This window comes from Nyctibius grandis, chromosome 1 (genome assembly GCF_013368605.1).
Source record: "Nyctibius grandis isolate bNycGra1 chromosome 1, bNycGra1.pri, whole genome shotgun sequence".
Lineage (NCBI taxonomy): Eukaryota > Metazoa > Chordata > Aves > Nyctibiiformes > Nyctibiidae > Nyctibius > Nyctibius grandis.
This window is the reverse complement of record NC_090658.1, coordinates 56,079,244-56,151,332: the sequence shown is the minus strand read 5'-3', so window position 1 is coordinate 56,151,332 and position 72,089 is coordinate 56,079,244. Positions and strand designations below refer to the sequence as shown.

General features: G+C 40.7%; 1 protein-coding gene across 2 annotated transcripts; it reads right to left on the bottom strand.

The window, feature by feature from the left end:
* Nucleotides 1-26,623: 26,623 nt before the first annotated feature.
* Nucleotides 26,624-67,499, bottom strand: EPM2A (EPM2A glucan phosphatase, laforin). 2 transcript variants are annotated; one of them, XM_068403896.1, is made up of 5 exons: nt 67,169-67,257; nt 59,554-59,749; nt 53,528-53,702; nt 29,936-30,177; nt 26,624-28,533 (listed from the first exon to the last, which is right to left on the bottom strand). In XM_068403896.1, exons 3-5 carry the CDS (start codon nt 53,587-53,589, stop codon nt 28,253-28,255), a joined length of 585 nt encoding a protein of 194 aa, XP_068259997.1. In that variant the 5' UTR covers nt 53,590-53,702; nt 59,554-59,749; nt 67,169-67,257; the 3' UTR covers nt 26,624-28,252. The 2 variants fall into 2 exon arrangements, with proteins under 2 accessions (XP_068259997.1, XP_068259987.1); XM_068403886.1 differs by lacking the exon at nt 59,554-59,749 and having other exon boundaries at nt 67,169-67,499.
* Nucleotides 67,500-72,089: the final 4,590 nt, after the last annotated feature.

The following is a 72,089-nucleotide window of genomic DNA, read 5'->3' as shown; positions in this document are numbered from 1 at the left end:
AGTTAGTTTCAGAAAGTGCAGTTACTTAGAGGAGACTTAGCTGAAAGTAAAAATCACTGAAAGGAAAATCGGCCTGGTTTAGGCCAAACCAGGACAACGAGGAAAATTATATTTCTGCACTTAGCCCAGTGCTTAAGCAGGATGCAGGAAACAATAGAAGTAACATACTGAACTAAGAGATTTCCATTGGAAAACAGACTTGGAGATTACAAAAGTAAATCAGTCATCACAAAGGATGGCAGCTTTACACACCTGTAGTACCTCACAGTGTCTTAATTATTGTGACATTGTTCTTTAATTTCATGTCATGTTTTGGGCAAAATATGCGTCGCTATTTCTATGGCTTCACAGAGATTTAGCAGTATACTGTATAAGGAAAACCGACCTTCAAAGGAATCATCACACCAGGGTTTTCAGGCAAGATCTTAAGTATCAGCTCAGGACTGTTCAGAGCTTGGGAACAAACTGTTGCCTTTTGCAGGGACTGGTGCCCAGGGTGGCAGAATCGTCCAGCTAATCAGCAGTGCCAAGTGCACATTTAAATCACTCAGAAAATAGAGATATGTCAAGGGCAATAGGAACCTTCTAGTGGCATGGTTGCTTTAGCATGGGGAACTGATGCTGCAGATGCGTGGTTGTGCTTGGACTAGCAATGAGTTTTTGATGTGGTGGTGAACCAGCAAATGGTGAGAGAAAAATTGGTTGCCAGTTTGTGGGAAGTAGAGCCATCATAGTTGCTGAATGCATTAATGCCAAAGAGATCTTTGTTTCAAAAACTTTACATGCACAAAAGCAGGAGGAAAACCCTACCAAATCACCTGCTGCTCAGTTCCTCTGAAATTAAAAGCCAGTAGCAAACTAAATATTTTTAAAACTTTTGCACCAATGTCTCACTATCAAATGTCTCTGAGGTATTGATATGAATACCACTTTTATCTTCAAATACTGAACTACTTTTCTGTTGGTTTCTGGGTGATGTAAATACCTGACAGAGAGAGCACCAGGTAACACAGATTAGCCAAGGTGTTGCTACAGCTCTGAGACTCTGAGGCTGAGATTTAGAAAAGAGAGAGAATGAGCACACATGAAAGTGAGTACGCATATGACAAAGAGAAGTTTATAGCTCTCATTTTTAAAGGATACAGGTTTTGTTTCTGGCCACAGCATTCTTCATTCTTGCATTCTTTCCTGACACACCCAGGGGTAGCCCTGACACATGCAAGTCATTCTGAATCGCAGGAGGTGCTGTGCACAAGAGAGAAATCTTTAAAACTATTTATAAAAAAAAAAGGTTTGAGATATATACACATATTTATATTTAACAAGGAAAGTCCTATGTATTTGGCAGGAAAATTAAGATACTTTTTCTCCAATAAGAGAACCATCTCAAGGCCTACACGAAGTTATTTTGTGTAAAGCTTACATACTGTTAAATGTAATGTGAGAGTAGAAGAACAGTGAAATTTCACAGGAGGGGCCCTAGTCAGGAGTTTTATTATTTGCTTACACTATAAATCTCTACATGAGTCTCTATAGTTGGGACATGCAAACGCAAAAAAAATTTGCCAGTTTTAAATGCCTTGCTGAATGAAAATGAGAAAAGCAACAGACAATCAATCTCAACCTGCAAATGTGTCCTGTAAATTTGTTAATAAAAGCCATTTCCTGTCAAAGAAGAAGAAAAACGTTTCTCCCTGGTTTAGGCAATCCAAGGAGAATTCAATGGTGAAACTGAGCTCTAGGGATTCACTTAGGGCCCTAAGTTAGCATAGCAGTAGGAAGAGAAAATCTTTGAATTGCAAATTATGTTTGACGCACCTAAAGGGTTATCTTGATACATGGGTAAGTGACACAGCTGCCACTGTGGTCAGCTGGGAGTGATGAGGGACCACGTCCTTCTCTGACATTGCTATGGCAAGGGTCAGGGTGATCACTTGTAGGGCAAGTATTGAGAGCCAGGGAGCTCACACAATTAGTTCTCCTTCTCAGAGGTGCTGGCATCATCCCTCAATGAACCCAGAAAGCAAACTGACTACAAGGATGCCCAAACTATTAAAATTCAAGTAATTTTAAAAATCTCAGGTTCACCATAGAATCATAGAATCATAGAATGGTTTGGGTTGGAAGGGACCTTAAAGATCATCTAGTTCCAACCCAGGGACACCTTTCCTCTAGACCAGGTTGCTAATCATCTCCTCTCTTACATTTTATTTCTATTCCATTTATTTTTTTCTCTCTTTCCTGGTCTTTCATTTGTGTTTTTCTTTTTCCAATTTCAAACTTAACAAAGACATGTCAGTTACCCATGATACCTGATTAATGGAAGTGCTCACTGGGAAAGACCTTGCTGCAGCCTGACAGAGAAGCTGTGGTGGATTAACAGACTATCTTTTGAAAAACTTCACTGAATCTGAAATAAAAGGAAGGGGAGACCTTTTTCAAAGCAATTTTAAATTTTTTCATTTGTCTATTTAACTTTCATCAGTATTTTTAAATTATTTTTGACAGCAGAGATGGGTGAGAGCAGGTTGGCACCCCTGAAGCAGAAAGCCCAACCAGCAGAGTGTGCTCTGCCACAGTTTCAGCAGGATTCCGTGAGCACCTTTGGATCTGATCTTGCATTGATCAAGATCATCTCTTGAGGCAAGAGGACAGGAATTTATTTTGTGTTCTACCTTCCTTTTTTTCCTTTCCTTATTTTTTGGTGTAAAGAACATAATCTAATTTTTTCCTGCTTCTCCTGAGAAACAGCTAAGTTTCCTTCTTTCTAAGTGTTTCCATCCGCTCCAGCCTTAGGTACTTACGTATGGCAATTTGTAATACTGTGCATTTACACTGCGTGGTTTCAGTTCAATGAAATGCTTAAGTGTTTAACTGCTTTCCCATACAGAAATACCTTAATATGCTAATAGCCAAGCACTTGTGTTAGATCTTCCTTCAGTGAATGCTGCAAGCCAAACCAACCAACACAGAAAAGTAATTTTTGCATAGTTAAGCAACAAAGTGCTTTTCGCCACGCTATTAAAATATGGCTAAAAAGCAATAGTAAAGAATAATAACCAAATTACACTTTCTATAGAATTTCAATACACTGCTACAACTCGACAAAAATATTTTGCGTCATGAAAGATATTTTTGTAAACCAGGAAAGTAATTATATATTAGTTTATTTTAGAAATAACATACATTCATTCAGCCAGAGACTGCACAATAAGCAGAATATATTTTTTTTCCCATGTTCTCCTCCTGTAAACAAATCTCCGTGCCAGGTACAGCTCAGACAAGTAGCCCTGATTTCAACTGGTCTACTCACGTAATTGAAAATTACTTTCTTACATAGCACCCACTGCATTGGATCTTGAGGTATCAGGATGCAAGAATTACACATAAAACAGAAAACTTCAACGCCTTTCTTGCACCCCTGAGAATTCCCACATATATAATTTGGAGAATTATACATATATAAAACCATATATATAATTTGGAAATTTAGAAATCACTTTCGTACCTGTGTGGAAATACCTTGGATACTGGAGATAAAATTATCAAGATACACATATATTCCTCTTGTGCCAGGACTGACTAACCTATCATTTTATTGAAGTCCTGAAACTAAGCCTTCCATACAGCACAACAGTCTGAATTCCAAGAGAGTGAACTTATTCATAATGAGATAATCCTTTAGCAGCAGAGAATATAACTTTTTTTTTTCTGAAAATAAGCTGAAAAATAACATTGTTCCTGAACTGAAACCCTCTATACAGTGTTTCAGCATAGAACAAATAGTTTATAGCTCTATGATATGGTAACACTTTCTCTTTGTTTGAGAGAGATAACATGCAGCTTACAACAAGCAAGAAGGGTCAAAATACACTTAAAATTAAGAAGAGTCTCCTTTTCCATCATAATTTATGGAATTGCCTGATTTCTAAGAGCCTACCAACTTGTTCTTCTCTGTAACTTATTCTTTAGGAAACTGCTTCCCTGCAGGAGCTTTATAATGATAAATTTTAGCACTGAAATTTCAAAAGACCTTTAAGTTTTCATTAAGATTTAGAAGACTGCCAGTACCATCATCTCAGCTTGGAATGGCCAAAATCAGAAACTGATTTTGAAGGGTACTATGTAACTTATTTTCTTCTATTCTAAAACTCCAGGTATTCTCATTTTTATGGAGAGGACTTCAATTAAAAGTCTATATTGTTTCCTAAATATAAAACCAAAACATCTAAGAGCACAGAGGAAATGCAGCCCTGAGCTCTTTTGCTCAGTGATGAGATGTATGGTTTGTGTTTTTCTAATATTCTCAGCATGAATTAGCTGGAGTCAGTTAAAGATGGTGGTCAGTGAAATATTGCTCTCTAATGGTGTTGGAGATATTTAGGATGTGTAAATTAGAATTTAGCAGACATTCAGAATGAAAAAAAAAGGCAACCAGCCAAATTACACAGTTCTGTATTTCAAACTCTCAGACCTACACAGAAAGAAAAGCACCCACAGAGAAATCACTCTACAAAGTCATGTTATCTTGGTTTTATTCAGTGACACTGAGCAGATCAATTGTTCTCTGTCTCCAGCACACTTCCTCTGTGTTTTCTCTTTCTAAATTGCCCCTTCTTTCGCTTACTATATGCCCCCCAAATAAGATCCCCCACCTTCTTTGGCAACTTTCTTCACAGAATAAGAATAGCTCATAATGAAATACTAAACCAAACAAGTGCATAAACCATTTTGGGCCACAAAGGACATGAAATGACTCTCATCTCACTAGGGTGAGTGATGAATAAGAAGTCAATAGCACTCCACCAGAGCAAAATAGATACCATGGAAGAAGACACGCACTTACAGTGTTCCCCCTTATCCTGCTCTTGCTGTTCATCAGCTAGTGATACACCCTCCCCCCATTTCTCTGCACCCACCTCTGTCCTCAAGAGGGACATAAACCTAAAGGCTCTCTTGAGAGGTCCTACTAGCTCTGCTTCAAAAGAGTTGAAGAAAAGTTGGACATTTTGGGTAGTTCTTACTTGATTTATTAAGAAGCAAGAATTTAAAATAGCTTGATTTTTTTTCTTACATTGAATTTTCTTTGAAGGGTGCAGAAGCATATGCTCTCATTTGTTCCCTTTTCCAAGCAGAGCAGCTGAATTCACTCACAGTCCACTCACTTGTAGCAAAAAGCCAGGTTCTTTTCATAGCTCTTTATCTTGTTTTAAAGCCAATTGTTTGCTTCTGCCAACTCCTAATTGCACAGAAAGGTTGACGTCTGTGAGTGTGAAAGGAGGTTTTCTATCATTAAGTCTAATGGCTGTTCTGGTCTGCTGGTGATTATTCATTTGCCTCTGATGTTCGTGGCTCTTGGCGGCAGTTACTAGAAGTCTTGCAGCAGTTCGTTGTTATTTCCTATGTGTCTTTCACAGAATCATTTGTTTTGTGTTCCAGGAAAACATTGACATCTTAATGCAATTTATTCCTCTGATTAATGAGAGAAGTAAACCCACACATTTTTCTAGTTTACACTAATTTTATTCAACAAGCTGCTGTTGTAGGTATTCAAGAACATTTGAATTGGTAACACACCTTGAAATTTTAATCCCTGTGTGGAAAAGAAAGCATTTTTACCTGATTAGTCTCACTTTTTCCTACCACCTGTTACAAGAAAGAGATATTAGGGGAAAATAATTTTGCAATAATCAGATAAGTTTGGCAAAGTGATGTTTTGTCTCTGTGTGCTCGCTGTGACCCATGAAGAGGCAGCTGGTTTTTGTCTGCCATGAGCAACAGGTCTGTCATTGGGGAATATAAATTACAGAATCACAGAATCACAGAATGTTAGGGATTGGAAGGGACCTCGAAAGATCATCTAGTCCAATCCCCCTGCCGGGGCAGGATTGCCTAGACCATATCACACAGGAACGCGTCCAGGCGGGTTTTGAATGTCTCCAGAGAAGGAGACTCCACAACCTCTCTGGGCAGCCTGTTCCAGTGTTCGGTCACCCTCACTGTAAAGAAGTTTTTCCTCAAATTTAAGTGGAACCTCCTGTGTTCCAGCTTGCACCCATTGCCCCTTGTCCTGTCAAGGGATGTCACTGAGAAGAGCCTGGCTGCATCCTCATGACACTTGCCCTTTACATATTTATAAACATTAATGAGGTCACCCCTCAGTCTCCTCTTCTCCAAGCTAAAGAGACCCAGCTCCCTCAGCCTCTCCTCATAAGGGAGATGTTCCACTCCCTTAATCATCTTCGTGGCTCTGCGCTGGACTCTCTCTAGCAGTTCCCTGTCCTTCTTGAACTGAGGGGCCCAGAACTGGACACAATACTCCAGATGCGGCCTCACCAGGGCAGAGTAGAGGGGGAAGAGAACCTCTCTCGACCTGCTGACCACACCCCTTCTAATACACCCCAGGATGCCATTGGCCTTCTTGGCCACAAGGGCACACTGCTGGCTCATGGTCATCCTGCTGTCCACTAGGACCCCCAGGTCCCTTTCCCCTACGCTGCTCTCCAACAGCTCTGCCCCCAACTTGTACTGGTACATGGGGTTGTTCTTGCCCAGATGCAGGACTCTACACTTGCCCTTGTTATATTTCATTAAATTTCTCCCCGCCCAACTCTCCAGCCTGTCCAGGTCCCTCTGAATGGCTGCGCAGCCTTCCGGCGCGTCAGCCACTCCTCCCAGTTTGGTGTCATCAGCGAACTTGCTGACAGCGCACTCTAATCCCTCATCCAAGTCATTAATGAATATATTGAATAGAACTGGTCCCAGAACCGACCCTTGCGGAACTCCGCTAGACACAGACCTCCAACTGGACTCTGTCCCACTGACCACTACTCTCTGGCTTCTTTCCTTCAGCCAGTTCACAATCCACCTCACTACCCGATCATCCAGACCACACTTCCCCAGTTTAGTTACAACATCCTCTTTGTGAATCCCAAGACTGTGCCCAAAACACTATCATCCACTTCAGAGACTAAAATTCACATTCCCTAACTAGTCCATTTTGAAAGTCCATTTAGTCAAATAGTCTTTTTCTATAAAGACTGTAGGATTAAATGATTACTTAGTAAATGTGAAACAGGTCAAAATGAGTCCTGGTATTTCTTGAGGCAGTGCCATGGCCATCAGTGGAGAGATATGTATTTATAGAATATACATTTGATCCAATTAGTACTGGGGAAAAGTATGAGACTGAATTTTAACTGACATCCTGACACCCTAAATACTTAGATGATGGTCTGCAGTCATAAGAGGCACCCATCCCTCCACCTTTGGTTTTGGCAGACGGTTTTACACTTAAAAGGAAGTTAATTTCTTTAAGCCTTAAAGATAAAGCTTTTGACTTGAATTTTTAGCAGGAAGAACTTAACTGTCTCTTACTGAATAAGTAATGATTCAATATATCTTAATCAGAGTACATGTCCTTCAGAGACTGAAGGTGTTGTGAAATTTCACCTGCAGCCCATTTGCAACGTCAGTTTGAAGAAGTTCAGCACTTGTTTGGTGCCATCAAAAAGCAGACTCATCTCGTCATCATCTCCCTTATGCTTTCTCTGAAGGACATAAAGTTACCAGCCCAGATCTCTTGTCTGGTTTAAATATGTATCAAATGTGTAATTTCTCAAAGCAGTTATACTCATTATTAACTACTTCGTTTCTTGTATGGTCTGGTACGGTACCCAGTCACCGTTGATCAATAGGAATGTTTTTATACCATCTTCCGATATAATTTACATGGAGCTTGGATAATTTACATGGAGCTTGGCATCTTTGGCCCCAGTTTTCCATGACAGTGGAAATACCTGTTTAAGTGTAAACTCTACGGCAAAGTTTTTTAAAAGACAGTTGTTGAAAGATAGATAACTCAATTTTCAATGTTTAGTTTGTTCTGCCTAAGGAACTTCAGTTTTCTTCTGCAAGGAGTTACTCTGTTGACTAGTTTAGCCACCCATTCTTATTCAATGAAAAATAATTAATCCTCCAAAAGCATTTCTTCACAACATTGAAGGATTTTATCAGATACTCTCCATTATTATGGGTTCTTTTACTGCAAGTCTGGTGACTGGCAGAAGATCACAGAATCACAGAATCACAGAATGTTAGGGATTGGAAGGGACCTCGAAAGATCATCTAGTCCAATCCCCCTGCCGGGGCAGGATTGCCTAGACCATATCACACAGGAACGCGTCCAGGCGGGTTTTGAATGTCTCCAGAGAAGGAGACTCCACAACCTCTCTGGGCAGCCTGTTCCAGTGTTCGGTCACCCTCACCGTAAAGAAGTTTTTCCTCATATTTATGTGGAACCTCCTGTGTTCCAACTTGCACCCATTGCCCCTTGTCCTGTCAAGGGATGTCACTGAGAAGAGCCTGGCTCCATCCTCTTGACACTTGCCCTTTACATATTTATAAACATTAATGAGGTCACCCCTCAGTCTCCTCTTCTCCAAGCTAAAGAGACCCAGCTCCCTCAGCCTCTCCTCATAAGGGAGATGTTCCACCCCCTTAATCATCTTCGTGGCTCTGCGCTGGACTCTCTCTAGCAGTTCCCTGTCCTTCTTGAACTGAGGGGCCCAGAACTGGACACAATACTCCAGATGCGGCCTCACCAGGGCAGAGTAGAGGGGGAAGAGAACCTCTCTCGACCTGCTGACCACACCCCTTCTAATACACCCCAGGATGCCATTGGCCTTCTCGGCCACAAGGGCCAAGATGTCAGCATACCATGGATATGGTCACCAGCAACTTCTGAATCCAAAGTGCGGCAACAAAAGCTGAGAGCTCAGCAGCCCAAAACCTTCTCTGAAAAATAGCCAGTTTTGTACAGCAAATGAAAAGCCAGGAGCTTCAGTAGAGGAGAGTAATAGATTTGCTTCTGGATTAATATTATCATCCTATAAAATGTCCCTCAGGACTGACTCCATTGGTATGAACAAGAGGCTCAAAAAGACAAATTTTGCCACGAAAGTGAATAATCTGTCACTTGCCTTCCCTCAGTTTTACTGCTGCTGGTGGGTCTCATATGAGTTTTGCTGGCATGCAATGTGAGGTTCTGGTAACTTCGAGTAGATTTTTTTAAAAGTGGATAATTTCATGCAATCATTAACCACCTCATGCTGCTTGGCATTCTGAAATAATAAGGGTAATTGAATATCACACTTCTGGGTGTAAGCTAATTGCCTGCAGGGCTCTGGAAGGATGTTTCTTCCCTGTACACCACATAGTATAATTGGATAGGTAATAGGCATTATGGGAGCCTTCCGCCTTCATCAAGAATATCAGTGCAGAAGGCAAAATGTCAAGTTAGATGAACAAATGATTTAATCCAGTATGGCAAGCCCTCTGCTCCTATGGTGCCATGGTGAGCAACCAGTTGGATCGCAGGATATGCACCTGCCATTGTGTAATGAGGTCCTTAGTAACCCGGGTCATTATCTTTAACCTAAAACTCCACCAGAAGCCCCAAAATTCTCAAAATGCTCATCTCTATGGCAACCTCCATATAAAGTATTGTTCAGTTGTGAATTAATATGTATTTATGCTTAAATGAGAACGAGGACTGACTATTCCTGGTTTTACAAGCACACTGTCCCCTGAATCCCTTTAATCTTCTCTGTGTGCTGCTGAATGTCAGGTAATAGTGAGGCACAGTGTGAGCTCAATTAGTTTAAAATCTTATCAGTGTAATTGGGCACAGTGAGCTGTATTAGCTTGCCAAAGAGGACTCAACACTTCAAAGTTATTTACTCAATTTTATATTCTTCCAAATGCAATTAATAGCATTTAGCAACTAATATTAATTAATTAATGGGATTCCAACATAATTGTATGTGATAGACATCACCAAAGGAGTCCTTCGAGATGACTGGAAGGTAGGGAAGGGGATTGCTACCATGAATACCAAATCTCCTCAGCAGACTGTCTCACCTACAAGTCATGTTGAGGAATGATCAGAAAAATGGCCAATGCTAAAGAGGACTCTAGAGCACCCACTGCCACACACACAGCCTCAGCATGGAGATGTGGGGTGTTACTAAATCAGAATAATCTTAGTGAAAACAGGACTCTCAAAAAGCTATCTACAAGAATGACCACTGATTTTCTGCAAGGGCATGAGCACCTCTGAGATTCAGAAAGCATATTCTACCTAAGCAAATTCAGAAGCAACTAGAAATTAGTGGGTTTTGATCAAAATACTAGCTATAGGATGTGATAGGTAGACCAGATACCTTCCACATGATACCTGTAATACAAATAGGCTTAAAATAGGTAAGGGATGAGATGAACTAAGATTTATTTTCAGAAAATTATATTAGTTGAATATTCTTTTTTAGCTACACTTTTATCTGAAGGTCCCCTTCTGTTTCTGCTGGATTCTGCTTCGCTTCTGTCCTTCGCTGTGGGACAGTGTTGTTATACACAATTAAACACATTTCCAATTTGTGCTCCTGAGACTGTGGCAGCTGTACTTCAACAGAGGGTGAAGACAGACCAGATGGATAAAAGGTGAAGTGCTGTCAGTCCTTTGGGATTGAAGATGTCACAGAAATGCAAACAGAACCTATAGTTTATAAGGGAAAATGATGTCCTGACAGTCTGATGAAAGACTAACTGAGAAACCCCTCGTCCTCCCAAAAATTAAGCTCTGGGAAGATTGATATGGGTGCACTGTCAAGTACTTCATCTTTTTTATCCTTTTTTAGCTTTTTTTTTAATGAGAAACTGTACCAATCTAATCTGAATGAGGAAAGTCACCTTCCCTGGTGCTCGGTTTCATTTTCCTCAAGAAATAGAAATGAAAATGAAAATTCCATTTTAAAAACATGAAAAGAGGAACATTCTTATGAAGGTAGGGAAAAAAATCTTCAACAGCCCCACAAGTAAAACTCTTTAATAAAAAATGTCACTTACATCCTTAAAAAATGAAGCCCCGTGAGTCAGGCTGTTCAAAACCATATGCGGGTGCTGCACATTTTTTTTCTCAAAGACCAATAGAAACTGCAGTGACTTAAATATTCAATAAATACATAGCAAGGGGACACTTGGGAAGGAGAGAGGGGAGACAGAGATGAAGTCAAGTTAATTTGGAAGACGCTTTAAGAAAAGAATACAAAAGCTGTTACGACAGTTCTTCTGGGACTTCCCGTTCTGTGCATTAGTCAGTAATGAAAGGTGTTGATGTGATCAACATTTAAATCCATGATACTTTTGGCAAATCATTGCTGTTAGCTTTATCCTTTACTTCTCACTTTTTATACTGTAACTATTTCACATGCATGTGTTCCTATTTCTTATAGGCCAGATGTTGCACAAGTCCTATGAGATCAGCGAAACTTTTAACCTGAACTGCAAGGCAGGATGTCATTATGTTTTCACATGTTAATCTTTATGATCCTGAGCAAAGCAACCACCTGTGGCAGGGTATGAATTCTCTGATCCCAGCAGTAAGCAACTCTTCACCTCGCCAGTTCTAGCCAAGCCTGAAGCAATGAACTGTGTGAATATCTGCTCCCATCAAGTTTACAGATCTGCCCTTTGTGTATATATGACAGCAAAGATTTCCAGTCAGCCAGCTTGACATTCTTCTATGAATTGACTATGAAATTATACAGATAAAGGGCGGTATGCTCAGGAATGACCAATGCAAGCATGGCTTGACTGAAACAGAATATTTTGGATTATGAGGGGCTTGCTTCGAATTTTCTGTAAATGCCTGAGACATACTTAGTGTTTGCATTCCCAACATCCCCACCTGCTTTACAGACACGTCATCCAGCCCCAGCAGCAAGAGGTGCTCATTGCACCAGCTGCTCAGTAGACAGCAAGCTGAAAAAAATTGCCCTTGCTGAAAAACATGCAAAGAAATCTGAGTTTCTACCGGTACATGTTTTTACCGAGTTTCACAGAGGCAAAAGGAACAAAGGAAATAAATCCTGTGTTGCTGAGGTCAGTGACCTGAAATCTCCAGGGAGAGAAGATGAGCAAGGATGGAGGAAACCTGCTCTCACACCACATGGTGCCCTGGGGACACATAGCCCTGGCACAGTCTGCTCTGTCAAGTCAGATCAAGATGAAGACATTTTTAGGTGCGTCTCTCAGGAACTCGCCCTTTCCACAGCAAACTGTTTTCCCTGCAACATGTTAGCAAAGCTCCCTGGGCTGTCTTGTCAAGATCTCCCCATTAGAGAGTTAATCACAGAAATTATGTGAGATATGAGGTAAATTGTAGGGGAGGTCATCCTTCCTCCCTTTTGTAGTAACTTACAGATGTTATAATGTGAAATATTATGATATGAGAATACATTATTCCCTCAGAAATATCTTGGGGGGAAGTAGAAGAAAATATAGCTGAATTTAAGGAAATTTGCCAGTTACAATATGGCTACTTGCAGGGTAAATGGCCGTTCTTTGCCAAGTCCAAAGCATTATGATACAATATAGAAGAACAAGCCCACGGCAAAGGCAAACTCTAATCACCACAGAAGGTAGTATTAAAAAAAAGAGGCTCTTCTGTGGATTTCTGTATTTCCCCTATATCATGCATATTTTTCAGTCAGCAAGACACAGAACAAAATAAAAAAACCAAGAAACAGCATTTCGTGTTTGGGCCCACGTGAGCAGCAGACTGCGATGAGTATGTGAGTGACAGGCTTCTTTATCAGGGTCCCACAAACACCAGGATCTGTAAGCTAGAGCCTTTTTTCCCCTACTTTCTTGGGCATGCTGGGAACATTTTGACAGAATTGCTAAACCACACACACATACAGGTGTTTCCATAGTTTCTTCTCCTGGTGTGCTTTGCCTCACTTTCCAGGTCTCTCATTTCCTTTTCAAGCTGGTTTCTCCAGCTATCCCATTTTTATAAAATTAAATAGCAATTTTTCTTTGCATTTCTCTTTGCCCGTCTGCCCAGATGGGAAGTGGGTTGGCTTTGTGGTCAGGTAGGAGGTTTGGGCTCTCCACTGCCCTACAAAACATGCTGGCAGGAGGCTGACCAGGATTTCATCATGATATCCCAAACAAATTTTGTGATGACTCTCAAAGCCCTGCTCATCTAAGAAGGCTCATGTGGTTTTTTTAAGTGTTAGTCTGTCTCCAGTTTTGTGCCAGGCTGCAACAGCTGACATGTCCATAAACTCTCCCTAATGCTAATCCCCACGGATGGATACAAGGGCATGCCCCAGTGAGCAAGGGGCTCCCTACACTGACTTTGCTGTATTTTTCTCCCCTCGCTTCTCCCTGAGGTGAAGAGGGGCCCCAGGTGAGGAGTCAGGACAGCCAGTGCCCACAATGCCGCGGCAGCAAGCACTCACCAGCTTGGTCCCAGGGTATTTAAAGATCGCTTATAGTTCTGAGGTGAGGGGCCGGTCTCCACTGTGAGGCTGCCCTCAAATCTGCTCCTCTGGCACACAGGCGCTTCCCACCAGGAGGGCACAGGCCGTCTGTGCACAACGGAGCTCCCAGATTGCAACGAACTCCCATAGCAACCGAAAAACATCATCCCTCACCTTGACATCCACTTTCAGGTCATGATTTTGTATGTCTTGTTTTTCATTAATATATTTCCTGAGGGTCTCAGCCTGGTTCAGAATTCCCCCACCGTGGCACAAGCTGTTTGAGGGCAGCAGATGAAGCGTGTGGGAATGGCTGCAAAGGCACATGCCCTTTCCCTTTCCTTCTTTCCCCTAAAGTTATCATTTTGAGAAATACACCAGTAAACTGGTGTTTTCTGTGACTGCTCTGCAACTAAAGATATAGTTTCCCCCCTCAAATTTTTATTTAAATAGTTTGGTCATTTGGGGAAAAGAAGAAAGAGACAATAGCAAAACCAAGTTCTTTACATTATAAACCTATAACGTTTGTCCATTCTGAACTATAGCTTTTGCTGGCAGTATTTGAGCATCTTATATAGGCTAAGAAGGGGAAGAAAGGAAACATTTCCCATTTGGTGAGGCAGCACCCAACCTTCCCTCTCCTCCACTATGATATACCTTTTCTTCACCTTTTTCATCCTAGCAAATGTTTGCAAGCTGTTGAATAAAACAGGGATTGCACATACACACTTTTTTTGTCTCTCACGACAGATGACAGAAGGAGCCGAGATCCAAAAACCCTGAAGTTCTGGGGCAGCAGCGGTGCCAGCACAGAGCACTTCCACACCTTGTATACATCAGCCACCAGGGATGGGATTTACGACACTGTAGACACTAGAGAGTTTAGGCTTCAGAGTACAAACATCACTTACTGGCTGCGGGTATCTTAAATGCGGATGTGAGCATACGCTACCACTCCTCTCATTTCTTCTGAAATACCAGAGATTATTGTGATATCTTTGGCATAATAGCCTACTCATAAGAACGCTTGATTTGGAAATGAGCATAAAATCTGCAGGTTGCTTTACCAATAAGCTCTAGGCTAGGCTGCAGTAGGGTGGCATCAAGTCACCTGCTCCCCCCACCACCCAGCCCCAGAATCATGCCAGAGCTATGCCAGTGTGCAGAACAGATTTGAAGTTTCATTGGGCCAAAGAGAGCGAAAGCACAACAGAGGTGTTGATGGTGGGATCTGGAGACCAGGATGCTCATGGCTGACAAGGAGCCTGGTGGTGTCCTTCCCACTCTCCAGGATGGCTCTGGCTTGCTAAGGCTTTTTAACATAAAGGGCCTTCATGTGCTATACAGGTCAGCATCTACAGCCACATCCTGGGAGACATGATCTTGAAACATTTTGGGCTAAGGAGTGAATTGAGCTTAGGGTCCCATTTTTTAGGCCAATGTTTTAAGCCCTGGATAATCATGATGAGCACTACAGCTGTCACCCCCTTCCCACCACTCTGAAAGACAAGAATGAGTCAGCAACTTCATTACATAGGAGAGATGTCTCCTCTGGGGACGATGAGGAGCATCGTGCCCTGTGTTCCAGGCAGGCAGAGGTGCTTACCTGAAGTTCTCCCAAGCTAGGGCCAGACAACAGATTTGCCTCTGCCCTCTGATTTTCTATCAGGTATCTCCAGGTGACTCCTCAGTCAGCATGCAGGTGGCACATGGGGGCTGGGACAGCTAACAATAAAGCCTCATCTGGTCCTTAAAAGTTACGTGGTTTGATTCAGTTTTTAGCTGGTAATAAAAAAAGCTTATTAAGAAACTTCTTGCTTGCTGCTCTGTAGCTGGGATATTACTACTGCTGCAGGTCACATACCCAGATATAAAGCTCTGGAAAAAGGGATGCAGATTGGGACAAGGATTTGGGGAGGCATTAATCAGATACATGCTTGGCCACATATATGATGACTGGCATTCCTTTAAGTTATCCTCCATTACTTCTAGGTCTTTTATCTATGTGTATATGCATCAGAATTTTTATAAATAAAGTAATTCACCAGGATTAACACTATTGCAAATGCCAGAGGAGCCACATAGCAATGCTAAGGTAAAGATTGCTTTCACTTGGTTGTTTAATCACTCAGAAGCACCATTTGGTGCCTGCAGGATTTTGCATCTTCAGGCCTCTGTGAGATGGCCAGATGAGCGCAGGTGCTCACTTCCCTCTTCATGCTGTGGCCTCTGACCAGGGGCAGTGAACAAACAGAAATCAGAGGAAAGCAAGAGTTAAAAGAATGAAAGCTATGCAGGAATGGCATGCCCACTTTATTTAATACCTTAATAAACTGGAAGGATTTTGAGGCAGCAGGTAACAAACAGGGGTAGAGGGAAAAAGTTTGTCTCAAGGAAAGTAGAGTTTTAGAAGCAACCTTTTAAATGTCTACACCTAAATAAAGGCTCTGAGTGGGGAGTTCCACTTTAAAACAGAACAAAATGAGTTCAGCTCTGCACCAATGCTATTGGAGACCTCACGCTCAGCAAAGCATTTGCAGATAAGCTTGTGTTTAAGTTTGGGCTAAGGTTTTGTTTATTCCCACTGGACTTCATCAAGTGCTTAATATTCTGTTATGTTTGTGCTTAACAGAGCACACACTTCTCTGATGGAGGAGGTGGAGAAGCAAGTAATTACACTCTGACTCTTCCAGTACAAAAACTAGGGGATATGAAAACAAACAAAATAATATGTTTTTTCCTCCAGTGTGTAGCAGACTTGTGGACTTTCTTGCCAGAGGCCACTGTGAGTGCTTGAAGCTTATGCCCACAGGAGACAGAGCAAGCGCTTGAACAGAGGTGCATTATAGATTAATAAACAGAGAAATTAAACCAGCTCTGGAAATTGCTTGAGCTACAAATGGTCAGAGTCTGGGGGCAGCATAGTAACCTCTGTTTGCCCTGGTGTAACTGCCCTTGGCTTCCACTTGCAGCCACTGTCCAAGTCAGGGTGTTGAGCTGGATGAACCCTCAGAGTGACCTCGGAGCAACTGCTTTGTAAGTGACCCACTCTGTGCAGCTGTGGCCTACGGGAGAACACCATTATTACTTTGCCTCGCTTTAGAAATACAGAAGTCAAGACTAAGTCTCAGACCCTGTTTCCAGGATATCCCTGGGATGCAACTCATGGTTTTAAGCTGAGCAAACAAGGTAGGCATAGGGATCACCCCTGAAATTAGAAAAGAAATATTATTCTTACAGGCCCCTGGGAGACCCCAAGTATATATCAAAGCAAACTCGAGCTGTTGGTGATCAGTTCTCATCGACCGTTCTCATTTAGCCACCCACTTCCCTGCTGAAACTCCACCACCGGAGGTCCTTGGACTTCTGCTGCTTCCCCTCCAGGACGGGCAATTGCAGTATAGAGCAAACCCAACGCAGCCCACTTACTGTGAAGCACTTTGAAACGCCTCTCAGAAGTCATCAGGTTATAAAATGCCAACACACCTCTAGTAAAGAGGGCTGCTGGTCTTAGCATTTGTGTTGGGTTAACTGTTAAAAATCTGAGTCAATATTTTATGAAATAAAACAGCAGAATAGCCTTGAGCTCAATTCTGTCAGGTAGCCACTTACACCTGCCCCCCACTTGTCAGCAACTGGGGGAATCTGCCTGTGCAGATGAGGTGTTCTGCTGGTCGCAGAACTGCTGTTGGTAACAGCCGTGAACACTAGCTGAAGAAATTGTATTACAGGCCATTAGCAGAGGCAAAAAATAACTAACAGTAATCAGTCAACAGCTTCAACACATCTGTGCCAGAACATAGGCAATGAGGGAGCTAGATATAGAATAAAAATAAAAATCAGCAGAGATCCATTCATAGGAAACTGCTGTAGCTCTGGTATCTAGTATGCAGCTCTGAAGGGCTCTGAGGCACACATTGTTATGTGTGTGCTGAAGAGACCAAAAGACCATTCACAACCATTGCAAGTTGCTAAGTGTTCTTCAAGACTAGCTCTCTTCACTGAAGGAGAAGGAAACACATAAGGGTTTGCTGACTAGCAGCTTGTGTAGAAAAAAACCCCAAAATAATAGTTCAAATTATGTCTAGAAAGACTAATGGAAAAATCATGCTAAACTGTAGTTTTCAGTTTCTTCAGCAGGGATATTTCTATCTATCTATCTGCTACGATTTCTGCACCTCTCTTGGAGGTGACCCAGAGCCACGCAGAAACATTACACAGTTTTGTGCTTCTACCTACCGGGTTCAGGAACTATGAAGGAACAGGTGAAAAGAAGGACCTGTGGCACTGGAGTAGATAGAATAATGCTTGAGTATTTGGCAAGTCTGGAACAAGCAGTTACCAAGAAAACGTAAGGAATTCCACAGAGAATAAAAATCCCACAAGTCAAAGAATTTTCCTCAAAATTTCTGTAGTATTTGAGTCTGTTTCAAATGGGAGAGAAGCAGGGGCAGAAAGCGAGTGGAAAAGTACAAGAGTAAATACGTATATCCAAGCATAACACAATACAAATATTGCTCAAAACTTCAGGCTCTACCCAAGATGCTGCAGAGCTCATTTGCGTTTCCAGCCATTATGTATCTGACATGTATACATTCATTCTTTTCATTTGCAGTCCCAAAAACTCTGATCTTTGGTAGGCCTTCTCTTCATTCTCTTTCTTTTCCAGGCAAGTGTGTGGCACATGAACACAGATGCTCAGAAAACTCTGCTGGTGTGCACAACACAGTTTTCAGATATTGTGTTTATAATGAAGTTCCAACACCTATTATCACCCATTCCCTTGAAAAACAAAGTTATTTCACTCTACCACCTTACACAGCTTGTTTGAATCATAGAGTCATGTAACAAGCGAGTGTCCTTACCCTCTTCTAAGGGCTCACAACTCATGGCATTTGCTGGGGTCATTTTGGTTCCAGCAATACACCAGTTTAGAACTGGTCTCATCAAAAATCAAGGTGAAGAATGCAGCAAAGCACTTAGGCACCAAGTGTAAAGTTTTCAACTTGAAATCCCCAGGACTATTCTCGTACTTAAGTTTCCACAAGCGGTAAGTGCTTTGTTAGATCAGTTTCTATCTAAAGAAGGTGTCCCCTGAGCAGAGCCTTTCAGAGGGCAGAAGGAGAATCAGCAGATCGTCTGCCCAAACCCACTGGTAAAACGAGGGAGGAAATGTATGTTGATGAGTGTAAGTATGTCTTCTGCTTGACTTTAACAACTTCTCCCAAATAATTTTCTCTCCTGCCTTGTCAAATGAAAAGCAGATAATAGCAGGATAAACATTCTGGTAACTACCGTGTTTCTCACCAATGTTTGTTTTACAGCTGTGGGGTTTTTAACACAAATTTTAACACAGTGAACCCTGGATCTTTACAGCAGCACAAAAACATAACAGTTACAGAAAGAGTTTCAAACCTAGCTATTTTTTATATTTTCTGTACTACTCAAGCATATGTTTTAGTCTGGAATATAAGACAGTATTTGAGTAAAAAGAAGACAACTGCACATTCTAAGCTCAGTAATATCCCAATAAACCAGGATGATCATCATTAAAAGCATAGCAATTACCCTAGATATATCTCATTTATATCAATTTCTGATATTATTCTTTGGGGGTTTGGTTTTTCTCTTTTATATCAGGGTGCCACTGAAAGACACCTTGAAATTGCTACTATTCAGGAAAGTAAAATAAAACCATTTACAGCTCAAATTAAGTTATCGATTTTGGTTCCATAAGCAGAAACACACAAATGTCAGAGCTCAGCATTTTCCAAAGTGTACCCAAGCCACGTTCCCAGCAATCAAGAGAAACCTAATCAAATTTTTTCCTTTCAAAAATTACGATCTTGGCAGATTTTGTTAAATAGCTTGCCAGGCTTTGCTGTTCTTGTGGATATTGTGTGCTTTTGGTGATCACTGGGTGCTGAGATGTCTTTGCGTCTCACTGCTGCATTTCCTCAGTCCCTGTGCTTGTGTCTGCTAACTGCTGAATGAGATATTTCCAAGTGCACTGAAATAAGAGCGACAATCCAACTGTGGCGATCACACCACTGCCCCCAGTGAGCAAGCCGTGCTCACACCTCATCTCTGAGCCTTTGCCCTGGTTCCTGGCCGTTTCCCAGCTGCTCTTGGTTCACACATCTCTGCCTGGACTGCATCCCCTCCTTGTCCTCAGCCTGCGTCGCAAGCCCTCGCTTTCTTCTCTGCTACTTTCCATGTGACATGAGACCACTGGAAGGAAGGCCACCTGGCCACTTGCTCTGCCTCATCTCAGCAGATCACTCTCCTTTCTGCAGTTCATGTATTTTCCTACTCCTGCTTCTAAATTTCTCTGGTAGTCTAGCATATCTAGTTATTTCCTTATGAAATGTTTTGTATTGCTTCGTATGAAAATTACTGCAGAAGAATACATTTATTTTACCATTTAGGAAAAGAGGATGATGTCAAAAATTCAGAGCAGCATTTTCTATTTTAGTTGCTGTTTTGCCAATAGACAGAGTCAGCACAAAGGGCACAGAAACCAGGTTCAAAAGATGAGTTACTTTTACTTTAGTTTAAAGCAGCAATAGAATAGTAAGGGAAAATAATACAGCAGGAACAAAACAAAGCAAGGTGATGCACCTAATCATTACCACATAGAATTAAGCATAGTGATTAAGAAAGATTCATCACCAATTGCCTCAATACTTGACCATCATCCAGATCTTCAGTCGCTGGGGAGCCCCGGTTACAGCGAGGATCTGGAGAGCTTTTCCTGGCAATTGGGAGGTCCTACGCAGTGCATCCACTCATAGGTAAGGTCTCCAAAGTCGCTGTAAGAGGGTCCAGCTTTATACTATTGAATAAACAAGCTAACATAATGTAAAATGCGGAAAAGTCTGGTTTCACTCCGTTAGATGCCATCCAAAGCCTGGCCAGGGCTTAAGGAGGAACTAAGGGAGTGTCTTTATCTATTTGGCTCTGACTACATGTTCCCAGACTAGGCTGGACACCTGGTTTCACAGCCTTGACAGCCTGCCTCTAAACAAGGAAAAACAGAGACATTATCATAACATGGATACATTCTCATGACTTTTCATTTTTACTAAGGATTATATTTTACCCAAGCTACATCTTCCGTTAATAATCATGGATATTTCACTAATAATCAGATACTAATATTATATAATGTGTGACTGGAGGTTCATCTAGAGGTCAACTTTAGTTTGGGGCCTATTGCTCAGGCCTCAGCAATTCAGTTGCCCATGGTTGGGTATCTAAATTAAGATAAATTTTAAAAAAACAAACCTAAAACCACACCACAAATGAGGGTTTCAGCGGTGCTGAGAACAGTCTATCATGATTGCTTTCGTTATTCTCAGAAGAGGGCACTTGGAGGTAAAGTGCCATATAAGGCACCAAGAAAACTACAGTAAGTCTGACTGAAGATGAGGGCATCTGTTCATGCATTCTTATTTCTAGGTGTGTAAGATATCCCAGTTGGGAAGAAGGCCAGATCATAGTCCTGGTTCTTATGGCTAGACCATGTGTTGGCTGTGAGTGCCGTCAAACTGCAATACTCACACATGTGCCACGAAAGTATGCTGGGGACATGGACAAACAACTCCCTGTGAAATTTAAGTTGATCATTCAGACCATATTAACACAGAGTTGCAAAGTACTTGCCATAGCTTCTGAACAAGTGCTCACAGGCACCACACAACCACTGTGGGTGGAGGAACTGAGAATGTCGGTTTTCCCATCCAATTACTGATAGAGGACTGAGGTTAACCATCCTTCATGTTAAGAAATAGAATAACTCAAGTAAAGAGATTAAATAACCCATTTCACCTGCAGAGTCAGAGGCAGCACTGGACTCAGGACCTGTCTCTTGTTTTCCAGTCCACCCTTCTCCTGGCTGGATCCCGCCAGGCCATCTTGGTTCTGCAAGATGAGTTTTAGCTCTCTCATGTCAGTGCCTCAGACATCCAGATGGCAGCTTTCCTCCGAATTTGGCCAGTTCTGCCAAACTTGGCGATGGTCTGAACGATGTCATTTAACAATTAACTAACTGAGGTCACAGCCACTGCTACTCACAATTTCCCATTCTGGTGCTCTGGCTTTAAGCACGGGTGTTGCGGGGCAAAAGACCTCTAAGAGGCTTTCCTGTTTTGGCAAGACACATGTGAAGAGAAAGACCCCATCAAGACATATGTTTGTTTAGATTTCCATCCAGAGCTATCATTTAAGCATATTTTAAGAGGTGCCTTTCCCATTACTTCTTCTGAAGCGCAGCCTTATTGACCCTATTCCAGAATAACACATCTCTAGGCAAGGGATTTATTTGACTGCCAAACCACAATGCACCAGCAACTACTTTTGTGCTCATAAAGCTTCACCTGCTTGAGTACACTTTGTGAGTCAGTTGCCCAAGAGAGGGTATAAAACAGGTCTGTGTTCTTGAGAGCTTACCCTTCCACATTTCTTTCTTTATACAGATAAATATTGTGATGGCATTTTAATCCTAAATAGCTTGGTGGTATCCCTTTAACTGGTTAGTGAACTTTAAATACCAGCTATACGTCTATCTAACACATTGATTATGTTTTCAAATGAGTTGTGGTGTTTGCTATCCCACTCCAAAATATTTTTCACTTTGACATTAGCTAGGATTATGTTTTATATATTTTTGCCTTTCTCCAAATACAATCTTTATATTCATTTCTTAACCTCTGTGTTTATGTATTTTATTGAATTTTTGGAGATTGGATTCATTTTCAGCATTTGATTTGTTGCAATGACTTCAGGCTGGCTGCCCAACTTAAACATGGCTGCTAGCCTTGGATGATGGCCTGACTGCTAATTATTCCCTGCTGAAACTGCATTACCACAAAACAAATTTTGTTATAATGACATTAAGTAAAGACCATAGAAACCTGCCCAGCATTAGAAATTTTTTCTTGGCAGCTGTTTTATGCTTTTTCCTCACATCATCTAAATCAAGAATGATATATCATTTAATATTTTACCAGCTCATGAATAAACAGGCCGCCTATTTTCCTTGATGTAAATATAACAACATCAGCATTGAAGTAGTTATCAAATCACAGACATTATCCTGCAATCTTTATAAATTCAATCTCCCAAATAAGACAACATGTTTAAGCACAAAAAGGTTGAATTATATAAGGCTAAGGTTCACAGTGTCACCATCCTTGTTTTACAGGGTGTAACAGTTCTTATTTCCTTATCCCCAGACAAGCCTTGATTCGTAAAAAAGGTTTAATAAAATATGCATTACTTATCTTTATAAATATGGTAATTCTTAGTCACAAACCCATTTATAAACTAGTCAAGACTGGAATGAAGCATCTTGGGGTGAAAGGGCAGAGCGAGAGGAAAACACATCTGATTAAGAATGAACACCCTATAGGTTCAGTGTTAGCATAAGTGAAGGGCCAACAACATGTATTTTGGTTGCTTGTATCACAACTATGCAATTATGCTAATATATAGTAATGTCATTACCCTTGAAAAAATTGCTTTCCTCTGTTAATTTAGGAAGATGATGAATTATGAAATCATATGGTTTGGTCTTGCTGTTGGTGATGTCATTGTGTCGCTGAGCAACAGAAAAAGGATTAATTCTTTATACTTCCACCGTTTCAAAGTCTGCTCCCTCAGAGCAGACCCTTTCCCTTTAAGCTACATACATGTGGAAAATTTTTCCAGCAGAATATTTTTAAGGCAATAACTGCAGAGGTGTTGATTTACCCCTGAGAATGTAAAGAGTTAGAGTTGGAGAGAGTCATCTATATCCTGTCCTCTGCTACATTAATCCAATTCCATTTTAGCTAAGGGCAGCCTGATGTTCATTATCTTTCAAGGCGGCTGTGCTCGCTTGCCAAATATGTGCTTTTGTGGTAGTTATTATACTTCTAAATATTTTTTCATAGTTTCCTGTTACACAGTTCCAGAGTATTTTTTTAAAGAATCACATTATTTATTTTTTTAACTCTATCATTGGTTTGAAACGTCTCACTGCAATTTAATGATGAAGAATAAAAGGGGAAGCAAGGTAATACAGCTATGGCAAATGTCTTTGACTGCTTCAAATCAAAATTTTTTTCTCAATTACAGACCGGTAAAGTCAGTGGGTTTTATAAGTTAGAACTCAAAAAGGCCATCATAGTAGGCAATGGAGTAAATCCGACTCTTTGCATTCTTTTAAATAGGGATTTTATTACCTGCTCCTGCACAACCTACAGGCTATCTTTTCCCTTTATCTTTGCCCAAGAGGGCTTGGCTGGCTGTCTCAAATTGTAATTCCACCCCAGAGCAAAGACACTGTTTTGCACATTTTTGTGCAGCACACACAACTCAGTTGCCAGTTGTCTTTTCAACTACTCTGGAGTACGACCTGGTATAAAACCTGCGGTCCCAGCCACATGCAAAGCTTCACTGTGCTTGGTGTTGTATAAACAGAAAGAAAAGACTGAAAACTTACAACCTAAGCAACTAGAGCAGACAAGTGCCAAAGGGACCTAAGTTCAAAGTGTGAAATAACAAGCAAGAAGTAAGGGAGAAAAGAAGGTATTCAACAGTCATGCTAGCCAGCCTAGTCTCCTTTCACCAGGCTGCATCGCCTACCTAAAAAGGTCACACAGAAGATTCTCATTAGTACTTTTCTAATGTCAAAAGGAAAAAAAATGATGAAACTATACCATTCAAAGCCCAATCCATCCCTCAAGCAGCTGTGTTTGCTACAAAATCACTCATAAGAGCTAGGATTGCTTAGCTCCTTCATGTACATAGCCCTGGGAAAGGATACATACTACCGTTTGGTCTAATAATGACATTGAGATACTCTAAGTACCTGGAGTTATAAATGGTCCCATTCCATATAGCAAATTCTACTTTGTTCTTTAATTTAACAGAGAGAAAAACCTGGCTGTAACAGGGCGGAGAATACGGTTGCTCATACCAGCAGAAAACCATCTTCCCCAACTGATGCTTTTCAGTGATGAGTTATCAAAATATTTCTGCCTTGGCTCCTGTTATTGTGTATGTATGAGTTTGAATTCTTGGGCCCACATTAAAATAACTGTTACTGTTATCTGTTTCTAATTCTCTCTATAGGAGTTGTTCTTCTCTAAATTTTGTAGCACTTTTATGACTAAAGTAGCAAGGAAACATACAAGTATATAAACAACAGACTGTCTCTTCATCCTTTCATCCAAATTGCACCAAGAGGCTAGTCTATGGAAAGAGCTAATGATCCCATTAGCATAAGAACATATTACAAATTGGAACTCTAATAGATAATCTCTAGATGCAGATTTATCATGTAACTATACAGTTGGAGAAATGGAATACTTTTATGTGATTGCTTTTTCTGTTGCTGTAGCCTCTTGGAATGATCTCTTTGGCATTTAAATTCCTAGTTGCATTCAACAGGCAGGGCTTTGAATGAATGTTACTCGACAGGGTGGCCTTCAATAAGGAAGGCAGGAAAGTGGTAATGAGGAAAAAAAGTATGCTACAAATAGGTACAAATAGGTAGTTCATTGGCTAATGCAATCTATATACGATATAGTCTCCCAGCAGTTCAGCAGACAAGCAAACTGAAATGACAATACACAATAAATTAACAGTCCCTTGTTAGGGCTTCCTTGAATGTGTGACTTCTGTAGCGCTAGATTCCTGCCCTACAAATGAAGCACCAGTCTGCTTCCATTGCCAATGAAACCAAAATTAGCAAATAGCTGATACAGCACGGCTATACTTACTTAGTCATCTTGTTAAGGGAGAAGCCGCTGCCTGAGCATCCACACACCATTCAAGGAGTCTTACACACACCACCCAAGACTTTAACTGCTAGGACCAGAGTCTCTTTGCAGCAGGTGACTCCAGTGAGACGATGGGTGCCCCTTTCGACTCCTCGCTCACACACACACTCACTTTTGGGAGCTTCCTCTTCCTTCAGGCTCCACCCTAGGTTTCCTGTAGCAGAGTCTCAGGCATCAAATCTTATATTAAAAAAAAATATTTATTCCTATGGTGCAGCGGGAAAAAACAGCTCGAGCAGGGTGCCTGTGGAGAGGGACCATGGACAAAGAAATCCACGGACAATTATACCTTACAATCTATGCAACCTCCCCTCAAGCGCTCTTCACACGTTCTTCATGTGCCTTTGTAGTCCAATGGTGATTTCTGGTCTGAGGTCTTCTAACACCTTGTTGGATTCTTCCCTGTCTCCAGGCAGGCTGTTAACTGTCATTATCTTGTCGAGTTGCAGCTTCCACTGACTTGTAGCCTCCTTATCTTTTGGTTTGAGCTCCTTGTGCACAAAACTGAAAAGTCCTAGAGTTAGGATAAACATCACTTAGCAACAACTAAAACATCAGTGTGCCATCAACATCCTTCTCATACTAAATCCAAAACACAGCACTGTACCAGCTACTAGGAACAAAATGAACTCTATCCCAGATGAAAGCGTATCTAGGTGAAAGTCCACAGCTTGTGGCCTAAGGCTTCAGCAAATCTAGCTACTCATGCTAGTGCTAACTGATTGACTCTGAGTGAGTCATTCTATTTAAAACTTACTGATTTAAGCTAAACAACTAGTATTTCTCAACAGCCTGTCTTCTTGTTTGTGCCATGTTATGCACTGTTCAGTCCCAAGAGCCCTAAAAAAGAAATATAGTTCACTGTGAAACAAGGACCAAAACCACAAGCACTTGTCCCAACATATATTACAAGTTGCATCTGATGGAAAGGACTGTCCGTCAGAGATGCTTGGAAACACATTTTAAGCTCGGGGTTTCAAATATATCTCAACAGAAATGTAAAACTTAAGCGAGTTCTACTCTCTACTTCTTATGCCATCCTCTTCTTCTCAGTGCTTGATTTTGAGAGGCACACGGTGGCAAAAACTCATGATTTTTACTTTAAAGTCAGTCAAAACAAGGTAATTCCTGAGCGCTCCTAGACACTCAACTGTAGTGCTGCACATGTGCACGGGAGCCCAACAGCCAGACAGCAGCACTGACACACTCCCTCTGCTCTCCGCATCAGGCTAGGAGAAACAACCCCCTTTTTTGGTCTTTGGAGGTGCCAGAGGTGCCATATCACCCACGCATCTTTGCTGTGATGTTTTTTTGAGATTTCCTTCTCAACAGCCTCTCAAAACTGACACAGCACAGCAGGCAAGAAATGGGCTGTTACCATTAAAGTGGCTAGTCCCACCCCTCCTATTACAGAAATATCAGTCATGACCCTTTTTGCTATTCATGAAATTGGGAGCCAAAGACGTATGACAAAATGGGCTGCTGGAATTGTCATTCTGGTTTTATTTAATAGAGAACTTTTCTCATCCATTTTCAAAGCAAAACATCACAAACAGAGTCATAATCAAACCCACACATATAGAATAACTTAAATAAACATTTTTCCTTTTGAAGTTGATTGAAGTATAGGATAAATAAAACTTATTATATTATTCTGGACATTCTCCATAAACAGTTCATATCTAATAGTTTCTTCATTAAGTATTCAGATAATTAATGTATTCCAGCTAAATTACTCTGGCACTGTCTGGGTCTTTAGAGGGAAGTTGGCTGGAAAAAAGCAGATTTCACTGAAGAACAATACTATAGAAATTAGGTTTCTTAATGTTTATGTATCCTTAATCCTCTGTGCCTTAGGAAATGCTTTCTCTCCCTTCTCTCTTGGACTTAATGTACAGCACATTGGTTCAACCTGAGCAAGGCTGGAAGCTGTTGGTGCCACTGCTTAGTTTAGCTAAGGGACTAACCAGCACTGGGAAACATTAGGGATCATCCACAAAGCCAACATTAATCTACTGAGGCTAAGCTCCTGAGAAACCCTCCTCAGAGTTACTCTTTGCTCCTATATAGGAATGTATTCACTTCACTTCGCTAAATCTAGCATCTGTGAACATCCACTCACTGCTTGTGCAAGAAGGAGAGACTTTTGCTATAGTGAAGAAATTCATCTAGGTCAACAACAACACAGAGGTTGTGGCGTCAATCATGTGCAGAGGCTTATCACACAGTTCTATACGTCCTGTTTTAGCTCAGTGGTTACTGCTTAGCTTGACTTGGCAGCTAGGGAGCCCACTGTACAGCACTGCATAGACCAGAAGAGCAAAATGTATATTTGACATAGAGATGTCACAGCCTAAGATAATGTAATGTAAAAATAGTAGCTCTTCCCTGCAACAGAGTAAGACTGGAGTAAGTGGAGCTGTTTCCTCTCTTCATGCCACACACCAGCATAACCCCAGTGTCATAAAAGAATATAGCTGTAACTCATAACATTTAACATTAACTAGATAGGCAAAGAGAGCAAATTTTAGTTCACTGCATTAGACATAAGCTTTTTGTTTAAGAAACTGTGCTGAAAAATCAGTTTCCTTCCGGTCTTTCTCATTAATGCCGTCTATCTACAAAATTACTAGAAAACACTTCAATAATGTACACTCCACCTAAAATAACTGAGCAGCTTTGATGATGATCAGCTCCATCCTAACCTGAACCTTAATCCAGTCAACCTTTGCATCTGTTTTTCTGAGAATGCCTTCTCTTTCTTGTCACTGAAATATTGCCAACCCTAACTATTTCACATCTCGTCTTATTTAGTGTCTACCCTAAAACCTCAGTTCCTGTAGGCAAGTAGTTAAAAGAAAATCTTAGTTTCCCTTTGCAGAGTTTCTAGGTCTCATACTTGCAGTAAAAGGCTTGAAAACTTGAATCATATCACCTTAAAGACAGCAAATAAAAAACCCTTAAGGCACTTCTCACGGCTTTTATGACAAGTTAATAATCTGAAGAGAAGAGGTAGGCATCTGAATCATGATTTCTAAGTCCTTGGGGTTCAAATGTAAGGATTCCTCTTCACCTTCTTTTTCCTCTTCTGCTTTTCTACTCTTGTACTTTGCATGAGGAACGAAGATGCCCAAATTTGTGGTAGAAATCATCTTCAGCACGATTCAGAGCTTCCTCGTCGATGTAGACAGCTGGTCTCCGGGAAGCCAAAAAGTACTGCACTTTCCGCAGGCTCCATCCCATCACGTACTTCAGCCAACCACTGACAGCAGCTGTAGACCTGCCAACGCCAGCGTTGCAATGAACGTAGACAGTGTGTCCATTCTCCAGTAGCCCGTGCAAGAGGCAGACAGCTTGTGGCAACATCTGTATTCTCCCTAAGGTTAAAAGTAAAGCACGTTCATTTGCATTTGAGAAAGCTAGGTTCATGGTTGAGATTATGTCTGTACAGCCTGATGCACTCTGAATCACAATGGCAAACCTGACATGTTTCAGTTTTTTCTTTTTTTTTTTTAAATGACCTTCTACCCTAACCTTTGTTTCTTCTGGCAACATAGAGTCAGATCAGACAAAATCTGTAAAATGCCCCAAGTCGTCTCTAAATATACATTCCGAGTAACACTGAACATGTGTGGCATATTCATTTTCACAGGGACTGAGATAAGGCAGCAAATTACGTCAAACAATACATCTTACATAGCATTAAAGTTAGCAAGCCAAAAATGCAATGTTTTTTAGTACCAGAGGTTTGTGAAGCTACCTATGTACTGCTGCTTTCCAAACCATTGTAACGAAAGCCATTATGTCAATAATAAGTGAGGGAGGGAGAGCAGAAGAGTGTTTTCCTGTACAACTTAATACTGTTACAATTTAATTGTGTACTAAGCATATGGTTAAACAACACACAACAGTCTTTCTCACTCCCAAAGGGATGACTATACCATATTTCCTGGCGCTTTTCTCCCTGTTACCCCAGGAACTGAAGCTGCAAACATCAGAGCCTAACTTTTCCTCACAGCACAGATAAGCACAGACATTAAGCCCCTTCAAATCTCTGTTTTAAGGTCTCCTGTCTTCCCTGATGTCCTATTACTGATATGACAGTTCTCTAATTGTGGCAGCAATATTTCACTCTATCGAAGGCTACTCACTCAAAAACACACACCCTTTCTAACCTACTGGTTGGAAATAAGATTTTGAACTGAACATTCCAACAGAGGAATTAAAAATAATAATTTATGTTATAACATAAGGTGCTATAGGCATTCTAAATTAATTACAAATAATTATACAAATGACTCTATCAAGATCATTTATCCCAGTATCAGACTGGGATACTATAGTTAAAGAAAAATGATTTGTTGGGGGAAGGGAATAGCAGAGATGGGCATACAGCATTGTCTCTCCATTTTTAACCAGAAAGGATGGCAAGATGTCCTGCTGTGCAAGCTTGCACTCTTCCACCTACACAGCACGTTTTCATGATACGGCTGAATTCAAGGTGAAAGCAAAAACAGTCAAGCAGTTATCAATGTCAGATGGCTTTAAACTCAAATACATGTATACTGCCAGGCACAAAGTACTTTAGATGACCTCTCCACCTACAAGAAAATGTAAGTAATCTGTTAGAGACAACAGACACACAGAAATTACACCTCATGTGTGAGCTATATTTTTACGCAAAATTTACACAGAAAAAAACAGTCACGAAAGTGACAAATTAGTAACTCAAAGGGTTTGTTACTATTAATTTAGCTGCAAGAGTGGTCTGAGCATTACCTTCAGTGCTCATGTCTGGGGTTGGCATCCAGACATAAGCAAGACCTTCCTCTTTATACAGTTTCATGAGGACTTCGGGGCTCATGGGTTCCGAGTAGCGGTTGCAGCCCCAGGAATTCTGAACAATGTCCCATTCAGTCTGGAAGTTCATCACAGCCGTAACACCCAGCTCGTGCTTCAGCTTGACGGTCACATGCTCCAGCTGCCGAGGGCAACTTCCCAGCCAGATGTTTGGCAGAATTCTAGCATTGAGAAAACATTGCAGGGGGATGAATTAAAATATCTGAACAAAGAAACTGCCAAATTCAGCAGCGTTCCAGCTCCAACCCTGCTTAGCATCAGCACACGAACACTGCTAAGCGCAGCCTTTTCGTGTCATGCAGTAAGCAGCTTCTTATTTCATTACAGTTGAGTTGGTAATGTTTGATGCTGGGGAACAAGTTCCTAACCTACCACAAAGAGCCAGATGGTTTGAGAGAAAATTTGGAGCATAATTAGTAGCACAGGTCTTCAAGGCATCTGTCATTAAGCTTGCAGTAGAAGCTTACTAATATCACAGATTAGAATAAGAAAACTCTGAAGAGTCATGCAATTTGCACAAAAACAATAAAAGAGACCTAAAAGATTCACATGATCCAGATCTGAATTACTTTAGTAACAAGTCAAACACATAGAACTCTTCCAGCTTTGTAGCTACCACTGTAATGAGGAAAGCAGACAGAAAAAAAAAACAACTTAAACTACCCTTCTGTGAGGAAACTCAAAAATGAATGAGTAATTTTCTTCTCATTTTTCTCTGCTCTTGTGGAGTCCAGTGGGAAGCAAATGCAGAATTACAATACATGTTTAGCTTCCCTCAAGGCCTAAAGAACCAGAAATTTTGCGAGAAAACTCAAGAGAAATGTGTAGGATGGATAAACATCCTTATTTCTGGTACTTATCTAAATCAAACTTCAACAATTCTATAGTTTTCCCACTGTTAATTAGCATTAAACTATTACAGAATCACAGAATCACAGACTCAATCAGGTTGGAAGAGACCTCTGGGATCATCGAGTCCAACCATTGCCCTGACACCACCATGTCAACTAGACCATGGCACTAAGTGCCAGGTCCAGTCTTTTCTTAAACACATTCAGAGATGGTGACTCCACCACCTCCCTGGGCAGCCCATTCCAATGTCTAATGACCCTTTCTGTGAAGAAATGCTTCCTAATGTCCAACCTGAACCTCCCCTGCTGAAGCTTGAGGCTATGTCCTCTTGTCCTATCGCTAGTTGCCTGGGAGAAGAGCACGACTCCCACTCCTCTACAACCTCCCTTCAGGTAGTTGTAAACTGCAATATTGTGTCTCAAGAGATTTTGACATAAATATAAACTGAATATTAAGAGGCTTGTTTTCAAATGAGGATTTTTAATGTACACATGCAATTAAACTGATGGCACCTACAATGGATTGTTTACGTGCACAAATTATTAGTGATCTACTTTAATTTTTTTTTTTGTTTGCATAAACTTCTATTTTGAACGTGCAATCCACAAGCTACACAAATTATCCCTGCAGTTGAATATACAACTTTGCAAATATTATTAACTGCAAAAAAATGAAGTCAATCTACAACAAAAGCAAGATCATCAAAAATAACATGTCTGCCATGCATTTCTTATGGTCTTTTCCGATTTTAATCACAGGGACAAATAAGAAAAGTTTTATGTTTATTCAGGAGCAGTTACTCATATAAATAGCCCTTAGATCATCAGGTAGCTATTTCCATTCCACTATCACAGTAATAAGCGCTTACTAGCATTTAAGACCTGTAATAGACAATTATTAAATCCTGCTATGTTACTACTGAAAGATTGTCAAAAAGAAAAATTCAAATCCAGGAAGTACTTATTATTATTGTTTCCTGTATTTCAGTTGCTTCTACAGTGAGTTACATACCAGCCACATAATCACAGTCTTTGGCCTTAGCAGCCTCTGTTTCAGTGACACAATGAACTCGATCTCAGTATATGGTAAATGAGTCTCAACTTTCTGGATAACAGATAATGAATGAAAACTTGAAAATTTAGACAAATCTATTACATAACAAAACACCATTTCAACCATGTTGCTCTGGCTGTGAGAACACTTGAAGAGATTTGACTTAGTTGTTGTTTCACATCCATGTGAAACATGGTCTAGAACATGGTGAGAGTATTTCCCACTGCTAATAGAAAATGCATTTGTTCCTAAGCAGGAAGCAAGCTCTAATCCAAAATTTCAGAAATTAAGTTTTACCCCTTGAAGTAATATCCTTTGTCACTTTTCTCACACTCCTGAACGCTACCTTTGTAAAGGAGAGAAGACATGGAAAGAAAGAAGTTCAAATACACAGGCTCTGAATTTCTTAAGCTACAAATTAAATTCAGTTCTTTTATTAAGAAATAGCAATACCCAGTGGACTCCAAGAAAACCTGAAGGAAATGTAATAAAGCACAACAATTGTGTATCACCATTATGTTCAAGGCACAACCCCACATGCTGGCCCAGGAAGGGAGCTTCACAAAATTGCCCAAAATCCAGTATAACCAGCTTGAGCGTTCCCACTGACCAGAGGGATTAGCGAAGGTCCACTGCAACAATTATTTTGCTGCCCCACTTCCTACATGCCAGCCTCACAGCAAACCTGATCCTGACCTGAAAGAGTGACCCCTCTCAGGATTCTGCCAGAGGAATCCTTCACAATGATTAGAGCATTTCAAGGTGGTGAATACAAGCTAAAGTGCCCTACAGACGCTAACGAATGGCTGGAGATGAGCAATGCCCACAAAACCCCATAGTGGGGAAAGAGAAACAGCAGTATTGCTAATACCTTGCGACAATATGAGGATATTCTTTCAAGATCAAGAACATTAGTATCCTTCCTTCAAAGGCTTTCCTGGAGACTCATATGTAATTCTCTTGATATTTTGGGAAACAGCTAATATAATAAGTTACCTTGACAGGAGAGCAACAGTATGTTTTCTGGTGTTTGACTGAATCAGGAATGACTTAAGAGTTCCTGTGATAAATAAAATTCTGCGTAGTAATTTCATTTTTACGTCTCTTTCCTTAATAATATGACTTCTAGTTTTCGTTTTCCAATGTTTCGTTTTCAGTAGGTAACTAGATTGTAGCCACAAGAGTATTTGGCATGGGAAAGAGCCCTCTTTTACTTTCCCCTCTCAACTGTCATGTAATAGTGCTCTGAGCTCTCCAACAGCTACTGCTTTCCAGCTCACATGTGGTTGTTTTCCAGCAGCAGATTAAGTGATCCCTATGTACACGATAAACCTACAATCTTTTCAGCCGTTAACCCCTGTCATATTCCCCAAATATCACAACAGGATGGTGTTTTAACAAAACTTTACTTAGAATTCTGTTTTAATACAAAAATGGCACTTTGTCATTGTACCTGTTAACTCCCTATGTTACCAAGGATAACAAACTATGCTTGGTCCCAGAAGACATGGTCAATTCAGTCAGACAGTTTATCAATGAAGAAATCACCTAGAGTAACATCAAAAATATCTATCTAACTTCAGAGATTAGGACTTGAAGATTATCTAAAAGCCCTTTCTTTAAAACTACTTTCTGTAATGTTACTTTCAGCCTGCCCTACACTTCATTTTTCCGTCAGTAATATGGAGATAATATTTACCTACCTTAAGGGGACTTTTGGGGATCAAATGAATGAATGAATGTGAGAAGCTTGAATTTGTGGCAATAAGGACTAAATGTTAGGCAGGTGTCTGCTCAATTTACTTGACTTATAGAGCCCAGACTGAAGGCTGACCTGTTAAAAACCTGCCTTTTTACTTGTAGACTAAGAAAACCAACAAAGATTTATCATTACCAGGGAATAAATATGGAACACCCTGAAATCACTTGTACAGTTATTTTCCAGCTGTCATCATACCTAAATTATTTTTAATGATGCAGATATATATTGCACTTGGTTGCTTCCCCCCAGGACCCTGCACAACCTAGATTCACAGAATCACAGAATCACAGAATCAAGCAGGTTGGAAGAGACCTCTGGGATCATCAAGTCCAACCGCTGCCCTGACACCACCCTGTCAACTAGACCATGGCACTAAGTGCCATGTCCAGTCTTTTCTTAAACACATCCAGAGATGGTGACTCCACCACCTCCCTGGGCAGCCCATTCCAATGTCTAATAACCCTTTCTGAAAAGAAATTCTTCCTAATGTCCAACCTGAACCTCCCCTGGTGAAGCTTGAGGCTGTGCCCTCTTGTCCTATCGCTAGTTGCCCGGGAGAAGAGGCCAACTCCCACTTCACTACAACCTCCCTTCAGGTAGTTGTAGACTGCAATAAGGTCACCTCGGAGCCTCCTCTTCTCCAGGCTAAACAACCCCAGCTCCCTCAGCCGTTCCTCGTAGGACAGACCCTCCAGACCCTTCACCAGCTTGGTCGCCCTCCTCTGGACTCGCTCCAACACCTCAACATCTTTCTCGAAGTGCGGGGCCCAGAACTGAACACAGTACTCAAGATGCGGCCTCACCAGTGCCGAGTACAGAGGGACGATCATTTCCCTAGACTGGCTGGCTACACTATTCCTAATAGAGGCGAGGATGCCATTGGCCTTCTTGGCCACCTGGGCACACTGCTGGCTCAATTATAACAATTAACTACGAATGCATCTGAAACAACAAATGCATTCTGTTTAATCTATGCATATGCAAATAAACTTCCCATCCTTAAGGAGAAAATGAGTCTGAGGCAATGAAAGATTGGCATTCTGATACCTTTTTTTTAATGGTGCAGATTGTAATTTTCAGGCTAGAGGAAATGTTCCCAAAGTGTAACGCACCATACCTTTGAATCTTAGACCTCCACAGGCAGTACAAAACCAATCCAGCAACTGTAGCTGTAGGGATCTGATTCACACCGAGGGTGACCTGCCCTAGGGGAAGATACCCAGTTACTGCATCTGGCTGTCAGCTCCTCCTCCACCACACAGATGTCTATGCTGCTTCTTAAGCAGCTCCTGTGTTACTTTTGTTGATCATGGTTTAAGGCAAACAGGCACCAAACTCAAATTTCCTTAAAATGCTGAGCTGTAAGCTGGGATGACTCTGGTACTGTTTCCAGATCTGTTCAATCATCAATGTACTAGGAGCAGGCATCTTACACTCTCTCCTAAAATCAGTGAACCCTTCTAAGGAGCTACAGTTCTTACAGAAAAGGGTAGGATTCAAGCCTTTGGGGAACAGTTTTCATCAGAACATCCATCAGGTACAATATTTCAGATGTCCTTTCATCCCTGTTGTTGCCACCTTTAATCAAGAAAGAGGACTTTGCCAAACTAAGGAAAAATACTAAGGTATTTTTCATTGGTTATTGGCAACAGAGTGATCCATCAACCATTCATTTTTTTTGTATCGGTAATACTTTTGTCCAAGGTCCAGAGTATTACTTTAAATGAAAAGTGATGGATTCATCCTTCAGCGCCAGGTCAAGATGTAGCCTGATGTTAAAGCTTGCAATTAACTTCAGCTGTCTGCACCAGTCTTCCTTAGATCCCACTACGCATCTGATGATAGCAAAATGAGGGCTAATATATACATATAACATGACAGAGCAATTTAGCTGAAACAACAAACAAAATAATGATTAAATCGGCTGTGTCCTCCCTTAAGGCTTTTATTTCCTAAAGGTGTAGCATGCAACTACAGCTACATGTAACTTGCAGCAAGACATATCCTGCATTCCCAGAAGAGCAACATACATAATTCAGTTAATTTACCTCCAGCATTTTGTGATGCTCATATGCATAAGGAGTGTTTTCTTGTACTGATGCAGTGTTATTACCCCAACACCACTACAAGCAAGCAGCCCAAGGGGAATGTAGGCCTGAAGTACAACTCAATTAGAGATGTTTTTGCAGCACTGTAACTACTGGAGACTGCTTCCAATTACAGTGCATTCCTGTTTCCTCCCCTGATGCCACTGGAGTAGGAACTGGTTCAGAATTTTTTGATAAGGTGGATTTTTAATGGAAAATTATGATCTGTCAGTAACAAAAGCTTGCATTGAAACTTTCTGCTTTTAACCAAATTTAAACTAGTTCAAAGTCTGATGAGAAATAAAGCGAGACAGAGGGAAGGCAGCAAAAAAATTCCTACCTCTCTTTCCCTCTCTCTCATTTGACACAAAAGAGATTTCCAAAAGTATTGCTTTGGGCATATTCAAAATGAGAATATAGGAAATCCTATCAGCTGTAGCTGAGATGCTCTTTCAACTTTTCACTGCCCTCTGCCTTGTGACAAGACACATCACTTTAAATGGTGATACCACTGGATTATGATGACCCAGAACTATCATCCTGCATGTGCACCTTCTTTTGCCATTGGTATCATTTTAACAACATATAGCAGCTTATTCGTAGGTACATTCGTGCCTGTTCTGGGCCTTCCTTGTTCTTTTCCCCTGAACCTGTGACAGTGAAAATACTAAGAGCACTTGCTTGAAATCAGGTGCGGTTCCTGCACCTTTGTCAGGGCAATCTAGAAACGTTACTTAGATTGCTATCTAACGTCCTGAAATGCACTTACAGAGAAAGATTATTTTCAAGTGACCAAATTCTGCTCTCCAGTGGAAGATCTGAACACTTTCAAATATTGCTTGATATATAGAAAGCACACTGATGACTATCCTCACCTTCAGAAATATTTTCTTAATGTCCAATATGAATAGTGCAGTCACAGGTCTCAGTGACTTTTTCTTGTCTCCACAATTGACACAAAGAACAGATTATTCCTTTCTGCAAAATCCTTTTACCTGTCTGAAAATTACTAAAACACACACACAGAGCCTTGAATTCTTCACACACACACAAACGCTTGCTTGTCATATATTCAAAGCATCTGATGATTCTTGTTTGCCTTTGGACTCTCCAGCTGGTCAACATCTTTCTTAAGATTTTATGCCCAATACTGGAAAGAGGTCTTACCATTTCTGAGCAGAACTGAAGATTACTTACTTCTTGTGCCTCAAAGGCTCTATCCCACTTTATGGTTCCTGACTATCATTTTACAGCATGACACTGTTGACCTATATTCAACATGGAATTCTGTTTCCAAGATAAGATCTCTCACAAGAGAAGAGTCTACTCAAGGAGAGGGTAAATCTGCCTGAAACAGAATTATTTAAGGTTTTATTAGTTACAACCGCCAGTTGTATCAAATAAAATCAAATGAATATGCAGCAAAGGAGCAGATGAGATTCGCAGTTGACGAATGCATCTCAGTAATATGTCTTGGAATAAATAATCTCAGCCACTCACACACATCACTGGGTTTTAAGTTAACTATAATCAATTAGAAAGGGAAACAGTACATGCTTGCAGTGATGCTTGGTGAAAGCATTGCTTTATGGAGAGGTCAAAGTGGTAATATTAGCCTGTGCGTAGACGTGAACTGAAAATAACAGAAAATTTATAGGAACCTTCTAAAAATCAATTATCCCATTCTATGCGCTCTAACTTTGAACTTTCTATTAACTATTTTATTATAGCAGAAAAGACACAGAAAAATGAAAACATTCAAAATACAGGAGATGCCAGCTATTTCTTGTGAAAATACTTTCATATGAGGGCAGACTAAGAATTTAGCATATTTAAGAGGGAATTGGATGACTGCTTAAAGATAAAATATATGGTAGGGGCAAATAAACTGTCCCTATCTACATAAAAGAGGTAAAGAATCTCAAATTCCATATAGCTTCACCAATAAAGCAACTACCAAGAGATGAGAAAAATGGGAGGTTTTCTTTTAATCATTTTTTTAATTCTTGCATCTTCCTCCAAAATACTGACAACATAGGCATATATCAAAACAGAGGACCCCCTGGTTTGGTCTTGTACAAGAATTCTGGTTTCATTACATTCTCTTTAAATAAAGGACAGACAAATGTCTCAGCAAAATGTCTCCTTACCAATGGAACAATAATGTAGAACTAAGGGGTTACGCCACTGACATTTCATTGCATATTGCGCAGGGCACGTGGGTAAATGGCTGTGGTCTTAATCTCTTCTCCTGCTGACTTACTGAGAAAGTCTCCTTGCAGAAGACAAGCTGACGGAGGCTTTGTGATGAGAGGCTTGACTCAAACAGGATTGACTGAACACAGTCTGATGCACTCAATTGCCCAGCACGCAGACAAGCACTCCTGGCCAGAGCAGGAGAGCAAGGTTTGATGATACTATGGTCTAACTCACAGAACACCAAGATCCGATAGCCAGGCTTAATAAGATCACGTTTATCAATAAAGAAGGATTAAATGGCCATAACCTTAGCAGAAGTCATCAGAGAAAAGCGTTGATTAATGATAAAACTATATCCTACTGAAATGACACAGCTGCAGATCTTGTAAAAACTACTTATATTTTTGAGAAAAAAATTACTTTAACCTAAATGCCAAATGTAGAAGGAGCACAAGTCACCACTTAACAAATTTGTTCTGCTTTACCACTGAAAGAATGCAGCTTATTGTGAAGTTAAGAATTCTACCTCAGGGTTTTAAAGGAGGAGAATTAAATAGACTACAATGTAGTTCCAAGGTGTTTTTTTTCTTATTATTCTTATTTGGCACTGCGATGAAAAGTAATTAAGCTCTGGCAAATTTTCTTCTTAGATGTAATTTGGACTACTTATCTAGCCTCTCACATGGGAGCAGACTTGGCAACTAAAAAGAAACACCTGCTTTTATCACTTTAGAACAACACTTTGTCAGCTTAGCAATATGCAAAGTTTCTCAAGCCCTTGAATTCTGAGTGTTATGCTTAATAGTATCTTATTTATTCCATGTTCACAAATTTATGCATGAATGTGGCAACAAACGACCTCACTTGCTGATATGCAGAGCAAGTAAGCCATTAAGATTTGACCTCAAGCTGACAATGTGCTAAAATGAAAACAGGTAAGAATAATACCAAACTGATAACTGAAATATAAGGTTACACAGACATTCAGCTACAAAGCAGTTCCAGGGGTACAGTTCTGCTGTCTTAGGAGATTTCCATAGCATCAGCTTGATGGCACAAAAGGGCTTGGCTGTCCCCTCATCACCCACCAACCTGCATTTACAGCAGGTGGTATGGTGCTCTCTCCAGGTTGTGAGACAAGGAGCAACCATGCTAAACACCTAAGCACAGCACAGCACAGCTTTCCTCCTCATTCATAACCTTCTGGTGGATTCTGACTCTGAGGAGGCCTGTAGGCTATGTCTACTTTATGGATTGTCCTAGCTTTGAATGCGCCAGGGATACAGGATAATAAGGATACACATGAGTAGAATTAAAGTCAATCACGTAAGAGAAGTTTAGTCCAGATGGATCCACAAAGCTTTCTGTTTATGGCCCATTTTCCCCTTCCACAGTAACCTCAAACATTGCCTACAAGGAGCATAAGAGTTTTATTAGAAGAAACTCACAAAAACATCTCATAAGGACAGCTGCAGAGATCAAGGGCATTTCTAACATCCTATACCCTGTCACAGCAGGGAATATATTTGATGAAAACACCTAGACAACGGGGAAGTAAACCACACCCCACACTGCAAAAAGACAATAATACTTGGATAAATAAGCAGTAGCACTATGCCTGAGAGTCTCAAAATAATCCTTCCATTGTATTCAGTACTGGTAGACCATCAACAGAAGGAATGGGAAGAAGGAAGAGGAACACCTGGAGAGCCCAGCAGAGAGTACCAGAACACTAAGAGATCTAGAAGACAAGTTTTCAGAGAAAAGAGTGAAAGAACCGAGGGTGAATATCAAAATGAAAATACTGAGATGTTCGAACCTCAACCACTCTGTGATTCTGGGAAAAATGATAGGAGTTTCCAAGCATATAAGAGATGGCTATACAAGGGCAGGATACTAATTTGTTCTCCAAGTCTGCTGTGGAGAGGACAAGAAGAAATGAATTTAAATTGATCCAGGAAGACTTAAGTTGAGATTAGAAAATCTTTTTAATGGTAGGAATAGTGAGGTAATTGAATGCAAGAGTAACAGGGCTGTACAGTCTCATCACTGAGATGAGATCATATTTAAGATCAGGCTGCATAAACTTGTAATGATTTAAATGTAATTGAGACTAAGTTAGAGCAAGGAAATGGACTGGATGCTTTTTGAAGTCTCTTGGAGTCTATGATCTGTGATACTATAATCATAAACTTTAATTTCCGTCTCTGGGATCACTACCTATATTAATTTATCAAGCTCCATCTTGAAATAATTTAGGTTCCTTGTCCTCCCTGCCCTATTTGAAAGGTCATGCCAGAATTCAGACATCATTCCTTTGATGTCAGAAACCTTGTTCTAATTTACACTCTAAATTCATTCAGAAGCAATTAATATCCATTTGATCTTAAAGCAGGTTCAATTTCAATAAGTCTTCTTCCTCCCTTGTACTAATTCCCGAATGGCTTTTACAAATAGTAATATATCCTCTTTCTCAGTCTTCATTTAACTATGCTGTCTATCTCAGACACCAGAAGTAGTCAAGCTGTGGTAGCACAGATTTCCTTGCAAGCCAATTTATTTTGCTCCAACTCCAGTGTCATAAAAGCTACACAGGCTGTGGAAAATGCCCTCATTCATTCCAAGTTAGCTCACGTATCTCTGCTTTTCACTGCAGTTTGTGATGAAGGCATATCATATGTCAGGGAACCCCTGACATAGCAACAAAAAAGAATGTTACATAATTTGGTATTTTAACAAGAAACCTTGGGGATTCTTTTTGTGGTATATTTTTTGATCACAAAGCTCCTGTGAAGAAGGCAACGCAGAAGCGGCAGTGTATCCCCATTAACAGGGACTGAAGCATTACCTCAAAGGTCAGTTACTGATAGATCAGACAAACCAGTCTGATACAGCTCATCTCTTCCATGCCAGAACCAGAACACGTTCCAGACTTGTCCCACCTTGGGAAATGGAAGTGCAAACAGGATTGCAAATTATCTTTGTTTTTCTGACACAATAACAAATCAAATTTATCTAATTTTGTCTCTAGGATAAGTGTGCAGGCTCCAATAAATTCAATGGAACTGTGCTTGTTAAGCTTGTGGTATATTTGAATATATACAGGGAAAAAACCACACTATAAACTCTACTCCCCTCTCATTCACCTCACTCCATTAAAAAGCTTAAAGCAAATGGATTTATATATTAGACATTTTTTATAATCTATTTTATCTCTACTTTAGATATGATCTAAAATAACTTGGTCACACAAGACTTTATGTACATGGCCAAAACTAAATTGTGGAAGATAAAATTTTATCCTCTCTGTATTCAAAGTGAAATATCTTATGTCATATTTCACTGTGTATTTCTACTGTGAAGATAAGAAACTAATCATTCATAAGCACACCAATGCCTTGTAGGACAGGGTGTCCAGATCAAGCCTTATATCACTTAGACTTTATTTTCAAACATACACGTATGGTTTCTACTGGTGCTTAAGGAGCGCACTGCATGCAGCAGAAAGCAGGATTTGCCTTTGTAGGGAACGACTCTTCTTGTACTTTCATTTGTATAAACATTATCTGAAGCAAACTACTTGCCAATTACAAAAATACAGCCTGAGAAGAGAATCAGGTTCCAAGGCTTGTACTGAACAACTTGGAAAGGACTCCTCCGTTGGCTTGTGAGGATTAATACTGAAATGCTCCAATTATAGAATATTGTCTCATGCAATCACGGTTGCCAATGGTTACTTCCTACATATGTCTCCATTAGGTTGCCAACATTCCCATTTGTTTTGAATTAGAACAAATACTCGGAAACACAAGAAAAACAGGCTGCTAAACTAAGCCAGATAGCAATGAGCCATGAACCTCTTGGCATTAAGAATGAGAATTTCTAACATTAATGCTTAGCAATGGGAATGATGCCACTACTGGCACCTTTAAGTTAAAGCATCTTAACAAAATTGACTTAAACTGCTGCAGATGAACTTTAAGTTAGTGCCCGAGAAGTTTCAGGAATCATTGGTAAAAATATCTTTGGTTTTCTTTCAGAGTTCACTTATTAGCAGCTGCTTAGAAATCTAGACTGTGAAAATAATAAATGATGAATCCACTTTTCAAAATGCAGCTTTTCAGATATCCAATGGAAATGCTTTCCAATGTTTCAAAAACAAGCACATATTCATTAAAATGACATCGTTGCAAAGCATCATTGCAAATATAACAGTCTTGACAGGTTCTGTATCTGCCTGTGTTCATTCCAGTTAAGACATTTATCCAGAATTTTTAAACCCACATCAGTTCATTTATACTAATTTTAAAGAGGGACAGACACATTCTAGAGTACCACAGGCTGGGGGACAACATCTCAGAAATATTGAGAAAAACTGAATCAATGCATCACCACAGTCAGCTACATAAATATATGAAAGGATGTGTTCCCACAACAAAGTCAAATCAAAGGGACAAGAGCTGCATGGTGCTACCATAATAAAATTGTCAGAAAACTTCATTTTAGCTAACATACCTGGTTGCTAGATTATAAGCAGAAAATTAATAACCCTGGTGGATGAGACCTGTGTAACTCTTTTTAATACAAAACTGTAAAGTATAGTGGAATGTCTTGAAGAAGTCTTGGATGTCAAAAGGAAAAAAAATCACCTGACTTAAATTTTATGAACTCACAACACTGCAGTTTTTATTGGAGCCCAAAGATTGACAAGAATTACCAAGGGTTGGCTATTTTTTTAAACTGTCGTCTTTTTTTCAGATTTCTTTCTTTTCCTAGCAATATAATTTCACTTGCTTGGAAATTGGAATTGCAGGTGTTTGAATAAATGTATTGAAGTGATCTACTGTTGCTAAAGTTTATGTAAATGTGTTTACATTCTCAGCTGAAGCCTGACTTTGTAAATTTGTAAAACATTACTCATACCGGATAGCCTTATTACCTAGACAACAGACATATTTGAGAAGCTTTTTCCTCCTTTCATCTCACCTGATTGAAGAAACTCAGTATTACAGGAATCTGAGCAATTCAGTCTTCTGCAATGAAAGCAGTAGTTAACGCTATGTTTAGGAATGGTCTGCACGTGGCCAACCCTTCAAGCTGGCAGCCAGACTGCAGAAAGAAGGAACGCCTAAGAAATTATTTTATTAGGGAAGCTGCATATGCTCCTTATTAGACCTTCACCTTGGGAAAGTGAAGGCACTGGATATAACTGTTCTGAAGAGTTTTGAAAAGGCAGTCCTGGAGAAGCTAGATAAACAAAAAAAATAATTTTAAAAAAACGGCTCTAGAAGCCCACCAACATCCACACATACATACTAGCACCTAGCATCCAGCCCCTAAACTGAAAGACAGAGCCATGGAGAGTCTTGCTGCTGGCCCATGGCTGATGAATGGACTTTTTGCATGAATGCTACCATCCTATTCCTGCTGCTTTTCACGCAATTACTTTGAATTATAAGTAGGTAGGCAGGTAGGTAGACAGACAGACAGATAGAAGGAAAGAAAGGAAGAAAGGAAGAGAAAGCAAGGTTCTACTTCATTACCAATCTTATTTATATTCTACATTTTCTTCTCTCTGTATTAAAACTGAAATGCATATTTCCCCCTTTTCCTCTTCTTGCATGCTTAAAATCATCTTTTCTATTATTAGGTTTTTCACATCAAAGAAAAAAGACATTTAATTTAAACTTACGAAGCATGTGTCTATTGAACCAATACAGAGGAAATCAACATTTCGTATAACTTGGCAACATCTATGACATTTGACTCAATTTTTATCATAGTTCACAAGAGGACATACATTAAACTTCTAAACAACAGCAGGGATTATGTACCTGACTCCCTGAAATTAAATTTCCCAAAGTACAAGCATTAAAGGAGGGAACAAGAGATTTTCGGTTCAGCCTCTTAATATGTTCCCTGGGAAGACAAACACAGTTCATTTCTTTTTGTTTTTTCTTGCAGAGAGAAAATTATATATGGGAAAATACAGCAGCAATTTGATAATCTCTATTTACTCTTGGGAAGTAAAATACTTAAGTTTCTGAGACAAGCTTCAAAGAAACTAGAGCTACATTCAGGTTTCCTTTCTAATAAATAATTTTTTATCCTTTAAATAGGATTCTCCATATTTTTATATGGAGGAGCTTTTTTAAAATTATCTTGTAAATATCTAGAGCATTTAAGCATGAAAACTTGCATTTATATCTCTCAGTATTTATAAAAATTATTGAAGATAGAGGTAGAATTCATAACAATAGCTTCAGCTTGCTACTGTTTTAAATGAAGTCTCTTTTACACTTTCCCCATTTCATTTGAGTTGGAACAACTATGCAGTTGTTTATTTCAGATTTTTCTGACTTACAGGTTACCTGTTTCAGAAATACAGTATAGACTGAGCAAGCAAACACCAAACCAGCTGGTGGTAATAAACTATTTGATGGTGTCACCTTTCACATTTAGGGACTGAAATCTCTCTCATTTTGAGGCTTTTTTTTTCTGTAGGAATCAGCTGCAGGCTCGCTGAGCTAACCTGCCCTAGGAGTTGTGCCTGCGAAAAAACACGGGAAGGGTAGGCAGAGGGGGTCTACACTGCAAACACAAGTCCCTGGTTCAACGGTTTCACCAGTTGTAAATTACGGAGTTTGCTTAGTGAAGTTCTTCTGATAACAACCAAATATCTGAATTCCTCCCTCCTGGTAAACTAAATAGCAATAACATTGAGTACACACTCTGTTTCTGAAAAAGGGCTTCTGCTGTTTTTGGATAAACTACATTAAGAAACGCCAGCAATTACAGGGCACCTAATAAATGCATGTAAAAGCTAACAGACAATAAATATCTGTGAGGCAACTGGAACATCGTCTTTGGTGAAAGAGCAATGCTGCCCCTTCCCTGTCATCCTGGCTGTGAGCTAAATTGCCCAGGTTTCACAATCTCAGTCAATTTCGTTTACAGCCAGCAATGCCAGCAAATTGCTTTCCAATGGAGACAGAACTTTACTCTCTCACTGACAGCCTGAATGTTAAAGAGAAGAGAGGCAGGAAAAAGGGCTGAAGACCTGCAGAAGAAGTACAGACAAGGGACAGGGAGGCACAGTAAAACAGAAAGAGAAATTAGAAGCAGAAGTATTTTTTGCTTCCTAAGGGTGATACCTCATATAAAATTAATATTTACTAAACTATCAACATTTGTCTGTTATAACGCACAGAGAAAAATAGAACAAATAAGTATGTTTACTCCTCAAGGCGCTTTCATGGAGGTTTCCCAGTCTTCCTTCTGGTTTTTGCTCCCAGAATAACACAGAAATGTCAATTTTTCTTAAGAAATAAGGAAATCATTTTGTGCAGCAACACACCTATGAAAAGACCCATTTTAAAGAGCTACAGTGATTTTAAGCAAGTATTACCCATTACTAGCCAGATTATGAAAGGCGTTCATCTTCCCATCAACAGCTGGTCTCTCCTTGCTGCCATTTAATTAATGAAATACTCACTCCTGAACAACCACTCCTCTAAATAAATAATTCTCAATCAAATGCCCATTCCAGATGCCACATATGAATGGCAGAATGGTAAAGAAAATTTCAGAAAAAAAGTTCAGGTAAAACTCACAAGACTATCCAGACAGTATGCTAAGCTCCCCTTTACCTTGTTGTGTTCTGCTGCCCACTCCCTGTTTAGAACTTGGTTAAATTACTAGCTCTTTTGAGTTGAACCCTCATTTCAGGTTTTCTGAAGCTCCTCGTATGTGAACAAAAGCCAGTGCTTCCACAAAGCAGCAGCCGGTCTCTGCCCTCTCACAACACTCGGTTCAACTCAGCTACGCATGTCCTACCAGGTTTTTAAAATTATTTTCAAAAATTTTTAAAATTTGCCAAATTCACTGAGCTGACTAGAAGCACATTGAGCCATGCTCAATGTACTTTATATGCATAATTTATACATAGAAATTATTTGGTTTCCAGAGGAATGACACCTCTAATAATTGCCACCCTGCAGAGCTTTGTGCCGATGTGGTGTTAACAAGCACCAGGACTCTTGCTGTGGTCCCACTCCTCCTCCTGCTGCCACGCACATGCTGACAGTCCAGCAGTGGCACTGAGCAGACTCCATATAGCCCATCTGTCCCCATGACAGATGAAATTATATTAACTTCTGAGATGGAAGTACATTAAGAGCTTTGTTGCTGCAAAAGCTCTCTTTTGCCTAGGGGGCATTACTGTTCAGGGTTTCTAGCAATACTGTCAGGAAGATATTGCACATCCATACCACTTCCCTAGCCATCGAAGTTTAGGGAAGCCAACTGGTTCTTCCTTGGCTGAGCCACAGGGTAGTTCAAAGGGCCTTAATATTACTTCTGAGTATGATTCAGACTGTAATTAGGGGAAAAAACACTTTTTCAGAAGTGTAACATCCAAAAGATTTATTTCCTTTATCTTTCTTTGCAGGGATAAGGAAGGGAAAGAATATGACAACCCTGCTTTCCCTCATGAGGAGTATAACAAAGGCAAACAAGACGTAATGAAGCCATTTCTTTCTGGTACAGATGAGTGTTGGGCGCTACTTTGGGGGATTCAGTAACTTCTGAACTGTGAAAATATGCTGTGTTTCATTAGAAATACACCAATTTTCATCAAAAGTGAAATCCACATAGTGTGATTTGCCCTTATTGTGCTATCAAGAATTATTCTAATTGCTCTATAACCTAAAGCAATGTAAAACACCACATTAAATCACTTATAAAATATTATGCTATTTAGACTATATATATGAACAATTCAAAATTGCTGATTTATTAATAATGCTGATAACATACATTGTAGCTTTACAGAAAGAGGAGAAAACACTCAGAAAAGATGGTGAATATTAATGATGGCTGCCATTTGAAAAATCACTGAAATAAAAACATTAATAGTTCACAAGGTTGCTAGTTTTCAGTCCCATTTGCTGCCAGAATAATTCCCTCCCACAATTTTATATTTACAGAGATAATTTACCATTCAACAGCCATTACTTCAACAGTGTCATCCCAATGTCTTGACAATATTTTATGTCCCTCTGCTACTACAGTACATAACAAACCTGGCAGCATGCTGGCTAGTAGCCATTCATCAGATTTAACAGACCAGACACTGTAGGCAGAAGTAATACCGGGATTTCAAACGCTGACAGTCATGCAAATATCTTTAATCTAAAAGCTCTGTGATTTTTTTCTTCTGGCAAAATTTACATCACTCGTTTAAATGCCAGATTTTGCTTGTTACTATGGCACATACAAGATATGCAATTAGAAACGAGTAATTGAGACCCAGGAGTTCCCATTTCAAGCTCCTTTTGCATGCTCAGGTGGTGAGTCACAGCGAGGGAACCAGAGCTGTGCTGACAACAGCTATTTGCCAATACTCAGGAAAACAAAATGTGAAAAGCGAGTTCCCTCGATCCAGTTCATCCACAGTATTACAAAGCTACTACAGTTTGTGACTGCACTGCTGGCACATCCTAACTGTGCATCTGTGTGCCATTCATGGGACTGGGATTTGCAGCTAACTCTCTGATAGCCTGGCTTAGGGTATCCCTGCCAGGTGCCATCCTGCCCATGAAAAAATCACAAAACTTAGAAAAGCAGAACCAGTTTTCAAGTTTTCAGCCATTGTTAGGGAGGGCACCGCATGAGGAGTTCATGAAAGGAGAAAGTTTTTGTTTGGATGGGCAACAAACTTGGAAGAAAAATACATTTGTTACCCAATACAGAGATACATCTGAATTAAACGCATGTAAACAAGGGCTTTAAAACAATACGCTTGTGTTCTCACTTTTGCTCCTATTTCCTCACTCACTCTTAATTTTCAAGAACTTATATTAAAAAATGCTTAAAAGTCACTTCTTACACTGATTTGAAATCCATTTTCTTCACAGCAGAGACTAGTAAAAGCATTTCACAGCTCCAGTTGAGGGTGACATAGGAAAAAATGAAGATATGCAAGGGACAAAAAAATAATATTTAAACCTTTCTGTGGTTTAAATTCCCATTGGTAAGTAAACAATGCCTCTAATTTAGACTAGTTTAAGACTATAGCTCAGTATGATAAAACAATATTCAAATGAGTGGTCAATTTTATGGGATAAATATATCACAAAATGTGGCTTAGAATATTTTCATTATTTGATGTATAAAATGGCCAGATAACATTACAGTTAGAGCCCCAAGTACTGAAATCAAAGGCCAAACTCCTATTGATGTTAAGTATTTTTAATTGGGATTATTTTACTAGAACACAATCGAAGACTTTTGTTCCAGAGCTCATTATTTCTTACTCTTTTCTCCAATAGCACAAGTATTCTTTAGGCACAAGGGACAGCTAGCTCTCAGCTTTTAATGTTAATTATGGTAGTCTCCTTAGACATCATCACCTCTTCTCTTAATTCATAACGTAGGCATAAAGTATCAGTTCAACTTTCTGCTACAGTAGCATAGTTCACTGCACTCTAGGGGGTTTTTGTGACATCTTCTTCTTTAAAGCTTTTCTTATAATTCAGTAATAAAAAAATTACTTCAGAATTATACTTAAAACAGAAGGGTATTTTATTTTGGGAATGAATTAAAACCAGTAAGTCAGAAAAGAAGTTAAAGAGAAAAAATAAATAAAAACACTCTCTCTTGTATTTTTTCCAGTTGCATAATTCAAAGGTAATTCTGACTTCATACTGAACCGAGATGGACATTATTCATTAATACAGGCTAGGGATGGGATACAAGACCAAGATGAAGACACCTAGCCCTGGTTATCTACAAATGGGTGTCTTTAAGCACAGCAATGCTCAATGCATTGCCTAAGGACAGCTTCCCACTGACATATGAGACATCCTATAGCATCTGGAACATCTGGATGGGGTTCACAAATATGGTTCACAAATACAGCTCGTTAGCTGTAAGAAACCATATTCCTGTAGTGCAGCAGCTGGAGGCCAGACAGTAAACTCTAGAGCATCTCAAACCACACTAGACATCGACATTCAAGCAACCAGACAGGATGTTTAATGTCTCATTACAAATCAATAGAGATCTCATCAGCATAGTCAGTGGAATTTGGAAACCAATTCAATTCTTCAAATCACTCTAAAGTAGACATCTAGTCACCAGTGAGTTGAATTGCTGTATATAGACATACAAATTCAGTCGTCTTAACCTCAAGCTGAGTCCTACCACAGATGTCTTTAAGTATATCTCTACATTCATCAATCCCAGCAGTGTTGTAACATCCAAATAGCCACAACTGCACCTCGTATGACCCAAATAAGTTAGCAGAAGTTACATTACTTCCCTTCTCCAGTGATTGTCACACAAAAATATACGCAACCAGCTTCTTGTTTTCCACCCCAATTAAAGATGCATGTCAATCAAGTAAATGCTTATTTTCTTCACAGGAGAATTACTACAGGCAAAAGGAAACTCAGTGTTCATCAGCAGAATACTTCTTTAGTGCCTCCACAAGGTAAACAAGAAGCATCTGGATTTTTCCCGGGATCATTCCTCATCCACTCACCTATCTACATTAACATTTTAGTACAAATCAGGAGCATATATTTTATGTGACTCTCCTATCATTCCCACTTAACACTTAACTTACTTAGGTTATAACCTACATTACTACAGCTGTGCCAAAGGAAACCATCTTACCAACAAGCTACAAAGCATTTGTAAAGACTGCATCATAAATTAAGTTTAATTTGCCACCATCAAGAAACAAACAAACAAAAATAGTATTTCCAAGCACAAAGGTTTGTTTTCTTTTATCTTTTGCTTTATTTTGTCTTATGGAAAAAATTAGGGACATAAACACTGATGATAGCAACACATTCATCAACGTCACAATTTCTTGGATTATATCCAGTTACAGGAACATCCCACTCGTTCCATAAACATGAAATATTAATATTTAATGGCCTTAATATTTAAGTGCAAAAAAGCTACTGTAAAAACTGTATCTCAAAAAATTGTTGTCAGGACCCACGGCTACTCTCATGTAGTGACTCCCCCGTTACATTCTTTAACATCTAAAGCTCATTGTGTATTTTCCTCTAAAATGTTTAGCAGCCATAACAATAGCAGCCTTCAGTTAGAGATTAGCTATCATTGTTGACTGAGAAATTCACTTACAGAATCTAGTTTAGCTGCATTTTACAGGCAAAGCACGTAAAAAATATTTTTCTTCATCAGATTTAGGAGAGGTGACCCTCAAAAAGCACACACAGTGAATAAAACTATAGTTACGAAGACAGTAAATTTGAAACACACATTATTAAAAATTAGACACCATAGATAGCAACAAATATATGTCCTAAAATGAAGAGGTGGTGGTCATACATCATATTCAAATGAGCATGCAAAAACTATGGGAACTCACTATTTATCAGGGGTGTATTTGGGAACATAAAATTAGTCTGAAAATAGAAAGCTGTAACTTTTCCTCTTGGTGATACTCATTCCCGTAGCACCTAATTCTGCCATCAAGCATCATTGTCTCCAACATATTATTTAAGGATTTTGTAGTTTCGGGTGTCACTGCCTCTCTTGCTCTTATGCAATGACTTTCTTCCGAGAATTGCAGAAGTTTTGATATAAATAATAAGGTATTTAACACCTTTGAATTAGGAAGCTCCACCTTTCACAGATGGAACTGAAACAGAGCTAACATGTCCCAGATTTACAAATTTTCTGAAGTGATCTTCTCCCAGAAAAGATTACAATAACTCTAATTTGCTTTGGAAAATGACTGTGTCCTAAGTGAACTCTCCTGCAATCTGAGGTCTTCTTATTGCATTAATATCTAATATGAAAGAGAAAGGGATTTATTTTTTCCTGAATCAGATTTTGGTGATATGTGTCATCATTACATGTCCAAAACTAGTGAACACTAACGCCACGGAGGTATCAGTCATGACTCTGTAGCTGTGGGCAAACTCCATTTCACACTTGAAAAAATTAATTTAAATCCTGCTATGCTTAAAAAACGCATCATATACTCTCCAACCTGAATGACCAACACAAAGTGAGATCCCTAAATATAAGCTTAAACATAAATTCACTGATTTATGAGTGAATACATCTACACCGAATAAGAAAAATCTGATTCCTCAGGGCATTGCCATCAGCCTCAGCATGACTAAAAATGAATTTTGGCAACAGCAGGAAGCAGGCTTTTCTCATCCTGCTGCTGCCCATTTAAAGTTCAAGCATGTTTTATGAAGAAGCAAGGCGGTAGCTAAGCTCAGAGCAACTGTTTCTAATTGTTGTAATTAGGCAGATGACAAGTAAAATGAGTCCAAGGGCTCATGTGGGAGGCCATTTTGACAGGGAAAAACTTTCCTCTCCAGCTAATTTGTGCATGGCAATCCTATTAAGTGGAGCAACGTAGAGGAGGGGCCCACATCAAAAGTTTTCACTGATAAATCACCTTCCAGCTGCCACCATTCTCTAAAGATCCTACAGCTGGTGACAGAACTCAGAATTTGTGCTCATAAAGCTCCCTGTGGTACTGCTGACTCCATTACAGAGTGGAAAAAAGCAACCTTAGCTGGATAACTATGATCTGACCATACAGTAAGCTTTTAACCATAGAGGCAGAGGGACTGGCTTTTTGCATCTGTTTTGCGTTTTTTTTTTTTCCTTTTTTTTTTCTTTTTGGTGATATTAATCTCCATAGTACTCTTCTGAATCAATAGATCTATTACAAAATAAAGGCATTTTCATCAGCTCACTTCAGCTGCTCTGCCAAAAAAAAAAAAAAATCTTAATTAGCCAGTATTTTTGGGCTGCTTTGTTATAACCAGCAGACTGGTGAATCTGCCCCCAACTGTTAATAATTAGAAAGTCACTTAAGGATGCATATCTTCAAAGTATTAAAAATAATTATGCAACAGGACTGTTACGGGGTATGCTCACTTAATATAGATTAAAAGAATGAGATAAGAATTACTGAAGATGTACATATAAGGTTGTCTTGCAATGAAGGTATGTGTGTGTGAGAGGGGAACGGAGGAGGAGATCCTCATCAGGAAAAGACTACACAACTCAGAAAATTTTCTCAAAATATTCTTTAGTGGAATCTGTGCTTTTTACCTAATATTAGAAACATATAGTCACACAGATAAGGCAGTATTAAACGGATCACTGCTGCCTCTGGAAAGGAAGATAAGTTAGCCTTTGGTGCTTAGATATTCGCTTTCTGACAGCTGTTCTTTCTCACAAACTTCCTCTGCCAAGCGAAGATTATTTGGGATTGACACATCTGTGCTTTGGAATAAACAAGATCTTTTCTCTGATAGGGTGTTGGAAATGGATGCTTAAGATACAGATAACAGTATAGTCTGTCAGGCGTATTACATAGCTTGAGGGGGTGTCAGGGAAAAGGTACCAAGCCACACGAATACCAATATATGCCTAACTGTTTACGAATCCGTACTATTCCAAAAGGTACCAAGAGAAGAAAATCTTTTCTTCATACACCACAACCCTGCCAAGAAAAAAGACAATTCTGCTTCCTACCCTGTGGGAGGGTGGAGACATAAGCGCAGAAAGAGGAGACAAGATGGTTAGGTTGGAGTACCTGAAATGGTAATCTGGAGATTTTCACACAAAGCAGTGATAAGAACTAAGGAAGGTAAAAAGTGGTTTGATTTCTTCAAAAAATACATATCCCTTTGGGACCACTAACTGCTCTGTAACCAACCAGCTGCATGTGGCGTATCAGGGCTGCCAGCATTCATGCAACCGTCATGAATCAACAAACTTGCTACCCCATCCATGACTGGAGATGGGGAAAAAGTGACAAATGGTACCAAATTCCTCAGTGCCACTTTGTTAACCACCAGTGCTAAGGCTGCTGCTCTAAATACAGCCTGTGTTTTATCTGCAGCCCTAAAGGGTGGGTGCCCTCTTCTATTTAAGCTTTACTGTCTCCTAATTCAGGCCAGAATGCTTCACTGGTGAGGCAGCGGACTCAAGTGAACACCATGGAAGTACAAACATTTTAAGCCTTGTCCAAGTTTTGGTTTTTTTTTAAATGTATGCACAGAAGCAGAAGTCATCTATAACAGCTGTCAATAATTGCAGTTGCTGTCGCACATGAATGATAACGTGATGCCCTAAAGATCTGGTGCTGGAATATATTCTTTTTGTTTCCCAGAAGATGTTCTTCAGCAAAATAATACCAAACCAAACATATTACATGCATGCACATTTACATGTTTATGTAGACAAGCATTTGAAAGTGACAGTTCCTCATAAATCTATCCATAAATTACCACTAGTCATTTTCAGATATGATGCAAATTAAGACATCTGCACAGGCTCCAGGTATCCTTGAACTCAGAATCTCTCCTTTTTATTGCCAAAAGTGACATTTAATTGCAAAGAGGTGTTGAATCTTTGTTAAACTTTACTGTTACATACATACTACCATTCACCACTTCAAATTCAAGGTTTGCTGCCATTATATCGGTACAGATTTTCTGTTTGAATACTTGACACCAGCCAAATCCTGCACTTTTCTTTTACCTGGAGTAATGGATAGCTTGATGTCCTGCAATATTAAAATAGAAGTCAGTTGTATGTTTCATCTCATCAGTATGTCCAGAGACTTCAATCCAGTGTGCTATTGGGAGGCAGTAAACTCCATCTACTATGTTGCTCTGGTTGTAAACACAACTTCGATCATGATGGGGCCCATTACCTAGAACAGAAGAAAGGACAATTGTGGGCTGTGTATTCGGAAAATCTTCCAAAAGATTTGCAGGAGCTGTGAACTGAGTATTTAAGGCCAGGAGTGATGTTTGCTGCCTGTTCAAACTGTGTTTCTCATACCACATAATTAACACCTAAAATAGTTGTAACAGAAGTGCTGCCAAAAAGCAAACATTCAGCATTAAGATCAGTTTTTGCAAATCATTAAAAAAAACCATTAAAGCTGTATAAGACTCCCAAATCATCAACTGTGGCACCTAAAATTTCAAGAATAATTAATTCCATTAAGTTCCTCATTTGATGTCTGATAATATATGACCTCAGTGTTTGTTTAACATATCTGCTGTGTGACCTCCCTCTGGGGGGTCCAGCTGATGTGACCTGAGGTCTAGCTCTGACACGGCACAGCAGTGTCACCATGCCTCGGGCTTACTTCTAAGGAAATTGCCAAGCTATGAGAAAGACCTTGGAGAAAGCACAGAGTACGGCCATGCGCGATCAGAAAGGTAACACCGCAAACAAAGGTAGGACTGGTGACACTGGAGTTGTTAACAGCTTAAGGATTTAAGAGGAAAAACACAAACGTGGAAAGGCATCAAATCCCAAAGAAGAAAAGCAAGCAGGTGGCAGAGAGCAACCCGGCAGCAATGACGACCTGTTTCAGGGAGCAGAGAAGGGTGGTCCTCCTCCACCTCATTCACAGCTGCCAGGCCAGCAAAGACTCTTGAGGTGTCCTGCTGGGGACAGGACGCACTCCTAGCCTAGGAGTTCATTAAATCCCACCTGTCTTTTATGTTTGCTAACTAATAAAGAATTGCTTTGTACTCTTCAGATGCACGTGTCCCGCTTACAGGGTCTGCTCATACACAGTAAAGTTGCCCAAAGTGACGAAGAGAGACACGGTCACATCTGCAATGCCGAGCAATCATGATTACCTAAAATGGCTTTGTCTAAAGTAAGAAATTTTTCTTACAGTTTTCCATTATTTAATTTCCATTACCCCTTCCTCTCTTACAGCAATAATGTGAGCTTTAGTACAGAAAACCAATTTTTAATATCATGCCAGAGTAAGCAATTTGAATTGAACTGGGTCATGTCATCAATCAAAGGTTATCTAGCCTCCAAAAATTCAGTACATGTATATTCTCCCCCTCCCCATAATTTTTACATACTAATTGTAATACTAATTGCCATGTAGGAATTATCGTGCAGATTAGAAATGACCCAGTCTATGGCTTGCTTTTAATGTAAACCTGTTACACTTATACATTATTAATGATGTTAGAATATTTCTGAGTAAAATTATGCGCGAAGGAATATCCTCAGTTTCACATTCGTGTAAATGCATGACCAGCTTCCAAGCACCACATTTAGGGAAATTTGCTAGAGCAAGAGCATTTTGGGAGACGTATTAATGCAATGATTAGAGAATAAGACTAACATTTAATAGTAAAGCTCAAACAATCTCTTAATTTCTAGATGACATGCAGCACTTCCTATCATAATTGTGAAATATTATTATTTACCAAAAAGAAAAAGAAAATATTAGGCAGAAAACTGTTTTCTCTTTCTATATTGCTGAACCATTATGTATCATACGCAACGGTATGACACAGCTTTTGATAAATAAGGTGAGCAAGATGAGGATATAGCTCCTGAAGCTACAAATCTTACCGCTACATTTTTATGTCACATTTCTAATTGTTTACACGTTCTTACCACTTTTAAACAATATTTGAAGACAGCAGCATACATCAACAAATACAGCAACATAACAAAACCCATGGATACTTACAACACTCAATTGACTTCATGTATTCAGCAAAATCTTTACAACCACAGGTAACAGATCTTGCCTTCCCCATTTTACTCTCTGACAACTGTCCCTAGCGATGCACATCCCCATGGCCCTGCCCAGCCATCACAAGGCTGTGTCTGATCCTGGCCCACACCCACCCACGGACCAACGTCCCGTCCCAGTCTCAGCCTGTCCCCATCCCCAGGAAGGTGCCCAATGCCCGGGTCTGGGGCTGCCCTGGTGCTCCCGGCTGTCTGTTCCTGGCTGCCAGACTCTGGGGTGTCCCTGCAGCCCCCAGCCCTCACTGCACCCTGGCAGTTTTGGACCATGTTCTCAGGATCTCTGGCTCTTTTGCTGCTCCCAGCCCTATGCTTCCTTGTACATGGGCACCCTTGTGTAATGGGTACCTCCTGCTCCTGATGCCTGGTAATGTCATCATTCTGCCAAGGATCCCTAAAACAACCTGTCTGTCCCCTTAGTGCTGGGTGACACCTTGTACACACTCTGGCTCCCTCCTTCCATTGCTCACAGCTGTTCCTCCTCTCCCATCAGGGTTTCTGCATGAATTTTTGCCATCACAATCTATGATCTCTCTCTCCTGCTGAATTTCTCCTTTCCTGAGGTGACAGTCAGTCCTACAAGACAACAAAGCCTCACTCTTCTTCATCTTCATGATCACAGTTGCACACCTCCTGCTTTTCCATTTCCAACTGCTGCTGCTTGAGGTGCATGTCCTTCTGTCATTCGCCAGTTTTACTGTCCATCCTCTTCCCCTCCAGCTTTAATTCTTGGCTCTTTTTCTCCTTCCTTTTCTATCATCTGCTTTCTTAAACGGCAGTAACCTCCTTGCTTTGTAACCTCTTCACCTTCACCATCATTCATTCCCATACCTAGCCTGCAACCATACATGAAAGCAGGGCCAAGAGTAAATTGCCACGAGACGTTTGTTTCATTTGCTCCCTCAAACAGGTTTTTTCAAATCTCATTCTAAAAATTTTCCTTATCTAATTGTTATTTATTGCTGTTGGTTTTTCTGCACCACTCACCTCACCTTCCTGCCATGGCCTACAGTCAAACCCGAATCTCAAAAGGTGTGTTTCCATTTTGGCTGTAATACTCAGGTAAACAATAACAGCTTGCACTCGTAACATTTTTCATGAGAATTGCACAGCTCTTTACTACTCCTTATGTTTTATACTGATCTATGAATTAACAACCCCCTTACTGAAATATGATGTCTGTGCAACAGAATGTATACGAATATACATTTGACGTACATGTATTCGTGTGTGTATATATATTCATGTATTTGTTGAATACATATTCAACAAATACAGTGATATAATTTCAGACAGGAAGGGAAGAGTGCTACCATCTCCAAGGAATACTAATTTAAAGAACAGTATGATCATACTGAGCTGTTCAGGAAGCTGAATTCTCCATTCCCCTTGCAAGAGTTATGAAAGAAGGCAATTACCACAAATGATCAGGATCTCACTACGCAGGCAATATCCAAATGATACACAAGTGCTTCTCACCACAGTTTGCTTCACAAGACACATTTAACAAATAAGTTTCAAAGAAAAAGCAAATTGTTGTGTCAGTTCACATCATGCTTCTGCTAGCACATTTTGTCACAGGAAAAGCGTAATATTTTGGATTCCATAAAACAACAATGCAAGGAAACAGTTTCAGAAGTGGAGCCAGATGACAAGTTTGGATGAGTAATGTAGAACTCATCTATAATTTAGAGCTGCTATAAAAGGGCTAAAGATTGAATTCTCTCAACTTTTATCTTCCAGAGTCGTTTAATACAAAAATAAGTCAGCCAATGAAACCAACATTGATTCAAGGTAACTGATCATAAACCTTGTTTTAAATAGAAAACAATTAGCATCACTTACGTGTTCTGTTATGCATTTGAAGAATGTATAACGCTAGGAAAATGGGCGCAGCTTGAGTGATGAGCAGAAATCATTAACTGGATAATCCTCAGTTCTTCCTTTTCCACCCCTATCTTTTTAAACCTTTCCTCATGAGTTTCTGCTGTCTGAAGCAAGGTGCATCAGCCTCATAGTATGAGCTACTTCCAAGCAAAACATGCCTTAGTCTCATCTTAGCTCCTTTATCTCTGCTGATGGAGCGTACTCCTTGTATCTTCTTTGTGGAAGTTACATGACTCTGACAGACTCATGGCTCAGAGCTGGTCCAGGACTTCTCACAAGTACAGGAAGAGTTCGTGCCAAGAAGAAAAAAGCTTTCACAGTCAGAGGCAGGATAAAAATTTGGCACACTAAGTGAAACACTTACTCTCCCCTCACTCACCAGGACAGGCAAGCAAAGTCCTTTCTGGATTTGGATCCCTGAAGCATGGGGACTTTCCCATGCCTAGGACAGGGTTAGCTACAGGCAGCAACCAACAGCACCACAGACCAAAGAGCACCACTTCCTCAGTCTCTCTCTGGTCCAGGGCTGTTTGTGTGGTGTGGTTGGTCAATCTGGGAGGAAACAGAGCACCTGATGAAGGCAGTGGGACTAAGCTCAGCAGAATACGATTCTTCTCAGTGCATCAGAAATGTGCTGTGGCCCTTTCTAATTTTTTACCTTCTGCTCAGGCACCAGAGAGAAAAGATAGAGGCCAGTGCAGAGAGAAGTGCCATGAGACTGCATGTGTGCAGAATCTGGACATGTCTGCTTGCGACTGAAGCTGTTCATACCCACACCAACTTCCTACTTCACTTATTTCCCCCACAGGTCCCAGTTATCTACATCATCTGAGAGGCCACTGCACCTTCAGATCTTCTAAGTGACTTCCTAGGAAGTCACACTTAGAAGCCCTTCCCCACAGAAAATCAGCTTTATTACTCACTTCTCAAATGCACAAAGCATTTCACAAAGTGAATTAACAAAAGTGAAGGGCTCGCTCTGAAGTTTATTTCCGTACCTGAAGCTCAGAAAGGTCCTATCTACAAGACGGGAAGGCTATCATTATCCTGACTGTGCTGGGCAACCTTGGCTGTCAAGGTGCCTCTACATCACCGCCTGACATGGCACAGAGAACATCCAGGTTTAATTTGCTGCAATCCAACATGCTTCCAGGACCACAAGCGCACGTCACATCTTTACCAGCAATAAAGTGTGCACCACTGGCCAGTCCCCTGCACATACCACTCACGCAGAGACTGAATGGCCTGAGGACTTCGCATCCCTGTTACAAGCTGGGCACTCTAGACTTGACTCCATTAGGAGGGAAACACCTTGAACCACACCAGTGCTGAGCGCGAGAGCGTACTGCTGAATCCCTAGAGGAGCAGCAAGGCAAACTCTCACCAAAAGGAACCCTTTGGTGCATAAATTGTTCAGGCAAATACATCTGTCCCCTTACATTGAGTAGTCTCCCCAAGCTTACCCGAACCTTGTACAAAGACTTCAAGATACTTTGAATAAACCCCCCAATGACTCCACCAGCCTCCTGAGTGGGAATTCACCACAATTCCCATGTAAATGCCTTGCTCAGACACAGCAGCTGTGCACCCCCTCACCAGCGTTTGCAAGACAACAAAAATATCAGTCTCGGAACTCACATGTTGCTCACAGCACACACCACCAGACCACTGGGTAGGCTTCCAGGTACTTTTAGTATGAAATAAACAATTATTTGGGTGAAATTGTATTTTTTTTTTTATAGTCAAGAAAACATTGTGCAGCCTCAAAGATTTGGGGAGATTTTAACAGCATTTCAACTTTTCTGTTCCTAAAGCCAGTAGCAAAGCAAAGAAAATCACGTTTTCCACTCGCCTGTTCATCTTTGCAGAAAAGAAAACAAGCACAAATGCCCTTTGAGAAAGGGCAATGCACAACAGGAAATACATGTTTTTACAGCCCAGACCACTTCTAAACTAGTATTTTTCTTCATCTTGTTTTTATACATATTGTTCCAAGTGCCAAAACATTAGTTTAATGATTTATCTTTGGGAGACAAATACACAATCATTTGAAAACATGTAAAATTCAACCATAAAAAAAAGGGTAAGCGAAATACCTGAACAGTACTAATCCTCCTGTTAATTGATCATGTGGACTTTCCTAATTAAAGAACAAAAGGAATTTGGAAGAGATTTTTACAAGATACAGGTCCTAGTTTAACTGATAGCGCAGCACTCTTTTTCCTTCAATAAGGCCCAGAATGATTTTATTTAAATTCTGTCTTTGTGACTCTTCACAGCAAAAATCCTTATCTGAAATAGAAAAAATAAAAATAAGTTTATAGGCATTAAATTATAAAGTTTCTCATTGCTTTTGCAACCCACTTGTTGCTCTCTCTACTACAGATGGTTGCACAGTGGAATCCACTGATTTAGGTAGGGAACTGCTAGGGAACAAAGCAACCAGCGGCCCCGCTTACAGCTGAAGGCTCACAGAGGGCTCTTTCCAAATCTGCATGACTGCACGTATGGCTCCTGGTTTGATGCATACGAAGGATAATAAAAGTGGCATACGAAGGAAGCTAGCTGTACAAACAACCAAACAAAAGATTAAAACAGATCTCCACATAACTGAGAAATGGCACTGGCAAAAGATGGAGACAAGAACGAAACAAAGGGAAAACCAGGTGAAGGTATAGTAAAAAAGAAAAGGATGCCCAAAGGTCAAGGCCTGGAAGAAGATAAGCAGAGACCAGAAGAGGATCTTCTGAAATTCGAGCTAACCACGTGCAGAATACAAAGAAAAACCTTCAGTTACTATTTTATTACAGCTGTACTGCAGGGATGAAAAAAATATAATCCAACAGTCTGCCAACAGCACAGACTCATCTTGACACAGAGGAGAACTGCACACAGATTGTATAATGCTCTGGAAGAGTCACACTGGTAATATTCTCAGCTTGATCTTAAAAGATAATGAGCAAAATCTAGGTCAATGAAATTTCTCAGCACCATTAAGTGTGGTGAACAAAAAAACCATGAATGAATGAAAAAAATAAGATTGCCTCTTCCACTGTCTCTGCAGAGCTCTTTGCAGCAAAGCCACTTGATGTACTGCTAAGCCACAGCTCTCCCAGCTCCTGGCGTGTTGCATACCTTGCTGGACTTTTTTTTTTCTGTTTTTATGTGTGAGGGAAGGTATGTAGAAACTCCAGAGCACAGCAGAGTCTGTAGAGGTGCTGTATATCTCATCCCTGCCTTAGCTAGACCCTACGCCAAGACCTATAGCTTCCAAACCTCCAAACCCCAGCAAGGTCAGCATGTTTCTCAGCTCACTGCTACCTTTGAAAACCACAGGGGTACTTAGATGACCTCAGATATGCCCATTAGCTTCAATGGCAACTAACAAATCCAAACAGCAAGCAGCCAGGCAATTTTCAGATCACTTACAAATCAGTAAGAGCAAAGACTTAACTCTTACATTCTTTGCCATAAATTTTGCAGGCTTTACAGGTCAAGTGAAAATTTTAAGTATGCTTAAATATTATAAGTAATTACATTTGAAATATTAAACGAGGTCCTTTAACAAGGTAAATTAACATCTTGAGTTCATGCTTAGAAATTCCCCTGAAAGAATTAAATAACATCATAGGCACTATCAACACTCTGGGGGCAGAGGAATGGGGAGGGGTTAAGGAATAGAAGACTGCTAAAAAAAAATAGTAATAGAACAACAGGAACTAATGGAAACATATAGAAAAAAAATCTCTTAAGTGAAGGATTTAAAAGATTAAGTATTTGGTAGCTTCCTTATCTTTCATACCAACATTACAATGAAGAAAAGCCTCGAGTCCTATTTTGGAGGCAATTCTCAGAGTTATCTGAATGTGCTACTGCATGGTGTCATTATCAGACATTACTCTAATTGGACCTCCATTACTACACTTACAATATTCAAATTTATTTACCCTTTACACCAGATTCTGCTATGAAAGTCTCCCTGCTGCCTGTCTGAACAAAATTCAATCTCTCATGTCTTGAAATAGGATCTGTTTCAATCCCACCAAAGCTGAATTGCTATCGATTGTTGAGAACCATAGAGACGGGAAGCTGAACTCCCCTCGCTGGAACTGAGCTAGGTCAGGTACTTTGGCAGTTCGACTCTGCCACAGGCTCTTAGACGGGATTCACACCTTTCTGAAGTCGCAGTAAAGCCCCAGAACAGCTGCCCTTTGTTTTTACACCTCTGACAGATAGCGCCAAATAACACATTTTAATTCTGTATGTCATGTACTAACCCTTACTTGCATGCTTAATAAAAATAGTTACTCTGCTTTTTATTGCTACTTTTTCTGCTGTCGATAAACTGTCTTCTCATTAGATTCTGAAAACAGTAGGTGAATTTCATATATTACTTAAATACTTCACATTACTGTAAGACAAAATTGTTAATCTGCCACACCCACTTCACTAACGCCTTCTTCATGACTGGTTTAATTTTCAGAAATGTTTCCTTGCATTTGCCAGTCCAAAGAGATATCCAAAAAGCAGAAGACTGTTTGTATAATACACCACACATTTATTTTCTACCAGACTTAAGGCAGACTGTTTCAACTTCTCATTTGGTGGGGCTGATATATATAACCAAGTAAACAAGTTTTAAACCTATTAACATCCAGGCTGAATTCAATATGTTTTTAGTCTATTAGCCTACTCCTAATTTATAGATTTTTTAAAATTATCCAGAATTAGAACTAAATGGTTTACAAGAAAGCCCTCCTCAGCTCTTAATGCTGCTAATCAACAAGGCTTTTTTCTTTTTCTTTTTTTTTTAATCAGAGATGAGAAAATAAGAATTTTCAAAGGCAACTTTCAAAACCACGTGTTTTATTTCTCTCTCTAGGTCTGCTTAGGCACAGATGTTTCTCAGTGGGAGCTACTATGGTACTAAGAGTTTTTACCCAAATGCCCAGTCTAACAAAGTACATTAAGACAGAGAAAAACAACTAAAAGGGAATTCAGCTCATGTGAAAAGGAGGTTCTTCTCAGAGAGACGGTAGAAATAAGAATAAAGTAAATGAAGCTGATTGATAGAATAATGGCTGACAGCAACAAAATGGATAATGTAACACAGTCTTCCTAACTGCTCTGACTGATACTCTCTAAGGCATTGGACTGTATATTACTGATTGTTACTTTTTACCAGACCAGAAAAGTCTACTGAACTATAGGCAGGAAACAAGCTACATCAACATAGCAACTATGGCAAAATCTTAACCAAACTATCATCCCAGTTACTTCACTTCTCTCTTCTCAGTGCTTCTCACCATTGAAAATAAATTCTCGACCCATACTGCATGCTGGTGTCACTTGGAAGTAAGGGCAGGGAGTGAAGCGGGGCATGGGAAAAATGATAAATAAATAAAGTATTTGCATAAACAACACACTTATTGTAATTTTACCATTATAACCACAAATGCTTTAATTAGGCTCTCACAGCAGTCAGAGCTGGCCCTTGATTATCCCTGCAGGTAGGAAATGACACATACCTGCCAAATCCAGAGGAATGCATGTGTACATACTCATTTTCATTCTTCTAATTTTGCAGTTTCATGGGCAACTCTCCATTGTTTTATTGATCTCCAGTAGTCTGCTGGTTAATGCTGACATACAGATAGGAAGTAATGAAAAACTTGCTATCAATTGTACCATAATCCATGCTAAGTATATGTCTTGAGGGGGGTTGAAAACAAAACACCAGGAGCTGTTGCACTTTGTAGACAAAACGTTCTCTCCATTCATTAAAGAGGTATTGGGTAGTACATTTCAGAGTTATCCACTTTGACTCATAAAGTTTCCTTACATCTGAAAGGTGTTAAGGCATTTAGCATTGTCCGGGAAGCAACAGCCTTGCACAAACAAAATGTGTATTATGCAAAATTATTCAACTATCAACATCCGCTTGCTCTTTATGTTCCTTCCTAGTCACTACCTACTTCAGAACAAGACTGGGATGGAGGAAGCAAGTAAAGCCCTGGATTATTTTCAAAAGCAGAACAGATTACACTAAGTACTGATGAAATGTGCAAGCAGCTGCAAGCAGCTAGGAAGTGACTGGCTATACACAGGTAAAATGGTGACACCCAGTGGGAAAAACACTACACAAAATATCTGCATTAAAAAAGGTACGAAGAAATGTTATCCTCTCCGGGATTTTTTAAAATTTTTTTAATAATACAACTGCTATCTAATTTGGGGATCTGTAGGTTAGCTTTGGGAAAGAAAGAAAGAGAGACGCATCTCAGTTGTAGAAAAACAACGTTGCATCCAACTGTACTTCTCCAGAATGGCCTCAAAGAATTTTTACATTGCTTTATCGTGCTATGGCTTAGCCCCAAATATTTTTTGTCTGTTACAATCTCTCCAACTCGAATAGCAACTAGGCATTAACTTCCCATACTGCCTTAAAAGAATCGCCCCCATTAAAATAAGAAATTATACCCGTTTTGTTCCACGAAGTTGAGGCCAAGAAGTGAGGTTGGTTTAGGTTTCAACACACTGCCACTTCAAAAATGAAATTTTAATGTCCCTTACTACCATCAATGTTCTCAGCCAATCAAGTGCTCAACCCTTGAAAGCTATGAGTAAATTTTACTTCTGATATTTTTGCTAATTATATTACAATATTATGAAAGCCTTTACTACTCCATAAACGTACCAGTCTTCTTGAACTACCATCAGAAGTGTATGTTGTCCAACAGATGGCTTGACCAGTAACTAACAAGCCAACACGAGTACAAACTGGAAACATTGGAAGGCCAACAGTCAGCCACAGGCTGCGTAACCACAGTTTTTAAACCGAACTGCATTGTATTGTTTGTTTTGGGCCTCCAAGAAACCATGAAGAACAGCAGCAGCAGAGAAGTGCAAACAAGACATCTCCTTTTCTCTCCTCCCCCCTCCCCAAAACCAGAGATGGTTTTTTTTTTGGAAGGAATAAGGCTCTGCTCACCTCTACAAATTACTAGAATGTAGGTTGATCGTGCTTTTCTGCTTTAACTGGAAATACTGTATCTATCAAGCTTCCAGCAAGCACCAACTACATCAAACTAATGGTTATGTGAAAATGGATCAATAATTTAGAATATAAGCTTATCCTTCTTATACCCTTCTGAAAATGTCAGGCGTCAATAGACTGTATTCCATCATTTCAAAATACAGGCTAGGGCATACCTAGTAACTCCTCTGTCCTTTTATGAAACATGTATCTTGTATAGTACCTACAGTTTATTCAGACCAGAGTAAAGGAGAAAAAAAGCACAGATGAGTGTTCAAACATAAATTCACAAAAATAAATTCAAGCATAAGTTTCATCTTGTATTTATTTAATTTTGACAGCAGGCACAATTTACTTTTACTTTCCAAGCTGTCATGTCTCCCAAAGCACATTTTAATTCTAAACACATAGGATACTAAAGAGCCAAAGCACAGCATTTGCTTATCACAAAAAAAAAGTTTTGTTCTTTTTTTAAAAAAAGGTAGTTGTCTTTTCAAACTGTGATTTTTACAAGAATAAACAGATGACAGCCAAAACTTTTATTGATCTGCAGTTGAAAAAAAATCATTAAAATAGATGACACAAAAAAAAGAATGCAAGATAGTGATTAATTATTGGATAGAAAAACATCCTTAAGCTCCCTTCATGTAATACACGAAGAACAATAAATTTCAGGGTTTAAGCAAATTTAGTTCTTTCTGGTAAATGACAACTTAGAAAAAAAACGGCTGATGTGAATGATTAACTAAAAAATCCCTGTGCATTTGGATGATATGCCCATTTGTTTTCCATCATTCTAGCTAAGCCATAAGCTCAAACCACTGAGCATTCACAATGACAAGAACAAAATCCCATATAGGTTAATCCTAAAACTGCATCAGCAGCGCTACTGCCAAAACAGAGTAAATTTATTACTCAACAGACTACAGTTACTAAATGTGCTCCCAAGTATGGACAAATACCTTGAGATATCATTACTTCCAAACTAGACAGTAACCATCACCTTACAATTGCAGATTCTCTACAGACTGGAACACTCTATTATGATTTCTGTATTCTGCTTGGTGAGGACCTCTTTATACACCAATATCACTGGCATACTATGTACAACTTGGCACCTTCAAAAGAGACACAATTCTGCTTCCTTGGACAGGCACAAAGATTTTTATTCCATAAATTCACTTTTCCTGCATTTCTGCAAAAGAAAAACATGGTTAAACCAGGCAGAATATACTATTTATTGTAGCTGCTAAATAAAAAAGTTACTATTACATGGTGTAAATAGTGCTTCAGGATGTAAACTTCTGTGAACGTATTATTAACGTGTAGTCTTTTATTAGTATAAAGAAGAAAAACCAAATGCAACAGTTATGACAACATGCATGTTTTAGTCTATATGACAGAACAGCAGTTTAAAAGTGTGATATGTATTCTTAAAATGGGCAAAGAGCAACTGCTCTACAATGTGTTATTTCGGTACATGGATTATAAAACCATTTTATAAGTTTAAAAAAACCCTCACAAATTACCTAGTCATCTGTCTTCCTTCACCAAGTCCGATCCATTCCTCAGGGACAAGAGGTATATTTAGAGCTTTATTTGACTCACTATTGTATGAGTGTTTTCTCTTATTTAAGATACAAATTAACTATACTAGAAGAGCACATGGAAACTGACTAAAGTTATTCAACATTTGACAACACAAAACAGGAGAAAATCATGGTGGAAGTACTGCTGAAACAGCAAGACGACTGGACAAGCTGCCATAGAACTTTTCCCTATTTTTTTTCAGCGATTCCAATGGTAAAATTTACCAGCCTGAAAATGCCACCATGACATTTCAGCTTACTGAAATAAAGTAACAAATCACACCTTAACGCCTAAGTAGGAAATTCCGAGTTCCTTACTTGTGGGGAAAGAAAGAAAACAAAACTTCAGGACAATGGATGCCTAAAGTAAGAAAAAAAATGATGAAACTGTTTCAAAGGACTTTTACCAACCTAGAAGAGCAGCTTCCTTCTGCATTCACTCTCCCACAACACGGCTAAAAAGTGTTGTGTTAGCGAGTGCTCATGTCATGTCACGACATCCTAGGAGGTTCTTTCTACCTGCAAGCGTAATTCAGGCCTTCTCTGTACAGGAGCCGGCCGACGCCGTTCCGGCCGACACCCGGCAGCACCAAGCCCAGGGTACGGCCCGTTTGACGGCGACACCCCTCCCCGTCCCCGGGCGATGCTCCGGAGCAGCGGGCAAGGCGGAGCCGTCGGAGCCGCCAGCAAGAGGAGCGATCCCTCAAGGAGAACAGCTCCCACCTCTGCTCTGCCCCGGCGGAGCCGCCCCGCCGGCCGCCCCCCGCCGGCCCCACGGCTGCTGAGGGCCGGGCGGCGGCGCCGAGCCCACCCCGCTCCCACCAGCCTCGCTGCAGCCTCACCGCTCCCGCCCGCCGCAGCCCCACGGCGCGCGGACAGCGACCGAGCACGCGGCCCCCACCCGCCGCCAGCGGCAGGCCCCGCGCGCCGGCGCCTCGCGGGCCTCTCCTTCCTCCAGCCAGGGCGGGAGGGGCGAAGGCTGCGGCGAAGGGGCGGCGCGAAGGGGGGGGCGGGGTGGCGCGAAGGAGGGGGCGGGGTGGCGCGAAGGAGGGGGGCGGGCCGCCGCCACCGAGGCCCTTCCGTTACCTTCCCAGAGGAGGTCGCCGCCCTGCCGCCGGAGGAACTTGTACCAGAACGGGTTGGCGGCGTCCTCGTCCGGCAGCACCACCTCCGCCAGCCACAGCGCGGGCTCCTGGGCTGGCAGGGGGGCGGTCGGCCGCGCCGGCTTCATGGGCACGGCGCGCTGCGGGTCCCACTGGCCCAGCTCCGGCCGGGAGCCGGCCACCAGGAGCATGCCACCGCCCTCCGTCATCCGGGCCGGCAGCACCACGCCGAAACGGAACAGCATGGCGGGCAGCCGCGTCCGTCTGAGGACGGCCCCGGCCGTAGGGCCGCGCCGCCGCCAGGGGGCCGCGCCTGCCCCGCACTTCCGGCTGAGGCGGGGGCGGGACGCCGTGCCTGGGCCGCTCCCCTCGGGCGCCCGCCCCGAGTGCTGGGTTGGCGGGGGGGGGCGGCAGCGGCCGGGCTCGGCGGCGCCCCGGCAGCGGCTCCGTGCGTCAGGGCTTTTCCGGGTGTGGCGTTTTAGGGTGCTTGTGTACCGGCCCGCACATAGCTGAGGGGCCTGCCCTCCCAAAATACCGGTTGGGGGTTAAAACAGCACGTACCGCGGACAGCCGCCTAAAACCGGGACTGGAACGGAGCATTATCTCTGCAGGTAGATACTGGCTTTCCAGGTTGCAAAAGGCTACACGTTATGTACACCGGCTTTAGCAAGTGAGTATTGTCACTTCGTTAAAGGAAGCTACTGCAGTTACTCCTGAGAGCCCAGACTTCATCTGAGCGCAGCAAACACATCATTAAATAACTGCCGTACGTGCGGCATTGCAAACGAGGTTTAGCCTCAAATAACAAACACTTAAGTGTCCATGATGTTTATATCTTCTCTGCGGACGGGCAGTCAGTCATGGTGAGACCAGAAATGTGAACTATTGGGGGAGGTTAGAAAGCTCTTTAAAACTGTAGCTCCCAGCTGCCAGTGTTCTGTTTTGCCCTTCTGGATGTAATTTGGCAACTCCTGCATGTAGCAATGTTCAGAGCTTGCAAAGAACGCCTGAGAAGGAGGATACAATCCAACCATTTACAGGGCAGTCCTTGTCTGAATACACCCATTTCAGAAGCGTTTAAGGACAGAAACAGAGGAGTGGTAATTTTATTTAGGTCAAGTTGTGGGAACAGGATCATGGCCTTTCAATGAGTCAAAAGAAATGCTGCCTCAGAAGATGGCTGCTTGTTTCCAGTGTTCAGGGGTGATGACACACTGAAGCTTATGTACTGCCAAATTTATTTTTCAGAGTGCTTTAGCTCATTTTCACTGATCCTCATTGAACTTGAGTAAGTGATATGCGACCACTTTTCCAGACATAACCAAAGCTAAGGGAGTTCTGGCTGTCCTACATCCATTTCTGCTAGCACCAGCCCTCACCATAGCACTGCTGCCTTTGTGGGACAAAGCATTACATCTTAATCTTTGCTTTTGCTCAGCTTTACAGTCGAGTTACCCATGTGTTTCATCACATCTTCTCTGATGTGCCAAATACTAGCTTTAAAAATAATTCCGTACGTTTTTTCTGCAGGTTCTGCCTTAATCCATTTTGTGCCTATCGATATTGGGTGTTAGATTGTTAAAGATGACAGAAAGTGACAAGCTTGACTTCCTGCTCTTTCCTCAAAACCCTAGTTCAGATTAGGGTTAGCACTGAGAGAGCAACCAAGAAAGGCTGAAAAAACTGGATTTATTGCTGGATCCTGCAAGACTGGGATAAAAACTAGAACTGGAGATTGGCTTGGGACTCTGAAGTCCCATGAGTTGAGGATAGTGGGAACAGAAGAGAAGTTCTTATTGATGAATACTACCAAGTTGTGGACTGAGTGAGGGCTGTAGACAGGATAAAATGGATTCTTGTTAGATCTGAGACTGGTAAGCTATAGGTACCGTGAGGTTTGTGTTTAAGCTCAGAAGCAAAGGCAAATGTGTGTTTTTTCCATTGCTAGATTTGCATAGTCTATGGATTTGTCGTCTCTAAACTGGAATTTTAGCTGGAGTAAAGGTGGAGGGGGGGAATGTTACATTTACTGTTATTGTTTGGGATTGCAGGAGGTGAAGAAGTACTTCCATTGTTGCGCCATTGTCATAACCCTAAATTTATTTTTAAGTGTCACCCTAAGCCTCCTAAGGAATTAACAATAAACTAGTTTCCTTTGCCAAAATGACCCCTTATCCTAGTACTGCCTGACCAGTGCTCTTCCCCTGCAGTCCTCAACACTATTCTCAAACCTAAAAGCCTTCCCTATAATCCAGTCATCTTTTACAGCCACAAAATTAAACATGACCATTTCCTTTTCTTTCTTCCGACATTAAGTCCTCATTCCAACTTAGCAAGGCTTACACGTCCCATCAAAAAGCTTTAGCATAAAGGGGCCAAAACCCTAACAAGTTGCTTTTAACTGTCCCAGAAACTATTGTTAACTGTTCATTCTTGTGGGAACAAACTACCATCTTAGTGGTCTGTCTGAATTGTAATAATAAATGTTGTGCCTTTGTGTCCATAACAGCTGTTTATGATCTAGCAATATACTTACACCTACAGCATCTACTGAGTGGAAGCCTTGATCTACCTCAAATCTAATAGTAAACTAGCAACACAGTGATGCTTAGTGCCAAATTTATTTTAAACCCTTCAGTTTATTGTCACTGGTACCATCCCAGGTGTTTGTCAATGCTGACTCTGTTTCTGTAGTGGACTGACCCTGGCTGGATGCCAGGTGCCCACCAAAGCCACTCTATCACTCCCCTCCTCAACTGGACAGGGGAGAGAAAACATGGGTCGAGATAAGGACAGGGAGATCACTCAGCAATTATTGTCATGGGCAAAACAGACTCGACTTGGGGAAATTAGTTTAATTTATTACCAATCAAATCACAGTAGGATAATGAGAAATAAAAACAAATCTTAAAACACCTTCCCCCCACCCCTCCCTTTTTTCTGGAATCAACTTCACTCCTGAATTCTCTACCTCCTCCCCGCCAGCGGTGCAGGGGGATGGGGAATGGGGGTTTCGGTCAGTTCATCACATGTTGTCTCTGCCACTCCCTTCCTCCTCAGGGGGAGGACTCCTCACACTCTTCCCCTGCTCCAGTGTGGGGCCCCTCCCACGGGAGACAGTTCTCCACAAACTTCTCCAGCATGAGTCCTTCCCACAGGCTGCAGTTCTTCACAAACTGCTCCAGCATGGGTCCCTTCCACAGGGTGCAGATCTTCAGGAACAGACTGCTCCAGCACGGGTCCCCCAAAGGGTCACAAGTCCTGCCAGCAAACCTGCTCCAGCGTGGGCTCCTCTCTATCTCTCCATGGGTCCACAGGTCCTGCCAGGAGCCTGCTCCAGCGTAGGGTCCTCCATGGGCTGCAGGTGGATATCTGCTCTACCGCGGACCTCCAGGGGCTGCAGGGGGACAGCCTGCCTCACCATGATCTTCACCAAGGGCTGCACGGGAAACTCTTCTCTGGCACCTGGAGCACCTCCTCCCCCTCCTTCTTCACTGACCTTGGTGTCTGCAGGGCTGTTTCTCTCACATGTTCTCACTCCTCTCTTCAGCTGCAGCCATGCAGGTTTTTTCCCCCCTTTTCATACATTATCACAGAGGTGCTACCACCGTTGCTGATGGGCTCAGCCTTGGCCAGTGGTGGGTCCATCTTGGAGCCGACTGGCAATGGCTCTGTCAGACATGGGGGAAGCTTCTAGCAGCTTCTCACAGAAGCCACCCCTGTAGCCCCCCAGCTACCAAAACCTTGCCATGCAAACCCAATACAGTTTCTAACTGACTAAATGGGCAGAATTGTATGAAAAAGATGGATTATTTTTCTACAGCATTAGTATCCAAGAGGGGGCTCTAGAGATCACAATCCTTACATCTGGGTAAGGACATCCAAAATTTGTGTAGCCGATGGAGATTTCAGAGGAGGAATCACTGAGGCTGTGTACCAACTGCAACATCAACAGTTTCTGCCTAATTGCTGTAGCTAAAAGGGTTCTAAACAAAAGTTTGAATGTCCAGAAATTTCAGCTGTGATTAAAATGTGTGTAAAGGCATTTTCTGTTGCTGTGCACTAAACTTTTGCAGAATCACAAATCTAACTTTCTACATAGGGCCCTACTGAAATATAATGCTGAGATTCTGTGTTCATTCAAATCCCATTGCTGTGGATGATTAACCAGTCAGGACAGAGATGTTTATGGTTTTTTTTATGCTACAGAAGTCCCTCTGATTTCTTATACTGTCTCTTTACTGTCATAAAATTGTTCTGGTATTTTTGTGAACTCAGAGTTTTGAACCGTTTGTTACATTCAGGAAACTTGGATAAAGTATTACCAGCTGAAATTATAATAAAGACACTAATCAAGAAGTCGACTGTATACAGCAGTCCAAAATTCAGTTTTCCAAGTGGAAAGTCATATTTTTCTTCACAATTTTCCTATTTGAAAAGTGTCTACTAGGTATAGAAATAGCACACAGTCATCTGAACAACGTGAACACTACTGAAATGACAGATGGAACTTAATACTTGCATGTTGGGGTAGCCTGTGTCTATAGTGTACATGTTCTTTACTGATTACAAACTTTTACACCATGGGCCGGTTTGCTGCTTGGCACAGCTTTGCCTGTTGTTGCCGCACCGTGATCTCAAACGATAATATTTCCAAGTAGGGAAATCTGTAGCGAAGACAGAGTTTGAAAAACAAAACCAAAACACAAATACTGAAAGGATCTGGTTGGAGAAGGGAGGAGGGGCGGGGGGGGGGGGGGTGTCCCTGATGGCAAGTTGTGGGTGATGTTAGTTTAGCTGTGCTCCTTCCTAGACTAGTCTTTCTTCCCTTTTTAGGTCATTTTCTTTCTTGTAAAGATATGGAGAAAGTGTTATTGCAATTTCCAAATGTTTCTGCTAATTAT

What these genes read in the sequence shown, in the direction of transcription:
- EPM2A (XM_068403886.1), bottom strand. Translation starts at nt 67,430, where the DNA reads ATGCTGTTCCGTTTCGGCGTGGTGCTGCCGGCCCGGATGACGGAGGGC. An exon ending in CGGCGACCTCCTCTGGGAAG is followed by an intron (nt 53,703 to 67,168) that starts GTAACGGAAGGG and finishes CTTCTGTTCTAG; the next exon opens with GTAATGGGCCCCATCATGAT. An exon ending in CCCAGACATGAGCACTGAAG is followed by an intron (nt 28,534 to 29,935) that starts GTAATGCTCAGA and finishes TTTTAACCTTAG; the next exon opens with GGAGAATACAGATGTTGCCA.